The 72,089-nt window shown below is 45.5% G+C and overlaps 1 protein-coding gene across 1 annotated transcript; it reads left to right on the top strand.

Annotated features, from left to right (window-relative positions):
* The first annotated feature begins 13,464 nt into the window (after nt 1-13,464).
* On the top strand, nt 13,465-44,054 carry LOC144695634 (zinc-binding protein A33-like). Its single transcript, XM_078566545.1, has 6 exons — nt 13,465-13,902; nt 13,993-14,088; nt 14,182-14,415; nt 15,500-15,522; nt 19,379-19,497; nt 43,501-44,054. The coding sequence occupies exons 1-6, from the start codon at nt 13,495-13,497 to the stop codon at nt 44,052-44,054; spliced, it is 1,434 nt and encodes a 477-aa protein (XP_078422671.1). The 5' UTR covers nt 13,465-13,494.
* Nucleotides 44,055-72,089: the final 28,035 nt, after the last annotated feature.

Here is a 72,089-nt window from a genome sequence, read left to right as displayed (position 1 = left end):
TTGTCGGTCTCGGTCTTTAATTTACTCAACGTCGAGCACTCACTGCTCTGAGGTAGAGAATCTTGAAAAATTTGCAAGCCCCTTAGGTGGAGAAGTTCCCCCTCAGCTCGGCTCTAAATGGTCAAACCCCTTATTCTGCCAGCAGCATTTCTCACATGACAACAACGACAGTGCTTCAAAGGCGCATCGTTGGCTGTGAAGCACTTCGTCTTTCACCACAGCAGGACATCCCGCTGTGTATAAACACACTTTTGTTTTTGTGTGATTCTGTTTGTGGGTTTGTTTTGTTGTTGCTCGTGGCCAATGCTCATCCCATGCCTGTAGCCTGTACGTGAGGATATCACCCTTGCAGAGTTAATAGTTCTGATGCAACACTGCCTGTATATTGAGGGATCGAGGAAGTTAGTCCATGTGACCTTGCCAGCATTTTGATAGTTAAACTGGAAAAGAACCATCTGAGCTTATCAAGCCAGAATCAAGCTATAAAGAGTTCTGAAGTTTTGTATGCTCCGTAAAAATTTAATAGCCTGTTGATGGAACAGAAGTAAGCTTTGTGAAGTGGGTCATGCGTCGCTGCCTCAATTTTATTTTTGTGTTGTGTTTTTAGTTTTTCTTCCTCCTCAGTTTTTAACTCCATGACTTCTAATGCTCAGTATCTATACACATTTCTTTTGAAAAATCCAGGCTGGCTTTCTTTAATTACACCCCACAATTGTTTACTTGTTTTTAACTGTACCCAAGGTTATCCCTTCTAAAAGCTTTCCCAGCACCGAGGTGAATCTGTCTTACCTGTCTGTAGCTGCTGGATTTATTCTTAGGCTGTTTCTGAACAAGGATTAAATATTTACAATTCTCCAGTCCTCTGGCTCCTCTCCTGTACCTAAGGGGTTTGGAAGATTATGGCCAGTACCTCCTGCAGGGAAATTTAATAGAGAAGTTCAAAATCATGAAGGGTTTTGATCGAGTAAATAGGGAGAAACTGTTTCCAGTGGCAGAGGGTTCAGCAACCAAAGGATACAGATGTAAGGTATTGATTTAAAAATCCAGAGTGTGATGAATAAGGATTTTTCCACAACCAGTTATTATCTGGAATGCACTGCCTGCCAGTGTGGTGGAAACAAAATTCAAAACTAACTTTCAAAAAGGAATTGGCTGTGGGGAAAAGGCACTGGACTGGGACCAATTGAATAGTTGAACAGGGGGCTGATTGACCACATTCTGTGCATTGTAGTTTTATGATTTTGCATTCCTTTCTACCTGAAGCAGGCAGGCATTCCCACTGCCCATTTCGGTTCTCTACCTATGGTAGCGATGGCTGAAGTACCAGAGTAAACTTCAGGACCATTTGCAGGCAACTGTCACTCCATTTACTCCAGCCAGAAGCTCTTAAAATCATCCAGATTAATTTAGAATGGACGCTGTAAGGATCCAGACTCTGGAGCAATTTGTAAATAAAACAAACAACATGTTTAGTTTCTGCTTCTTAAATTTAATGATGAGCTGTGTCCTTTTTGAGAAAACTGCTTCTATTCCACTAGTTTTCAGGCTCTTTTGGTCGAAGAACCAATTTACAAATGTAATCATGGACCCCCAATGGCAATATTAATTCTATATAAAAAGGATAATATGAACAGATTACATGTACAGAGAGCTTTAATAATGTTTTTAATAAAATAGGTAACTACATACTCGTGATTTAAGGACAGGGACAGTGATGAGATAGAGCAGACAAACCAGAGAAATGATAACTGACTCCACTTTTTTTTTGCAAACTATACTTTATTCCTAAGATATCTAAAAGAACATTACAAAATATTTCAAAATGACCATTACAGAAATTGTAACGGTATTCAAATTATCATGTTGCACTCTGAGGTGCTTCAGGACAAGAGAAAGACCATGACAAACATTCCGGTTCAGCGACTGAACTACTTTTCACGCGGTTAACATTACCGGTTAATGGCATACATACCCGATCAGTTCACACATCACGTTCAATACAGACAGACAGTCAAATCAGTATTCACAGCAGTGTCACATCATTTACATGCTTAATCTCAAATCACGTTCCCATTTTAATGTAAAACAAGCCACAAACACACCTCCAATTTTATTACACTTGATAACAATTTTATTACCCACTTGAATATGACAGTCTGGGCAATATTTACAGACCTGTACAAACCCAGTCCAGTTTCTCAGTGTTATTTAATCATGCAAGAAAATTACGTTATTGAAACATGCTGAGAGCTTGAATTAAATCAAACTGACAATTTTATCACGATTACAAGAAACAAACCAACTAGAGATTAATATAAACAGAAAATGATGTAAATACTCGGCAGGCCAGGCAGCATGATAACGGCACTTGCTCACTGACTGAGCCCAAATTGAAGACAGCCGAAGGTCACAGCAGCAGCTGGTCCCCCACCTCCCCTCCCCTCCCACCGAAAGGAAATGTCAGACACACCGCTGAAAACCATGACATCCGAAATGTCCATCACCGTGAAGAAGGGAGAGAATTCGGGAGGTTTGGGGGTGGAAATCTTGACAGCTGCTCAAGCAGGAATAACACTAACTCCTGGGAATTTATACAAAGCGGGGATCTTGTTATTTCCCCCACTTCACTTCCTCTCCCTCTTATGCTTTTCTCTCTCTCTCTCCCTCTCCCACCCTGTGGAGAAATTATTTCCTGCACCCCCTGGAAAGACTCCCCGGACCCCAGTTTGAGAATCACTGAACTGATTCATCTCAAACACGCTGATGTCCCACCACCTTCCGCCTGTGGAGCAACATTACAGGCAGGAAGGTCACCGGGTTCCTGCAGTTCACAGCTCATTCTACCCAGTACGTTCCTCTCTACAATTGAGTTTCTATTTGTTTCTTCTCTCCCCCTCCTTCTTTCCCCCAGCCCTACAGAGGTCCTCGCTGATCTTTCAGTTCCCAGTTCCCATACAGGGTTTATACCCGGAATGTTAACCTGGCTTCTCTCTCCACCTGTGACTGAGACCGACACCCATCAGTTTACAGCTGGCAGGAGGAAGGGAGACGGTGTGAAATCATGGGATGGACCTGTCAGTGACTTTTAATCCTGCAGATTGTCAGCAGTGCGCAGTTTTTCCTGTCAATATTCAGTCCTGGATTGAAGAAGGGAAAGATTCTCTCAGTGAAAGTGTGGGTGAACGTGTGGAGATCGGTCATATTGTCCGCAGTGTAAAATGACCTGACAACCCTCACAGTCCAGGTAAACCCCGATCATCCAGGGATTTACACTCAGGGTGAGGTGGGTCAGTGAGATGGAGCTGATGACTAGCCAGCTCTGGGATCCAGCCACACAATCCAGTATCCGGACTCAGGGCTCAGGTCAATTCCCCCTTTCCTGTTGATAGACTCTCGGGCCACTCCCACATTCCACTGAATCTTGTTTCCCACCCTCACCTCCCAGTAATGCCTCCCTGATGTGAATCCCTCCAAGGACACAGGGACAGGAATGGAACCTCTTCAGGTTCTTGGGGAGCCGCCGTGGTTTGTCTCCGAGTCTCACAATGGTCCGGTCCTTAGACAGGATGAGGCAGCGATTTGCTGTGTTTGGATCCAGAGTCAGAGAGACTGGAGCTGGGGGAAAGTTTAAATCACAGAGTCAGTGATTTAGTTTCTTCCAGGGATCTGTTCACTTTCCTTTTACAATGCCACTCGGGCTGTGGTTGTATTTATGATACCAGATGTCACTTGAGCATCTACAGCCGGGTGTTCAGTGACATAAAAAAACCCCCCAAAACGTAAAAACTCCGGGTGGATTAGAGGGGAGTGAAGGGGCGATGAGAGGTCAGGAGAAAGTGCGAAAGGAGCAGGAGAGGCCGCCAGAGGAGCGGGAGAGTGAGGACAAAGAATAGTTTTTTCATTTATTCTTTTATGGGATATGGGTGCCTCTGGCAAGGCCAAAATTTGTTTTCATTCCTAATTGCCCTTGAGAATGTGGTGGTGAGCTGGCTTCTTGAACTGCTGCAGTCGAGCTGGTGCAGATACAGTCAGAGAGCTGTTAGGGAGGGAGTTCCAAGATTGTGACCCAGTGACATATAGTTCCAAGTCAGGATGATGGGGGGCTTCAAAGGGAAATTGCAGCTGGTGGTGTTCCGATGCATCTGCTATCCCCACCCTTCCACTGGCAGAGCTTGTGGGCTTGGAAGGTGTTGCTAAAGGAGCCATGATGAGTTGCTGCAGTTTATCTTGTATATGGTATTCACTGCTCCTGTGTGTCAGTAATGGAGGAATGAATGTTTTAGATGGTTAATGGTGTGAGGGTCGAGCAGGCTGCTTTGTCCTGTATGGTGTTGAGCTTTTTGATTGTTTTTCGAGCCACATTCATTGAGGCAAGTGGCGAGTATTCCATCATGCATTTTACTTTAGCCTTGCAGATTGGGGACAGACTTTGGGTGAAGAGTGGTGATGGTGGGGGGATGGGGGGCAGTCATTGCAGTGGGACAGAGTGTGGTGGAGGGGGCATTGAGTTAAGGGGAGAGTGCTGGGTAGGGAGAGTGTGAGGGGGAGAGGAGTGTTGGTGGGCGTGGGGAAGAGTGTGTAAGGAAAGGAGATTGTGCCGTGGGAAGAGAGACTCAATGGGTGACATGGGAGAACAAACGGGAGGGCAGAAGAAGAATGGTGGGAAGTGAAGAATGAGTTGGGGGGTGGGGGTGCGAAGTGTGAGGGGGAAGCATGCATAGAGAGGAAGAGGGTTGAGGAAGGAAGAGTGCATGAGGACAGAAGGTGTGTGGGGAGTGAAGGAGGATTTGCTCTTGGGAAATGCACAGAGGAGTGGGGGAGGTATGTACTGGGATGTGAACAAGGGAAAGAGGGAGTATGCAGGGGAGGCGGAGAATACATGGGTTTAGGAGGAATCTGCAGGGGGAAGGAGAATACATGAGCGGAGGGGGAGTGTAGGTGAGTGAACAAAAGGGAGGGAAGAATACACAGGGGTAGGAGGTATGAGCAGAGGAAGGAAAATACACATGGGGAGGGATCGGGAAAAGTGCATGGAGTAACAGGAAGGGAGAGTGGGGAGCTGTCACTTGACTAGTAACCTAGAGGCCCAGGGGTTCGAATAGGAATGGGGTTCGAACTCCACCCATGGCAGCTGGTGGTGTTAAATGCTGCGCTCAGTAATGGTGACCATGAAACTTTTATTGATTGTTGTCAAAACCCATCTGGTTCACTGACGTCCTTTAGGGCCGACCTTAGCTGATCTAGCCTACATGTGACTCCAGACCCACAGCAGTGTGGTTGATTCTTAAATGCCCTTTGAAGTGGCCGAGCAAGCCACTCAGTTATATCAAACAGCTGCAGAAAACCCAAAATGGAATAAAACTGACAGACCATAAGGCATTGATCTAGGCATCGGAAACAACAATGGCACACCCGGCTCTATCGACTCTGCAAAGCCTTCCTTACTTACATCTGGGGTCTTGTGACAAAACTGGGAGATCTGTTGCACAGACTAGTCGAGCAACAGCCTGACATGGTTATACTCACCGAATGAGAATTTGCAATGTCCGACACTACCTTTACCATCCCTGGGTGTGTCCTGTCCCATGGCAGTACAGACCCACCAGAGGTGGAGAACAACTGCTATACAGTCTGGAGAGAGTTGCCCTGGCAGCCCTCAGGGTTGACTCCAGTGCCTTGAAGTTTCATGGCATCAGGTCAAATATGGGCAAGGAAACCTCTTGTTGTTTCCTATCTTCTGTCCCCTCTTAGCTGATGAATCAGTGCTCCTCCATGTTGTCATCAGTTTGAAGAAGCACTAACGGTGACAAGCGCACAGAATGTATTCTGGATGGGGCACTTCATTATTCATCACCAAGAGTGACTTGGTAGCACCACTACTGACTGAGCTGGCTGAGACTAAAGAACATAGCTGTTAGACTGTCTGCAGTACGTGGTGATGGAATCAGCAAAAGGAGAACAACCTACTTAGTCTCGTTCTCACCAGTCCACCTGTCGCAGATGTATCTGTCCATGACAGTATTGGGAGGAGTCACCACTGTACAGTGCATGTGGAAACAAAGCACCATCTTCACATTGAGCAGGCCCTGCGTTGTGTAGTGTGGCACTCCATGCTAAGTGGCATTAATTCTGAATGGATCTATCAACTCAAAAAATAGGCATCTACGAGGCACTTTGGGCCATCAGCAGCAGAAGAATTGTATTCAACCACAACCTATATAACCTCATAGCCCAGCATATCCCCCATTCTACCACTACCATCAAGCCAGGGTTTCAACCCTGGTTCAATGAAGGATGACATGCCAGGAGCAGCATCAGGCATTCTGAAAAATGAGGTGTCAACCTGGTGAAGCTATAACAAAGGACTACTTACATGCCAAATAATGTATGCACCATGCTTAAGTGATCCCATAACCAATGAATCCAAGCCAAGTTTGCAGTCCTGCCATATCGAGCAATGTCGAGTGGTGACAATTAAGCAGCTAATTCGAAGAGAATACTCCACAAGTATCATCAATGATGGGGGAACTTAGTACATCATTGAAAAGACAATCAAAGGACTGAAACATTTACAACAATCTTCAGCCAAATGCTCTCAGTGGATGATCCACCTCGACCTCCTTCTGAGGACCCCAGCATCACAGATGCCAGTCTTCAGCCAAATCAATTCACTCCATATGATATCAAGAAATGGCTGAATGCAAAGACTATGGGCTCAGACACCATTCCAGCAATAGGACTGAAGGCTGGTCTTCCAGAACTAGATGCATCCCTAACCAAGCTATTCCACAAAAGCTACAACATTGACATCCACCTGGCAATGTGGAAAATTGCCCAGGTACATGCTATCCATGAGAAGCAGGAGAAATCCAACCTGGCCAATTACTGCCCCACCAGTCTACACTCGGTCATCAACAAAGTGATGGAAGGGGTTGTCAACAGTGCCATCAGGCGCCACTTACTCAATAACAGCCTACTCACTAATGCTCAGTTTGGGTTCTGCCCAGGCCACTCAGCTCCTGACCTCGTTACAGCCTTGGTCCAATCGTGGACAAAAGAATTGAACACAAGAGGTGAGGGGAGAGTGACTGCCCTTGACATCAAGACAGCATTTGACCAACTGTGGCATCAAGGAGCCCTAGCAAACCTGAAGTATGAGAATCTAGGGGAAAACTCTTCTCTGGTTGGAGACGTACCTTATACAAAGGAAGATGGTTGTAGTTGTTAGAGGTCAATTATCTCAGACTCGGAACCTAACTGCAGGAGTTCCTTAGGGCCGTGCCCTGGGCCCAATCATCTTCATCTGCTTCATCAATGACCTACCCTCCATCAGAAAGTCAGAAATGGGGAAGTTTGCTGATGGTTGCACAATGTTCAGCACCATTCGCAACTTTGATACTGAAGCAGTCTGTGTCCATATGCAGCATGATCTGGTCAATAATCAGGCTTGGGCTAAATGAGAAGTGAAATTCTTGCCACATAAGTGCCAGGCAATGACCATCCCCAACAAGAAAGAATCTAACCATCTTCCCCTTCACATTCAATGACATTATATCGTTGAACCCTCCACCATCACCATCCTGGGTGTTACCATTGACTAGAAATTGAACTGGACTGACCATATAAGTTCTGTGGCCACAAGAGGAGGTCAGAGGCTGGGAATTCTGCAGACAGCAACTCACCTCCTGACTCCCTGAAGCCTGCCCACCATCTACAAGGCACAAGTCAAGAGTGTGATGGAATACTCTAATTGCCTGGATGAGTGTATCTCCAACAACACTCAAGAAACTCGACGCCAGCCAGGACAAAGCAGCCAGCTACATTGGCATTCATCCATTGTCTTCAATATTCACTCCCTCAACCGCCGATGCACATTGGCAGCACTGTGTACCATCTACAAGATACGTTGCAGAACTCACTAAGACTCCTTCGATAGCCCCTTCCAAATCCATGACCACAAGCATCTAAAAGGACGAGGGCAGCAGATGCATGGACGTACCACCACCTGCAATTTCTCCTCCAAGTCACACACCGTCTTGACTTGGAACTATACTGATATTCCATCACTGTCACTTGGTCAAAATCCTGGAACCCCTCTAACAGCACCTTGGATGTTGCGACAACACATGGACTGCAGCAGTTCAAGAAAGCAGCTCACCACCACCTTCTCAAGGGAAATCTGGGATGGGCAAAAATTGCTAGATGAGTCAGTGACACCCATGTCAGATTAATGAATAAAAACAAACAATTCCCTGTTGGAGGCAGCTGCAGTTAGTGAATCACAGAATCTTTACAGTGCAGGAGGAGGCCATTCAGCCCATCAAGTCTTCCCTGGCTCTCTGAAAGAGCATTCCACCTGGTCTTACTTCCCTGGCTTAACCCCACAACCTTGCACATTGTGCTTTCAGATTGCAACCAATTCTCTTTTGAATACCTCGATCGAACCTGCCTTCACCACCCTCTCAGGAAGTTCATTCCAGACTGCATCCGCCTCTGGGTGAAAAAAATTTTGTTCACATCACTTTTACCAATTATTTTGAATCTGCGTCCTCTAGTTCTTGATGCTCGCCTGAGTGGGAACAGCTTCTCACTATTTACCCTGTCTATAACCCTCAGGATCTTGAATACCTCTATCAAGTCTCCTCTCAGCCTTCTTTTCTCCAAGGAGAAATGTCCCAACCTCTCCAATCTATTCTCATTGCTACAGTTCTTTATCCCTGGAATCATTTTTGTGAATCTCTTCTGTATTCTTTCCAATGCCTTTACATCGTTCCTCAAGTATGGCGCCCAGAATTGAACACAGTACTCCAGATGAGGTCTAACTAGTCTCTTATACCAGTTCAAGTTCAGCACCGCTTCCTTACTCTTGTCCTCAATGCCCCTGTTAATAAAGCCTAATATGCTATTTGCTTCATTAACCACTCTCACAAACTGCCCTGCCACCTTCAATGACTTATGTACATATACATCGAGGTCCCTCTGTTCCTGCACCTCCTTTAGAGTTTTCCCTTTATTTTATGCTGTCTCTCCATATTCTTTCTACCAAAATGAACCACCCCACATTTCTCTGTATTGACCTTCATCTGCCACTTGTCTGCCCAATTGAACAACATGCCTATGTCCTTTTGAAGTTCACGACTCTCCTCATCAAAGTTGACATTTCCAGTCTTCGTATCATCTGCAAATTTTGAAATCATGCCCTAAACACCACACTCTAGGTCATTAATGCAAATCAGGAAGAGCAAGGTCCCAACACTGATCTCTGGGGAACTCCACTACAAACCTTCCTCCAATCCAAAAAACAGCCATTTATCACTACTCTCTGTTTCCTGTCACTCGGCCAATTTCTTATCCAAATGCCTGCTTTCCCGTTTATTCCATGATCTAGATTTTGCTCACAAGTCTGTTGTGTGGCACTGCATCAACTGCCTTTTGAAAATTCACATCAACAGCATTGCTCTTATCAACCTTCTCTGTTACCTTCTCAAAAAACTCCAGCAAGTTAGTTAAACATGATTTTCCCTTAATGAATCCACGCTGGCATTCCTTAATTATCCTGCATTTCTCTAAGTGACTACAGATTTTGTCCCGAACTATAATTTCCAGAAGCTTCCCTACCACTGAAGTCAAACTGACTGGTCTGCATTCCTCCCTCAACCAGCACCATCAAAGAAGGATTAACTGGTCATTCATCTCATTTATTCTCGCCTAGGGCCGTACTATATATAAAATGGCTGCTGCAGTTTCCTACATAAAGGCGACCCCTGCACATGTGAGTGATTCAGTGCGGATGCAGGAAGTTTCTGGGATGGGTTGAGACTCTGTCTGAACGCAAATCTTTCACTGTTACAAAAACAGAAACAGAAATACCTGGAAAAACTCAGCAGGTCTGGCAGCATCGGCGGAGAAGAGCACAGTTGACGTTTCGAGTCCTCATGACCCTTCAACAAAACTAAGTAAAATTAGGAAAGGGGTGAAAGATAAGCTGGTTTAAGGGGGAAGGGGGGAGTTGTTGGGACAAGCAGCCAGTGATAGGTGGAGATAACCAAAAGCTGTCACAGACAAAAGAACAAAGAGGTGTTGAAGGTGGTGATATTATCTAAAGGAATGTGCTAATTAAGAGTATAAGACAGGACAGCTAAGTCAATTTGATAAGGTGGAATCGATTAGATCTGAGTAGCAGAATACATAATAATCATTGTATGATCCAGCACATAAGGAGCCCATTCGATCCGCCGTGCCTGTGAACCTTCAACACAGTCTGCACTTCTCGGGCCCTTTCTCTTTCCTGCAGCACCGAGATTCTGTCAGCAGGTGGCAACAGTGCACTTTGTAACAATGAATAACTTGCGTTCATACAGAGTCTCAACCCATCCCAGAAAATTAGTGCATCCACAGTGAATTACTCAGAAGCGCAACATCACCCGTCACAGTAAACTCCCACAAAACGCCCTCTGATAACGATACTAAATTATAATCTTCATTAATCCTGCAATTAAAAAAATCTGACACTATAAAGTCACAACAAGCATTTAGCTGGCCAGTTGCATATTACATATGGCAAATACTGTTACCACTGAGCACTGCTGCTGAAGGGGGGTGAATGTTCAAGATAGTGTATGGGCAGCCGATAAGGCGGGCTGCGTTGTTCTGGATGATGCCAAGTTTCGTAAGTGCTGTTGGAGCTGCACTTTACCAGACAAGTGGAGAGTATTCCTTCACACTCTTCACTAAAAGCTAGCATGTAGTTGCAGCAAGAAATTGGGAAGGTAAATGCATGTTGGCCTTCATCGCGAGGAACACAGGAGTAAGAATGTCTTGCTGCAGTCATATAGAGCATTGTGCACAGTTTTGGTCCTCTTATCTAAAGAGGGATATACTTGCTATAGAAGTAGTGCAGCGAGGGTTCGCTAGATTAATCCCTGGGATGGAGAGATTGTTTTTTGAGGAGAGATTGAGGAGACTGGGTCTGTATTCTCCAGAGTTTCAAAGAATGAGGCGTGACCTCATTGAAACTTACAAAATTCTTACACGGTGTGATAGGGTGGATGTAAATAAGGTGTTGCCCCCGACTGGTGAGTCTAGATCCAGGGGACATAATGTCAGGATAAGGGGTAGACCGTTTAAGGCTGAGGTGAGGAGGAATTTCTTCATTCAGAGGGTGGTGAGTCTTTGGAATACTCTACCCCAGAGGGCTGTGGAAGCTCAATCATTGGGCATGTTCAAGACAAAATCGACAGATTTATTGAGACCAATGATATCAAACAATATGGAGTTAGTGCGGGAAAGTTGCATTGAGATAGATGATCAGCCGTGATCTAATTGAATGGCGGAGCAGGCTCGAGGAGCCGAATGGCCTACTGCTGTTCCTGTGTTCTTAGGCTCATAAGCTGGTTCCAGAGCGGGTGTTAATGATTACTGCAGAATGTGAACGGCGGTTAGAATCTGAAGTTCCTGAATTCAATGCTGAGGCCGAAAGGCTGTAAAGGGCAGGATGGCAACATTCCAAATTCCTGTCCAGAACAACGAACACTACATTCCCAGTGCTGCGCGCAAGCGGCTGTTTGAAAGGCAGACGTGTAGATGTCATTTCAGAAACAAAGCCAACAGTTAACAGTGGAGTCAGTAAAAGAGGAGTAATAATTATATAAGAACACACTTTAGATGGAAAATACGAGGTTCATAGTCGATTTTACTGGGTTAAGTGTCCCTATGATGCTCTGTAGAGTCTAACAAGTTCCGTAGAGAGAGTTTAATGTCCAACATTTTATCCCGCAGAATGAATCCCATTGCGATATTCACCAGGAGAACCGACAAACCAGGAGTGCAGGAGATTGGAGTTGATCAGCACAAACCAGAGTCTTGATACCAAGACTGACTCCGATCCTGTTCAGTTCCTGAGTTCTCCAATCACTTGTTTCCCACCATTACTGTTTTTAAATCTCTCGTTCAACGTTCAATACTGTCAAGTATATGAAACATTTTGCACTAGAATCTCAGACAATATCTCTGCAATAAAACAAGACATTTATTTCCAATCGACATTGATCTGTCCACTTCCCTCCTGCCGCCTTAACTCTATATTTTTCTAACTTTACTGAAATGTCTGTTTATAATTCTGATATATCTCAAAACTTCATAGCCTGTGGTTTCCCTTGCTGCAGTAGCGTGAGTGTCGGGGGAAGCTCGTCAAGTTCAAACCCAATAGGATGCCGTTTGACCCCCTCCCATTTTCCATTGGCCTATCCCACATTCTGTGATGTCCTTCCTCTTTATCAGGGACTGGGAGGGCAGCACTGTCTGAGACATGAATGCACAGAGCTCAAAATCCCCGAGGCGGAGTTTGAATATCTCTGGAATTTTTTCTATTTCCGAATCGAAATCTTCTTTTCTCAAACATTTACAAAGAAACTCTAAATACTTTCTGTATAAAAACATCTTGAATTTCAAGCCCCCTTGTGATGCATTAATGCTCTCGACCTCAGCCATATCATGTGGCAGCGAGTTCCACATTGTGACCAATGGCCACATGGGGAAATTCTTCCTAATATTGTGGGAAATATGCCAGTCTAAAGTCTTCCTGCAGCAGTTGAGGTGTCCCTGGGAAGGATCCATGAAGCACAGGGGCCTGTACTACAGAGTGACCTGGGAGGAGACGCCCTCGCCAGTAAATCCACTGCTTCATGTCTCCACACTTCTTCTGCAAAGAAACATTCCAGAAACAGGTGGACAAATGTCTTGATTTTAGCGGCATCTGTCAGCTGTGGCTCATTGGTAGTGTTTTTACCCTTGATTCAGAAAGTGTTGGGATCGAGTCTCACCCCAGATACTTCGGCACGTAACCCAGACGTGTTCTCAAGTTGGCTGAAGCGTTTTCCAAAGTGACACCAGTGACTCCCCTTCTAAAGTACTTCCTCTGCCTTACAGCGCTTTGGGACGTCCAGCGGTTGCGAAAGGCGCTATTAAAATGCAAGATTTTCTTTTAGAAAATATTAAGGAACTTGACAGGTCGAACCCTCTGTACCTATCACTCGAAATGCTTTCTTGAGTTTATGGTACTTTTTGCATTAGTGTGAGCGGCTGCAATCAGGAAAACAATTTAAGGATCCGGTCTCACACCTTGTTTCACCAAAGTGTTTGTAATTGGCAGCGAGTTCAGACTGGAGAAAAGTGCAATGGAAACGTGATCCCGCCCCTCTCCGCCTCCTCCCCTCCTCCCTCTCTTCCTCTCCACTGTCAAAATTCCCTGGGGCCCAACCCGCCCCGACAGGGTTCAATTATTCCCCTCCGTGCTCTAAATCTGCTTTTCCCCCTTCAGACTGGGCGAGTTATTTTTTCCTGTCCTGTGTTAAAATCGCGAGGACATAGACCACGATGTAATAATAATTCCCTGAGGATTACAGTGAACTTTATAGGGAAATAGCTGAACTGAGGGTGTGCGGCCGTAACATCGAAACTGAAAGCGGTTTGAATCAGGAAGTGCTGAGTGTGAACATGGCTTCCAGAGAACAGGTCCAGAGTTTGACCGAGGAGACAATTTGTCCCATTTGTCTTGATTTCTTCACTGATCCCGTAATACTGGAGTGTGGACACAACTTCTGCCGCTCCTGTATCACCCAGTGTTGGGAAAAGGAGATAAACTCCTGCCCGGAATGTAGACAGGAGTTTCCGGAAAGAAACCTCAGGGTAAATCGGGCCTTGGCGAGTCTGGCTAGGACAACTCGAAAATTAAAGCTGGATCCGAAAGAGAAGGAAAGTAAACTTCACTGTGAGAAACATCAGGAAGAACTGAAGCTGTTTTGTGAAACTGACAAGAAATTGATCTGTTTGATTTGTCGAGATTCGCGGGAGCACATAGAGCACCGCTTCCTGCCGATCGATGAAGCTGTTGAAATCTACAAGGTAAAAGGGGAAATATTTGCTCAGCTGATAGTTTTATCACATTTTCATGGTCTAACACTTCCATTCTGTGATTTTCTCTCACAATCCCAGGCCCAGGTGAAATCTTCCTTAGATTCTCTCACACAGAAGAAATCGGCGGTTCGAGAAACGGAACAGAAACAGAAACGGAAGATTTCCGAAGTTAGGGTAAGGTCTCCCTGTGCTGATTTTCTGGGATCTCGGTTAGTTTTGTTCCCTTTATCGCGGGACATTAATTATGTTTCACATTCCATTTGTTAGGAACAGTCGAGCAGTCTGCAGACCCACATCACATCCGAGTTCACTAAAATGCACCAGATTCTCACTGAGAAAGAGCAGCGTTTACTCAGAGATCTCAGGGAAGAAGAGGAGAGGATTCTAGAAACAATGGAGAAAAACCTTCGAGAGATTCAGGAGAATTTAAATTCTATTGAGGAGAAGCGGTCAAAGTTGCAGAAACAGATGGATCAAAAAGACGAGCTGATATTTTTGAAGGTGAGGGGATATTTTACGGGTCAGTCAATGAGACTTCAGACAGTCACAAAATAACTGATAACCGTGAAATAACTTGAATTTTATGAAAATATAAAAGCTGATTTAAACAAATTTCTGTGAGTTTCGTGGCAGCTCTGCTGTGTCCCGGAAATAATCGGCGTCCGCATTGTCTGCAGATTCCCGGGAATACCTGTGACCTCCCGAGAGTGAGTTTTCCTGAACTTCTTCACACTTGCTTTGTGATTATTTCCGTGTTGCCAAATTTAATTTTCTCCTGAAACGCTCATTGTAATCCAGTTACAGTTCATGTTGTGAGTGGTGTGGGTGTGTCTGGTACGGTGTGTGAGAGTCACGGTGTCTGTGAGCGGGGCTGATGTTGAGTTCCAGTTTATTTTACCCTCCACAATCTTCCTTCCAAAATTCATCATTTTTCACTTCCGTGTTAAATCTCATCTGCTTTGAGTCTGCTCATTTCACCAGCCGCCCTGTTTATGTCCTCCTGAACTGTGTATAGTTCTGGTAACTTCATTACAGAAAGGATATAATTGCATTAGATAGGTTACGGAGGAAATTGACGAAGATGTTACCAGTACAAGAAAGTTGCAGCTATGAGGAAAGATTGGATAGACTGGGGCTGTTTTCCCTGGAACAGAGGAGGCTGAGGGGAGATTTGAGATATGGAGAATTGTGAGGGGCCTGATAGTGGGTGGGGAGGGGCCTATTTACTTACCAGAGAGATCAGTGACGAGGGGGCACAGGTTTAAAGTGTTGGATAGAACGATGAGAGGGGAGATGAGGAAAAATGTTTACACCCAGAGGGTTGTGGGATCTGGAACTCACTGCCTGAAAGGGTAGTAGAGGCAGAAACCCTCAACTCATTTAAAAGCTGGCTGGATATTGACATCAAGTGCCGTAACCTGCAGGGCTGTGGACCAAATGATGCAAAGTGCGATTAAGTCGGGTGGCTTGTTTTTCATCTGGCGCAGACACGATGGGCCAAGTGGCCTCTTTCTGTGCTGTAAATTTTCTACGATTCTCGGTTTGTTACTATGCTCCTTACTATTCATGATTTTTTTTCTTTCAGGGGCAAGCTTGTCAGAAGAGAAGGTAGGACATGCTCTCTACTGAAACTCTGCACAGTTTGGTAAAATAACTCAGAAAGGATTTGTTTCTTTCCTAGTTACCGTTGCAACATTAAAGGGTCGTTTATCAGGCAACAGTAACTCTGCTTAAGGTTTAAGTACTAGTATTTTATTGTGATGACAAGCTTTATGGCAGATATTAAATTAGATTCCATATAACTGGTCCACATTATTGTATTAAATTACAAGATGCCATGCAGTCCTGAAGTACTCACTTGCAGGCTGCATACTGCTGTTAGTGTGGCTGTGACCTTCCTACTGACCCTGAGAGAGCCACACTGTCCATGTTTCCATGGTGTCGACCATCCATGTCCATGCAAGGCTCCTGACCAAACCGAGACAGTCATATGTTAAAGTGGGAATGGGTTTTGTTTTTATTCCAGTATAGAATCTTGATCTGTTTCCTTAACACCGACAAGACAGACCCAGCAGAGGTGGCAGCACTGTGGTATAAAGCTTGGAGGCAGTTGCCCTGGGAGTTTTTAACATCGACTCAGTTTCATGGAATCAGGTCAAACGTGGGCAAGGAAACCTCCTGCTGATTACCACGTACCCACCTATCTGCCACCCCCCGCCCTCTCACCCACTCCTCAGCTGATGAATCAGCACTCCTCCATGTTGAACACCTCTTGGAGGAAGCACTAAGAGTGGCAAGAGTGCAAAATGTACACTGGATGGGTGTCTACAATGTCCCATCACCAAGAGTGGCTCGTTAATCGAACTCCCTCCCTAACAGCACTGTGGCTGTACCTACACCACATGGACTGCAGCAGTTCAAGAAGGCAGCTCACCACCAGCTTTTCAAGGGCAATTAGGGATGGGCAATAAATGCTGGCCTCGCCAACGATGGCCACATCTCATGAATGAATTCAAAAAAGAAGCACCACTACTGACTGGGCTGGCTATGTCCCAAAGGACATTGTTACTAGACTGGGCCTGTGGCAGGTGGTGAGGGAACGAACAAGAGGGAAAAGCATACTTGACCTCATCCTCACCAATCTGTCTGCCGCACATGCATCTTTCCATGACAGTATCAGTAGGAGTGACCACCGCACAGTCATTGTGGAGATGAACTCCTGCCTTCACATTGAGGATACCTCACTCAAGACTGCGTATCCATGAGGCGCTGTTGGCCATCAGCAACAGCAGAATTGTACTTAACCACACTCTGCAACCTCATGGCTTGACATATCTTGCACTCTACCATTACCACCAAGCCAGGGAATTAACCCTGGTTCAATAAAGAGTGCAGGAGGGCATGCCAGGAACAGCACCATGCATACCTAAAAAGGAGGTATCAACCTGGTGAAGCTACAACTCACATGTCAAGCAGCGTAAGCAGCATGTGATAGACAAAGCTAAGCGACCCAACAGCCAATGGATCAGATCTAAGCTCTGCAGTCCCGCCACATGCAGCCAGCGCTGCCTTGGACAATGAAACCACTAACTGGAGGAGGAAGGCTCACAAATGCTCCCACCATCAATAATGGAGGAGCACCGCACATCAGTGCAAAAGATTAAGGTGTTTGCAACAATCTTCAGACTGATGTGCCGAGTGGATGAGCCATCTTGGCCTTCTCCAGAAGTCCCCAACATCACGGATGACAATTTTCAGCCAATTTGATTCACTCCACGTGATATCAAGAAACGGCTGAAGACACTGCATATTGCAAAGGCTATGGGCCCTGACAATATTCCGGCAGTAGTATTGCAGACTTGTGCTCCAGAACTTGTCAGGCCCCTAGCCAAGCTCTTCCAGTACAGCTACAACACTGGCATCTACCCGGCAATGTGGAAAATTACCCAGGTATATCATGTGCACTAAAAGCAGGACAAAACTGACCCGGCCAATTACTGCCCAATCAGTCTACTCTCAAGGTGATGAAAGGGGTCTACAACAGTGCTATCAAGCTGCACTTTCTTAGCAATAACTTGCTCACTGAAGCGCAGTTTGGGTTCCGCCAGGGTTGTTCAGCTCCTGACCTCATTACAGTCTTTGTTCAATCATGGGCAAAACAGCTAAACTCCAGAGGTAAGGTGAGAGTGACTCCACATGAGATCAAGGCAGCATTTGACCGAGTGTGGCATCAAGGAATGCTAGCAAAACTGGAGTCAATGGTAACCAGAGAAAAACTCTCCACTGGTTGGAGTCCTAGCTAGCACAAAGGAAGATGGTTGTAGTTGTTGGAGGCCAATCATCTCAGTTCCTGGGCATCACTGCAGCAGTTCCTCAGGGTAGTGTCTTTTACCCAACCATCTTTAGCTGCTTCATCAATGACCTCCCTTCCATCGTAAGGTCAGAAGTGGGGATGTTCGCTGATGATTGCACAATGTTCAGCATCATTCACGACTCCTCAGATACTGAAGCAGTCTATGTCCAAATGCAGCAAGAACTGAACAACAACCAGGTTTGAGCTGACAAGTGGCTGGTAACATTTGCTCCACACAAGTGCCAGGCATTAGCCATCTCCAACATAAGAGAATCTAACCACCGCCCCTTGATATTTCATCGCTTGCCATTACCATCACTGAATCTCCCACTATCAACAACCTGAGGTTTACCATTGACCACAAACTGAACTGAACTAGCCATATAAATACTGTGGCTACAAGCACAGGTGAGAGGCTCGGAATCCTGCAATGAGTAACTCATCTTCTGACTCCAAAAGCCTGCCCATCACCTACAAGGGACATGTTAGGAGAGTGATGGAATACCTTCCACTTGCCTGGATGAGTGCGGCTCCAATAACATTCATAAAGTTTGACACCATCCAGGACAAAGCAGCTCACTTGTCTTGAGCCCCATCCACATCCATTAACTCTCTCCTCCACCAACGCAGAGTGGCAACAGTGTGTACCATCTACAAGATGCACTGCAGGACCTCACCAATCCTTAGGCAACAGCTTGCAAACTCACAACTGCTACTATCTAGAAGGACACTGACAGCAGATGCGTGGGAACACCACTAACTGGAAGTTCCCCTCCAAGCCACTCACTATCCTGACTTGTAACTGTCTCACCGTTCCTTCACCGTCGCTGGGTCAAAGTCCTGGAACTCCCTCCCTAATAGCGCTGTGGGTGTAAGTACACCACTTGGACTGCAAGGGTTGAAGAAGGCAGCTCACGACCACCTTCTGAAGGGACAATTAGGAGTGGGCAATAAATGCTGGCCTAGCCAGCGAAGCCCACAACCCGTGAGTGAATCCAAAAAAATCAACACAACAGCCCAAACTCGTTTTAAGATATAAAGCAATGTTGACACCGAACCACAAGGAGATATTAATACTGATGATGAGGTACATTTTAAAGCATCTTAAAGGAAGAAAGAGAGATAGAAAGGCAGAAAAGTTTAAGGAGGGAATTTCAGAGTTCAGGGCCTCGGCCGCTGAAGGTCCAGCTGTCAATGGTGGAGTGATTAAAATCAGGGATATTCAAGAGGCCAGAAGTAGAGGAGCGCAGGCATCTTGGAGAGTTGGATAGATGTTTTCAGCCTTTGTCTTTATTCTGCAAGCTTTGTTTGTAATACAGTAAGTGGACAGGCTAAATATTTATCTTCTCTTGTGATTTGTGATATCCAAGTAACAAATCTGTTATCAGGCTATGGGCCTTTTGCAGGGCATGAGTGTTTCCCGTCCTCTGTCCTTGCATTTCCAAGTTATCTTTTGCTCAGTTATAAAGGCAAAATTTCACTTTCAACCACATCTGTTCTTATACGAAAAATGTTGAAGGATATGAATGCTGGGGTAGCTTGATCATTTAAATCATGTCTAAAATATACAAATAGGGCAAATTTATAACATCAACTGTTTGATATTTACAGGAATAGTGATGACATTAACCAACTCTCAATAGCAGATGCCACTGCCCTGTCTACCAGAAAGTTCAAAGGCCCTTTGCAGTACACAGTGTGGAGAGAAATGATAAATTCTATCAACCCTGGTAAAACTCTTATATTAATTTTCCTAATTATAATTCCAGTTGTGAAGGGATTAAAGGGGCTCCAAAGTTCCAGATTAAATATTCACATTGCTGGCTTTTAATCCCTGGTGACTCTCCATTCTTACATTTTGCTTTCTCTGGGTTCCTCTGGGTAAGTGTCTGAAGTCATCAACACTGTGTGTCAAAGCAGTGAAGGGGTCTGTATAACCAGAGGAATGGAGCATGGATCTCAGGATGTGAATCCGAGTTTCCAGAGGGGACTGGGCTGTCAATTTTTGGAATTCTGTGAACATTTTTATCAATGTATTATCAGGAAGTTATGCAGACTCTGAAGAGAATGTGTGAAAAGACAGTGAATACGTTTGGTAATTAGACTCCTTAGTCACGAGAAGCTGAGTCTACACTGGAAACTGAAGGACGCCACGGGACCTCATCAAATTATTCAAGATTCAAGCAGTAGAGAGGTGATAAACATTCATGGTTTTCGCAGCCAGAGAGTCTGAACCAATGTCGGGATAACATCAAATTTAGAAAAGGTGGTGTGACACAGCGGCTTGGATTGAACGAGGTTAATTTTTTGAGTGACCCCATTGATCGAGCAGCTAGTGAACCAGTGAACTCACTGCTCAGTACACCAACTTGATGAGAGGCCCAATCCATTCTGTGGGTTGAGCTGCAGCACAATGTCACTGGCCAGTTGTCCATGGGTTTGTTGTGTGGAAAGGTGCTCGGTGGTCCTTATTGGGCGGTGGTGGGTGTTGGGCGGGGTTATGGGAGAAACAGGAAATCCAATGTTCCTAAGGTGAGGGGTTGTGGTTCATTATTGGATCATAAGAAATCGGAGCAGGAGGCCATTTGGCCCATCAAACCTGCTCCGGCATTCGATAATATCATGGTCATCTAACTGTGGCTTTAACTGTCCTTTTTGCCTGTTACCTATAGCCCTTAACTCCACTGTCAATCAAAAATCTGTCTAACTCAGCCTTGTCTCTATACAGCAGCCTGGCCCCGATTGCCCTCTGTCGAAGAGAATTGCAAAGGCTAACATCCCTCCCAGAGAAGAAATTCCTTCTCATCTCTGTCTTAAAATGGAGACAGACCCCTTGTTTATAAACTATGTCCCCTGGTTCTAGATTCCCCACAAGAGGAATCATCCCCCCAGTATCTACCCTGCCAAGTTCCCTCAGAATCACATATGTTTGAATAAAGTTACCTCTCATTTTTCTAAACTTCAAGAGTATAGGCCTAAACTGTTCAACCTTTCCTAATAAGACCCCTCCTTCATCCCACGGATCATCCTAGTGAACCTTCTCTGAACTGCTTCTGAGACACAAATATATCTCCCTTAATTAAGGAAACCAAAACTGTGAATTGAAAGTCTCCGTAGTCCCAGAGGACCCTAGGCTGCTCTCTCATTAGAGATAGATGACTGTTGTTAATTTAACCTGAAGGTCAGCACACCTCAGGGGTGGGGTGAGATTGAGAAGGTAGGGTCTTCATGGATGACCTCAGCCAGTATGGGAATTGTACTGTTGCATCATTCTGCATCACAAACCAGCCGTACAGCCAACCGAGCTAACCGACCCCCAAACTGTACTGTTACTCTTACCAATGCCCTGTACGGCTATATCAAGATTTCCCCACTATTACACTCCATCTCCCTTTCAATTAAGGCCAATATTCCATTTGCTTCCTAATTACTTGCTGTACCTGCATAGGGAGGTAGTCAGGAAAGTGGAGCACATGCCACAATCATATCAGCCATGATCTTATTGAATGGCAGAGCAGACTCGTGGGATCAAATGGCCTACTCCTGCTCCTAATACTGTTCTTGTGCTAACCTTTGTGATTAATATACAAGATCCGTCTGTACTCCAGCATTCTGCAACTTCTCTTCATTTAAGTAATATTCTACTTTTTAATTCTTACTGATAAAGTGAACAACCTCATATTTTCCCACATTATACTCCAGCTGCCAATTTTTCTCGCTTACTTAACCTATCCATATCCTTTTGCAGACACTTTGAATCCACCCTCACAACTTGCATTCCTACCTATTGTATCATCAGCAAATTTGGCTGCAACATAGTCAGTCTTTTTAATATGTCAGAGATCGTAAATAGTTGGGGCCCAAGCACTGATCCTAGTGGCACTCCACCAGTCAAAGTTTGCCAAACTGAAATGGACCCATTTATCCTGACTCTCTGTTTCCTGCTAGTTAGCCGATCCTCTCTCAATGTCATTATATCACCCCTGGCACCATGAGCTCTTCTGCAGTAAGCTTTTATGTGACACTTTATCGAATGCCTTTTGGGAAATAAAATACACTACACCAACTGGTTCCCCATTAACCATCCTGCTTGTTACATCATCAAAGAACTCTATTAAATTTGTCAAACATGATTTCCCTTTCACAAAACTATTTTGACTCTGCCTGATAATGTAATGATTTCTCACTGTCCTGCTACTACCTTTCAATCATGGTTTTTAGAATTTTTCAATGGCAGATATTAGACTAACTAGCCTATAATTCACTGATTTCTGTCTCCCTCCTTTCCTGAACAGTGGTGTTACATTCGTGGCTTTCCAGTCCATTGTGATCTTTCCAGAATACAGGGAATTTTGGAAGATTACAACCAATGCATCCACTATCTCTGCAGTCAGTGCCTTACAGACCCAACTATGCAAGTCATCAGATCCAAGTTTCTTGTCAGCCTCTAGTCCCACTAGTTTTCCTTTTACGTTTTATCTAGTGATCATGATTGCTTCAAAATCCTCTCTCCTTTTTGACCTTGTTTTTCTACTATTCTTGGGATGATTTTTGTGTATTCTACTATGAAGGATTCTTGTTCAAAGTCTCTGCCATTTCCTGGTTTCTCATTATTGATTCCCCAGTCTCACCCCCTAAGAGGCCCGCACTCACGATCACTGCTCTTCTTCTTTATGTATGTGTAGAGGCTTTTACTGTCTGTTTTTAGTTTTCTCTCATAGTCCAATTTTTCCCTCCTTTTTTTAATCATTGTTTGCAGGTTACTAAAATTTTTCCAAATTCTCTGGCCCACAACTAATCTTTGCAGCATTGTACACCTTTTATCTCAATTTGATGCCACCATTACCTTCCCAAGTCAGCCACAGATGGAGCACTTTGTTCGTTGAGCCTTTCTTTCTCAATGGCATGTGCATTTATTGAGAGTTATATTATCAATTTTAACTAATTCACTGTATAAAATTTATGTCTCCCCAGTGCTGGTTTAACTTAGAGAGAGAAAAAATACTCAACAATTACCTACCTGCACACCTAATTAGTACCTCTAGGATTGAGCCCTTGGGTCTTGCTGTCCCTGGTTCCCTTTCCTGCAGCATTCCTTTTTTGTAAAATGAGAAGAACAGCACCCCTTCCTCACTGCACCGAATTCTCTCGCTTACCTAATTTCTGATTTAAGCACTTGATCTCGCTGCACTCAGTCTCCAGCTGCACCTTTATGCAATCTACTGAATATACAGTGGGGAATGAAAGTCAAAGAAAAGCAAAGGTGAGCAATAGTGAGAACAATTATCTCATCTCCTTGACAGAGAACAATCATTATAAAGGAAAAAAAAGAAAGACCTTGCATTTAAATAGTGCCTTCATGCCCACAGCCCAAAGTGCCTCAGAACAAGTGAAGTACATTTGTGAAACAGTCACTGTTGTAGTGTAGGAAGTGAGGCAACTAATTTGTGAACAACCGGGTCTTAGAAACAACATCATGATAATGCTGAAATATTTGTTTTGATTTTGTTTATTTCAGGGTAAATATTGACAAATTGGGCAGGACACTGAGAGGCTGAACTCCTTGCATTATTTCTGGTGCAGCTATTTTATGATCATATTTCAGTTCATTCTACAGACTTTTCCACTGTATGGGGCTTGCACTGCTCATGCACCACTATCCAATGGAAGACCAAGAGTGCACTTAAGACCACTTGTACAGCAGAGCTCTCCAGTTTTCATATTCAGTATGACTTATTTTATATTTAGTGTGGCAATTCTGGATACCTACTTTGTAGATGCTACATAATTATCAGGCTGGCATTAGTGGGAACCAGATAGCAATACTGTGTATGATTTTGTTGAATAAGTGGGAAATACTGAAACATAAATCTCTCTTAGCTACTTTATGTCAAGAGTATTGCAAGTAAGTGATGCGCTTTTGACTGAGGGCGTCAGAAGCATCAAAAAGCGTTTAATAAGCAGCCGGAAAAAGTTCTAAACTGAAATTGGATAGAACAGCCTGGGCTTGGAAAGTGGAATTATGAAAGCTGAGGAGAGTGAGGTCTAATTTGGACATGGTTGACATTTTGGATTTCAATTTTTATTCTTTCTTGGGATGTGGGTGTCCTTGGTGAGGCCAGCATTTGTTTCCCATTCCCAGTTATTCTTGAAAAGTTGGTGGACTGCCTTCTTGAACCGATCCAGTCCATGTGATGCAGATACACCCAGAGTACTGTTAGGAAGGGAGGTACAGGATTTTGAGCCTGCGACATTGAGGGGTCAGTGATGTAGTCCCACGTCAGGATGGTGTGTGACTTGGAGGCGGTCGTGTTCCCCTGCCCCTCTAGGCCTTGTTCCTCCTTGAAGTAGAGGTCACTGGTTTGGAAAGGTGCTGTAAAAAGAGTCTTGGTGAGCAGCTGCAGTGTATATTGTAAATGGTACACACTGCTGCTGATGTGCGCTGGTGGTGGAGAGCATGAATGTTTAAAATGGTGGATCAGATGCTGATCAATTGGCTGATTTTCCCTCAAATACTGATGGGTTTCTTTAGTGTTATTGCAGCTACACTTATTGAGGCAAATGGACTTATTCCATTACACTGATGTCTTGCGCCTTTTAGATGACGGGCAGAATTTTGATGATTTGGAGATGAGTTACATGCTGCAAAATTCCTGGCTTCTGACTTGCCTTTATAACTATCGTATTTATATGGCTCACACAGTTCAGTTTCTGCTCCAGGCTCATCTGCAGGATGTTGATGTTGGGCAGAGAGTGCTGGAAATGCAGTTGAATGTCAAGGATGATGCTTAGTTTCTCCTTTGTTGGTGCTAATCATTACCTGGCGCTGAAGTTACTTACCACTCATCAGTTCAAGCTTGAATGTTGTCCAGGTCACACTGCAGGTGTCCACGGACTGTTTCAGTATCGGAAGAGTGGCAAATGGTACTGAACATTATGCAATCATCAGCGACCATCCCGACTTATGATGGAAGGCAGATCATTGAGAAAACGACTGAAGATTGGTGGGCCTAGGACACTATCCAGACGAACATCCTGTAATTATCACTAGGGCTGAGATGACTGATTTCCAACAACCACAAACATCTGCTTTTGTGCTGATATGAATTCCATAAATGAGATCCCCCGATTCTCAATGACACCTTACCCCGGCATTCAGCAGTTTTGTCCAGGATGGAATAAGTCTGTATGAGATCCAGAGCCAAGTGGCCCTGGCGGAATGCAAACAGAGAATTGATAACCATTTTATCCCTATGTAAGTGCCACTTGATGGCATTGTCGACAACACATTCCACCACTTGTCTGCTGGTTGAGAGTAGACTATTGGATCAGTGATTGTCCGCAGTGCATTTGTCCTGCTTTTCGTGGACAAGATATACTTGGGCAATTTCCCGCATTGTTGGGTAGATGCCTTTGTTGTAACTCTACTGCAACAGTTGGCTATGGGTGTCATTAATTTTGGAGTAAAAATCTCCAGTACGATAGCTGGGATGTTGTTAGTGTCCATTGCCTTTGCTGTATCCAGTGTGTTCATCCGTTACTTGTTATCATGTGGAGTCAGTTGAATCAGCTGAAGACTGGCACCTGTGACATTGGTAACATTGGAATGAGACCAAGGTGGATCATCCACTCTACATTTCAGGCTATAAAATTTTTGCAAATATTTCAGGCTTGTTTTTTGCACTGATGTGCGGGACTCACCCCTCACCATGTGCGGGAATGTTCATGGAGCTTCCTTTCTTCGAATTTAATTGTCCACCATCATTGATGACTGGATGTGGCAGGGCTGCAGTTATTTGAAGTAAAAATAGGAGAAGCTGGAAATGCTAGTCAGGCAGCATCTTTGTAAAGAGAATCCAAGTTAGCAGGTGGAATCTTACTCTCTGAGGTCTAGGTTTGGCTGTGGTTGCAGAATTGGAAATGGAGCCGGACGGCTGAACATGGGTGATCTTGCCCTTTTCAGCTCATTACTTCTTCATCGATGTGGAGCTTGGAAAATCTGGCGTTGAGAACAAGCAAGAAGTCGCTGTCTCCGTCATTACCTCATGGGTTCGAAGGCCCGGCCACCTTTGTTTAGAGGATACCTGGACAACAGGGTGTAGCTGTTTTCACATCTAATGTGGATGTTGGGCTGCGCCGAGACATAGTGGTAGGAAAAGAAAAAAATAAGAAGTATTGAAGGCACACAGGTGGAAGGGGAGAGCTTTATTGTATATAGTTTGGACACTTGTAAATATCTGTTCACTTTCACTGTTTGGAAGTCTCCTGGATTTCACCTCGCTGTCAGATGCTTCAGTTGTCACCAGCATTTAACACTCGGAATGAGGGCTCCTATCAGTGTCTGATCAGGAACTCTCATAGATTCAGTTCTCCCACATTATCAACATAGTGATTATTCAATAATCCCACATGAGCATGATTAAGCTCTGGCCATCAGTTGTGAGTGTGCTGCCTGGTCACTCCTCATGCAAGCCCATTACTTTCATCTCACCATGTTCTGACCTCTGAAATTGTGTTCATTCTAGGTCATTGTTTCTCCTGCTACTGTTGCTCTGATGTGAGATGTCACAAGTACGCACGGGGAGTTAAATCTGCTATGTGAGTGGCAAGGAACACAGTAGATGCGGTTTCAGGGCTAAGAGACTGAAGCTCTTCGCTGCCTTCTTAACAGTAGAAAACCAGACGCTGCACATTAGCCTCAACTGCAAGAGGGATTTGGGTGGAGGATTAAAGAGATGTTTGTGCATTTGTCTAAAATTTTTGTCAGACTGCACCTGGTGGTTTTTGTGGTGTGCTCATCTCCTCATCAAGGGCGGACCTCACAGTGAAGGCTTGCAACCATAGAACGATAGAAAAGTTATGGCGCAGAAAGAGAGCATTCAGCTCATTGTGTCTGCACCGGCCCAAAAAAAAAGAAAGTGGCTGCTCATTTTAATCTTATTTTCCTGCTCCTGATCTGTAGCTGTGCAGGCTACAACACTTCAGGTGTAGATCCAGGTACCTTTCAAATGAGTTGAGCGTTTCTGCCTAAATCACCAATTCAGGCCAAGACTTCCACATGCCAACCACCGTCTGGGTGAAAAAGATTTTCCTCATGTCCCCTCTAATCCTTCTACCAATCACCTTAAATCGATGCCCCCTGGTAATTGACCCTTCAGCTAGGGAAACAAGTCTTTCCTTTCTACCCTATCTAGGCCCCTCATAATTTTGTACACCTCAATTAAGTCACCTCTCAGCCTCATCTGTTCGAAAGGAAACAACCCCAGCCTTTCCAATCTTTCCTCATAGCTGCAAATTTCAAGCCCTGGCAGCATTCTTGTAAATCCTTCTCCGTACTCTCTCCAGAGCAATTATGTCATTCCTGTCATGTGGTGACTAGAACTGTACACAAAATTACAACTGTGGCCTAACCAGCATTTTCTACAGTTCCATCACAGCATCCCTGCCTTTGACTTCAATACCTCGCCCAATAAGGAAAGCATTCCATATGCTTTCTTGACCACCATATCCACCTGTCCTGCCACCACCCAGGATATGCGGACATGCAGGCCAAACTCTCTCACTTTCTCAACCCCTCTCAATATCCTTTCATTTATTAAGTATTCCCTTGCTTTGTTTTCCCTCCCCAAATGCATTACCTCACAATTTTCTGGATTGAATTCAGTTTGCCCACTTAACAAAACCATTGACATCATTCTGGAGACAACAGCTACCCTCTTCACTTTCAACTCACAACAAATTTTTGTGCCACCTGGAAATTTTCCAATCCTACCTCCCACATTTAATTCCAAATCATTAATATATGCAACAAACAGCAAGGGCTCCAACACTGAGCCCTGTCAAAGACCACTGAAAACCATTTTCCATTGGACCATTACCCATTGTTTCCTGTCACTGAGCCAATTTTGGATCCAACTCGCCACCTTCCCCCATATCCCATGGGATCTCACTTTTCTGACCAGCCTGCCATGTGGACCTTGTCAAATGCCTCACTAAAATCCATGTAGACAACATCCATTCCACTACCCTCATCAATTCTTCTTGTTGGTTCCTCAAAAAATTCGATTAAGTTAGTAAGACACGATATTCCCCTTAACAAAACCAAGCCGACTCTCCCTGATGAATCCATGCCTTTCTAAGTGACAATTTATCCTGTCTCTCAGAATTGATTCCAATAATTTGCCCACAACTGAAGTCAGACTGACCAGTCTATCATTTTATGGCTGATCCCTTCCAAGCCTTTTAAATAATGGTACAATGTTCACAGACATCCAATTCTCTGGTACCTCACCTGCATCTAGTGAGGATTGGAAAATGATTCTCAGGGTCCACATTATTTCCTCCCTGGTTTCCTTTAACAGCTTGGGATTCAATCCATCTGGTGTTGGTTATTTAGCCACCTTCAAGGATGTTAGTCCCTCTGTTACTTCCTCTCTCACTATGCTTATTGTATCTAATGTTTCACACTCCTCCTCTTGAACAAGAATGTCTGCACCATCCCTCTCTTTAGTGAAGAGCGAGACAAAGTATGCATTGAGAACCCTGCCCACATCCTCAGCATCAATGCAAAGGTTACCAAGTACATCTCTGATAGGTCCTAACTTTTCCTTAGTTATTCTCTTGCTCTTAATGTACTGGTAAAACTCTTCGGGTTTTCAGTGATTTTACCTGCCAATATTTTTTCAAATCCTCTCTTTGCTTTCCTAATTTACATTTTTACTTCACTCCTGCACTTTCTATATTCTTCTAGGCTTTCTACAGTATTAAACTTTTTCTGACTGTCACGAGCCTTCTTTTTTTGCTTTATCTTGGCATGTAGGCTTCTGGTTAACCAGGGGGCTCTAGATTTGGCAGTATCACCATTTCTCTTTGTGGGGACATGTCTACACTGTGCCCGTAGAACTTCGCTTTTGAATAACTCCCACTGATTTGACACCGTTTTCCCTTCTAATAGCTGCATCTAGTCGACTTTCATCAGTTCACCTCTCAGCGTTCTAAAAATTGTCTTCCCCCAATTTAGAACTTTTACTCCTGTCCTTCCTTTGTCCTTTTCCATAAAGGCGTTAAATCTAACTGTCTTATGGCCAGTATCTCCATAATGGTCACCCAGTGCTACTTCATCCACTTGCCCAGCTGCATTTCCTAAGACTAAATTTAGAACTGCGCTCCCTCTCGTTGGGCTTTTTGTGTGCTGGCTAAGAAAGCTCTCTTGAATGCAGTTCAAAAATGTTGTGCCCTCTGTGCCCTTCACACTGTTCACACCTCAGTTCATATTAGGGTAGTTGAAGTACCCAAATATTACTGCCCTATTGTTTTGCCCTCAGAAATTTGCTCAAATATTTGCTCCCTTCCACTATTTGTGGGCCGATAGTACACTCCCAATAGTGTGCCTGCCCCTTTTTTATTTATGAGCTCCACCCATATGGATTCATTTGATGCTCCATTTAGTATATCATTCCTCCTCTCATCTGTAATTGATTCTTCAACCAGTAATGCTACACCCCCACCCTTTTTATCCCCTATCTACCCTGCCTGAAAACTCTATATCCAGGGGATGCTGATCTGCAATTTTTGCCTCTGCTTCAGTCAAGTTTTCGTTATAGCTATGATATCATGCTGCCATGTTCTAACCAAAGTGCATTGGACATCATTGAAGGACCATTGCTTGTTTAGAGCATGAGGAAAGAGAGAGTAGAATGGGCCTGTGTGCTGGACCGTGCCAAGGACTGTGAGGCGATTCACGTGAAGCATCAGCAGTTTTAACTGTCCTGTGCAGGGTCCATGCAGGAAAGAAGTTTACCTTGACTTGGGAGCCACAATGACAGATCACGGTGGTGCATTCAAGCTAAGGCTACCTAGGACTGAGACTCAGGGGTCTCTGTGACTGGAGGGTCGGGGGGCTTGCACCGCTACAATGCATGGTACAGGTGAGGCACTCAGTGAGTGGACTACAAAGTAACCTCTAAACTTATTGGCGTGATAAAGATGTCAAGAGATATGGGATTATGATGTGTGAGTGGCGACTGGAGAGCAGAAACATGATCATCCCTCCTCAATATGCATTGAGCAGCAATTTCAAGGGGCAAAATAGTATTCTCATGCTGTTTTTCCCTGTCTGGTTCTCCCAGAGAAAGCTCTCTGGCAGGCCAGCACCCCTTTGAGAGCAGGAGTCAGGGTTAGCAAGAGGCAGTCGGCCTCAAGAAAGCCAAGATGCTGGTGAACAGGGTCCACTGGAATGGCGACCATTGGCCCACCACGGGTGTATTGCAGGCGGTGCTCTTAACTACAAATGAGGAAAAGGCAATGCCAGAGGCGCCTTGTGGTTGCCCTTATCTGCCAGCTTCTGCACGATTAGTTGCGGCACAAGGACGTGGAAGAAATCTAATGCTGGTGGCGTTGAAGGTCACTGCTTCCTTGAACTTACTTAATAGTGGATCATTCTAGGGCGACACTTGGGACCAATGCGTCAGCTCCCAGTCAGTGACACACAAGTGTATTTAGAAGGTCACAGATGCCCAATCAGGATAGTCCACCAATCTAGACAGTTCCACCTGGATCCTGAAAGCCAGGATGAAAAGGCATTGAGAATTGTCGCAATCTCATGTCTCCTGCTAGTGCAGAACACAATTCACTGCACACATGTGACCTTGAGAGTTCCCTGGCAACAGCCTGTGACATACATCATTTGAATGAGTAGGCGATATGTGATCACAGAAGGCAAATCCTGCATGGCAATGCTCGATTCCCAGAAAGATATCATGCCCATACATTCTGGGCCACTCTCAGCTGCCAGCAGTTTGCGAAGAACCGTGTCAGGATGACATGAGCGCAGGCCTGGCGAGTTTAGATTTGAAATTCCTTCCAAGCTGTTGTGACAGGACTTTGTCAGTGCATGGGTAAAATCACAATTCTACTTAGAGGTGCCTGAGGTTGCAGGAGAACGGGGCGCTGTGCTGATCCTAATGCACGCATATGGCACCAGGGCTCTGCATTTTAGCATAGTTGAGGGCATGCAAGGCTCAAACCAACAGCAGGGAAGATGTATCTTGTGCAATTTAATTCTGCTCTCATAAATAAAGATACATTTGAGAAATCTAAGATCAGCAAACAAGAAGGTGCTGGGGCCTTCCAGCCAGCAAACGATAGAAAACCAAAAAGTTCAACAAATGTCTTGGCAGCTTACTCTGCTATCAGATTGGCATGGGCCTGTCTGCCACATCAGATTCCTGCTATAGCCTCTGCATGTAGTTCGGCCACATACTGGCCCTCCCATCGCCTTCGTTGTCCTTCTCATCGGAGTAGACACCTCAGTCCCTCCTGTCTCCCTCAGGCAATGCATCCCACGTTTGTAACACGAGGCTGTGCAGGATGCAGCATACAGCGATGGTCCAAGGCATTCCCTGTGGATAGTATTGGAGAGCCCTGCCTGGGCTGTCTAAACTTCTGAACCTAATTTTTAGGAGCCCAATCACCTGTTCAGTCAGGGACCTGGTGGAGATATAGGCATTCTTGTATCTCCTCAGCAGTACTCTGCAGATGCTGAACTGGCATCATCAGCCATGTTTTCTGGGAGTATCCCTTGTCCGTGAGGAGCCAACCTAGCAATCGCCGAAATAATTCCTCTAATATCCTCCATCGCCCTCGAGACTCTACAGCGAGACCATTGCCTTGGTAACATAGAAAGACTAAACACATGAGCCCTTGTCCAGCATGACCATTCAGCTCGGGGGATGGAGTTGACTACAGTCCACCACACATGCCCCTTGGAGGCATCCACCTCTCTCCCTCCATTCATCCCTGCCTCTGACTGCAGTTGATGGCAAATGGCACAAAATGAATGGAAGCTCCATACATTGCTGGGATCTCGAAGTGATGTGTTAGACATAAACCTGCTGCTGTGTAGGCTTCACCATAGAGAGGAGAACAAGACTGAGCATGGATGATATCCAGTTACCTCATAATTATTAGGGTGTCCTTTTAGTCAGCCATTTGTGCTGACCTTGTGCTCCAACCGTCTGAAAAGACCTTCCTCTCACTTCGAGGCATCTCACTTATTGACGAACTGCATGGTCAACGTCAGATTTGAAAAATGGTGTGCGTTGCCTTCCAAACGTGACCCACAAACCTCTACCCTTCGCCCTGCCACCCACCAGCTCCAGCCCACCACCCCCCCCCACCCCATCACCGTGACCTACCCAATATCAACTTTCCTCTCGCCTCTGTCACCCTTGAACCTTTCGTCATTACCATAAACCCTATTCTGATCCACCTCCACATGCCTTTCCCATCCTCAGATCTGTTGAGTACAGTCTAAACTACTCAACCTCTCAAAACCTTTATTAATGCACTGAGCAATAATATATACTTACAACACCAGATCAGTAGGATCCGCTTTTCAGAGCCCGTCCCCATGAGGTCAGTCCGCTGAATGAATTCTTCTGCACGACTTCCTGTGACTGACCACGTCACGCTTTCCTGGCTGCACCAACACTGTCCTTGTGACTGTGGATTTATATCCCTTTCTGACCCTGACCTCTTGACATATAAGTTAATACCTCGAATCGGGTCATCCAATTGGGTTTCATGCCTCATCAATCCCTCTGTGGCTGTGCTAGACCACCTGCATGTGGCCATTTCCTGCTCTCACCAGGGGATATCTCCAGGTGCATGCCAGCTCTGGATGTAATATCTGTATCTTGATAAGGCAGGCAGGAAGCTATTCACACATATCCAGAGAGGCCATTGTCTATGAAAGTTGTTGTAGACAGAATGTCTGTTGGTGATCCATCACCTCAATGACATGTTCTGATATGTCCGTGCGTGTGTCCCTGTTTAGCTAAAACTGTCTTTATTTTTAAACAGTTCAATAAGAGCTTCAGAAAGAGTAATTTTTTTTTGGATGGCAACGCAATATGAGAAAACCAGACAGCAAATCAGTAACCCAGTTTACATCGTGCTCAATGTCAATCTCCATTGTAGTTAATGGAAACAGATAATGAGTGGAGTGGGTTCCAAGCTGTTACTTCAGTGTTGCCCGTGTCGCACAACAACCTAGGACAAATTCCAACCCCTCCCACTGTGTCTCCATATCACCTTGGAGCCTCGTTCCATGATCCTTGATCACCTTCTGGATTAGGAAATCAGATAAGAGAACTTGTTCCTTGTGTGCAATTGCACAGGTATAGAAAGGAGCAGTTTCAGGTGCAGCGTTTGCACCAACGGGCACTTCAAATAGGCCTCAGGAGGGGTATTTTGTGCAATTCTGGACACCACACTTTAGGCAGGATGTCAAGTCATTGGAGAAGGTACAAGGGAGATTCACCAGTACAACAACACTGATGAGGGACTTCAGTTTTCTGGATGGATTTGGATAAGCAGGTAATTCTCTCTCTAGAACAGAGAAGTTTAAAGGGAGATTTAGTGCAGGAATTTAAATTATGGGGTTTTTCTGGAGCAGATCAGAAGAATATGTTTACTCTGGTGAGTGTGCCTGTTACTAAAGGCCAGAGATTTAAAATAATTATCAAAATAATGAGAGGGGAAATGAGTAAATATTAAATCTCACAGACTATTGTCGTTATCTGGAATTCACTGTCTGAAAATATGGTGGAAGCAAATTCTATGGGAACTTTCAAAACACATGCCGAACTGGGAAATGAGGGACGCTGGTGACCACGTGTGCGGAAGGTGTGTCCAAATGCAGCTTCTAGCAAACTGGATTTCAGAGCTGGAGCTGCAGGTGGACTCATTTTGGAGCATCCGCGATGCTGAGCAAGTCATGGATAGCACGTTTAGCGAGGTGCTCACACCGCAGGTGAAGATAACACTGGCAGAAAGGGAATGGGTGACCATCAGGAACAATAAAAGGCTCAGGAAGGTAGTGCAGGAGCCCCCGGGGTCATCCCCCTTCCAACAGATATACCGCTTTGGATACTGTTGGGGAGGAAGGCCTCTCAGGGGAAAGCAGCAACAGCCAATTTCACGGCACCATGGATGGATCTGCTCCTCAGAGGGGCGGGAGGAATAAAAGCGCAGGGCTATGGCGATAGGGGATTCAATAGTTAGGGGCACAGACAGACGCTTCTGTAGCCGCAAACGTGAATCAAGGGTGGTATGCTGCCTCCCTGGTGCCAGGGTCCAGGATGTCACAGAGCGGCTGCAGGACATTCTGGGGAGGGAAGGTAAACAGCCAGTGGTCTTGGTACACATCGGTACCAACGACATAGGAGAACTAAGGGATGAGGACCTGAAAGCTCAGTACAGGAAGTTAGGAGATAAATTAAAATGCAAGACCTCAAATGTAGTAAGCTCAGGATTACTCCCAGTTGCACGTGCAAGCGAGAGCAGGAATAAGAGGATAAACCAAATGAACACGTGTCTGGAGAGATGGTGTATCTGGGAGGGATTCAGATTCTTGAGGCACTGGGACCGGTTCTGGGGAAGGTGGGACCTGTATAAACCGGAAGGGCTGCACCCAGGCAAAGGTGGGACCAGTGTCCTTGCGGAGGCTTTTGCTAGTTCTGTTGGAGAGTATTTAAACGAGTCTGGCAGGGGGACGGGATCCCAGGAGTAGGGTCAGATAGGTCAGATTCAGATCAGAAAAACGGAGGTAGAACATTAGCGAGGGACATTGTGATAGACATGGAGCTACAGGAGAAGCAAAGTTTACAATGTGTCCAGCAAGGGAAATTGATGGGGTTAAACTGTTTATACTTCAGTGCAAGGACTATTACAAACAAGGTAGATGAGTTAAGGGCACAGGTAGACACATGGCAGCAGGATGTCATTGATATAACGGAGACCTGGCTAAAGGAGCGACAAAACTGGCAGCTTAATATCCCTGGTTATAAAGTCTTCAGACACGATAGAGTAGAAGATAAAAAAGGAGGGGTGTGGGGTAGCACTAATGGTTAAAGAATCAATTCCAGTTGTGAGAAGGGCTGATGCACTAAATGGGTCAACAAACGAGGCTTTATGGATTGAGCTTAGAAATAAAGAAGGGGCAGTCGCACAACTGGGATTATACTACAGATCCCCAAATGGTGAAAGGGAGATAGCAGAAGAAATATGTAGGCAAATTTCTGCTTGTAAGAACAAGAGGGAAATAATAGTAGGAGACTTCAACTATCCTAATATCAATGGGGATTCAAACAACATAAGGGGAACTGAGGGAGAAAAATTCATGCAGTGTGTCCAGGAAAATTTTTTCAACCAATTAGTGACAAACCCAACGAGAGGAGATGCAATTCTAAACCTAGTCTTGGGAAACGAAGAAGGGCAAGTGGGTGAAGTGACAGTTGGCGACCATATCGGGGACAGTGATCCCAATTCAGTTAGATTTCGCATTACCATGGAAAAGGACAGAGATAAGGCAGGAGTAAGAGTCTTGAACTGGGGGAAGGCAAATTTTGCAGAAATGAGAAGGGACTTGGCTGAGGTGGACTGCACAGCACTGCTGGAGGATAAAACAGTAGAAAACCAGTGGGAAGCACTAAAAAGCGAGACCCTAATTGTACAAAGTAGACATGCCCCCTACCAAAATAAGAGTGGTACTGCCAAATCTAGACCCCCACCCCCCGGTAGTCGAGAAGAATACAGGGGAAGTTCAAACAGAAAAAGAAATTGTACGATAGGCACAAAGAACTAAGCACTGCAGATAGCCTACACTAATATAGGAAGTGCAGGGATGAAGTAAAACAGGAAATAAGGAAATCAAAAAGAGGGCTTGAAAAAAGGTTAGCAAGTAAAGTTAAAGATAACCCAATACATTAATGCTAAAAGGTGAGTTAAGGAAAAAGTGGGACCTATCGGAGATGGAGATGGAAACTTGAGTGTAGAAGCAGAGGCTGTGGGAAGAGTTTTAAATGAATATTTTGTCTCCATGTTTACAAAGAAAAGGGAGGATGCAGATATATCAGTCCAGGAGGAACACTGCGAGATATTGGACGGTATAATCATAAAGAGAGAGGAAGTACTTGAAGGGTTGAAATCCTTGAAAGCTGATAAGTCACCTGGGCCAGATGGATTGTTTCCGAGGCTGCTGAAGGAAGTCAGGGAGGAGATAGCAGATGCTCTGAGGATGATTTTCCAACCTTCACTAGATACAGGGGGGGTACCGGAGGACTGGAGAAATGCAAACGTAGTTGCATTGTTTAAAAAGGATCAAAGGAAATGCCAAACAATTATAGGCCAATCAGTCTTACATCGGCGGTGAGCAAATTAGTAGAATCAATCCTGAGAGATAGGATTAACTGTCATGTGGAAAGGCATGGACTAGTCAGGGATGGTCAGCATGGATTTGTTAACGGAATGTCTTGCCTCACAAATTTGACTGAATTCGTTGAGGAAGTGACAAGAAGGGTTGATGGAGGTAGTGCAGTGGATGTTGTGTACATGGATTTTAGCAAGGCATTTGACAACGAAACAAAGGATAATGGTCGTTGGATGGCCTTGCAAAAGGAAAGTTGTCTCAAGTGGTGTTCCACAGGGCTTGGTGTTGGGACCCTTGCTGTTTGTGTTATATATTAGCGATTTGGATGTGAACTTGGGGGGCACAATTGGGAAATTTGCAGATGACATAAAGATTGGCTGAGTCGTGAATAGTTAGAGGATAGCCATAATCTCCAAAACGATATAGATGGGTTGGTGGAGTGGGTGGTGAAGTGGCAGATGGATGTTAACATGTAGAAGTGTGAATTCATACATTTAGTGTGGTCAAACAGTTACAGAGATTACAGAATAAATGGGAATATAAAAGGGATAGATGAAGTGAGATATCTTGGTGTACAAATACACAGGTCCTGGAAGGCAGCAGTTCAAGTCGACAAGGTTGTAAAGAATGCATATGGAATGCTCTCCTTCATTGGCAGAGGTATAGAATATAAAAGTAAGGATATAATGTTGGAATTGTATAAAACACTAGTGAGGCCACAACTGGAGTATTGTGTGCACTTCTGGTCACCACATTACAGGAAGGACGTAATATCTCTGGAGAGAGTGCAGAGGAGGTTTACAAGAATGTTGCCAGGGTTAAAAAAGTGTAGCTATGAGGAGAGATTGGATAGGTTGGGGTTATTTTCCTTAGAACAAAGAAGGCTGAGAGGTGAATTGATTGAGGTGTATAAAATTATGAGGGGAATAGATCGAGTTGACAATATAAAATTGTTTCCCTTGGTGGAGAATTCTAGAACCAGGGGACATAGATTCAAGATAAGTGGCAGAAGGTGTAGGGGGGGCATGAAGAAGAACTTTTTTACGCAGACGGTAGTTGGTGTCTGGAATTCGCTGCCCAAGTTGGTGGTAGAGGCAGAAACTCTAAACTCTTTTGAAAAGTACCTGGATCTGCACCTCAAGTGCTTTAAGCTGCAGGGTTATGGGCCGGGTGCAGGAAGGTGGGATTAGAAAGTGTACCTGGGTGTCCTCGGGCTGGCAAGATGGGCCGAATGGCCTCCTTCTGTGCTGTAACTTTTCTGTTGTTCTATGGTTCTAACTGAATATTTTCACAAAAATACTAATATGCAGGGTTCTGGGCAAAAAGCTGGGCTATGAGATTAAATTGGACAGCTCTTTCACAAAGTCCGCACAAGTACAATGGACTGACTGGCCTCCTTCTGCGCTGTAAGTTTCCATTATCTAGCCTGACTTATAGTTGGCCGGGATGTTTTTCAGTGACTAGGGCGGTCCCAAAACAGGCGTTAGACCCCCTCCATCTGCTAATGTTGGTGCTATTTTTGTCCTCTGTCCAGATATTGGGATGTCCTGAGACTCGAGCCCTGAGCCTTGGTTTTCTGGACATGGATGTGGGCGGCAGTGAAGGACAAATGAGCACATTTATTTTCCTGTTTTCAGTGTGGAGGTAGGAGGGGCAGCAGTGTCTCTATCAGCTCCTCATTACTCCTGTCCACTGCACGATGACATGATGGTCCCCCTCCCAGTGCAGCCAGGCCCCTTCACACTCTCCCTTCCCCGACCCACTGTCTCCCCAACCTCCCTACCAGATCTGCTCTTTCTCTTCCAATGTCTCTGCTCTTTCCTCTCCTCCAACCTCTATACTTGCCTCCCACTCCCTCCCCCCTCCCCTGTCCTTTCTCTTTCTTTCTCGCTTGCACTCTCTGCCTCCCCCTCCCGCAGATGTTCCTCACAACCCTACTTCCCCACCTGCTTTCTCTCTCAACTCACTTTCCTGTCCCCTTCTCTCCCCCACCTACCACTTCCCTTCCTTCCCCCTCTGTTTTCTATCTCCAGCCACTCCCACACATACTCCACTCCCCGTCCATCCTCTCTTTCACTTTGCTCCACTCTGTCTCCCGTCCCCATTCCGCTCTTCCTCCCCCCTCTCGATCCCATACTCTCTCTGTCCTCCCCTCCTGCACGCTGTGCCTCGCAACCCCCCTCCTTTCCCTCCAGCTTTCTTTCTCTCCTCCCTTTCCCATGCTCTCTCTGCTCCACCTCCCAGCCTCTCTCCCTTCCCCCTTCCATCACCTCAGCCCTCCCCATCCCTCCAAATCTCTCACTCCTCCAGCACCTTTTCTCCCTCCCCTCCCTCTCACCTCTCTGTACTCACACATTGTCTCTCTGTCTCTCTCTCTCTCTCCCATGCTGCTGCTTTTGGGTTGCTAAGTTGTAACTAGTGGAGTGCTACAGGGGTCAGTGCTGGGGCCTCAGCTACTTACAATCTATATCAATGACTTGGACGAAGGGCTTGAATGTATGATATTTAAATTTGGTGATGACACAAAGCTAATTAGGAATTTAACTTGTCAAGGGGACACGAAGAGCCTACAAAAGGATTTAGATAGGTTAAGAGACAGTTAAGTTAGCAGATGGAGTGCAATGTGAGAAAACGTGAACTTGTCCACTGGGCAGGAAGAATATCAAGACAATTATTTTAATAGTGAGAATGAGTAAATCGATATTGTTGGAGTTGTGACTGTATTTTCGGTGTGGAGCGATTGTAAGTTCACATCTGTGGGAGTGACCTTTGTGTTGACTGGAGATTGTAACATTTAAGGTTCAGAATGTCCCAACAGTTGATACATTCAGATCCTGTCTCAGGGCAGGGGGCTGAACAGTTCGTGTTCAGTTGTTTTTAGTTGGGAGCAGTAGTTGGTGCAGCAGCTCAGCTGGGGAGCTGGGACCCTGCCTGTGTTTAGATGCTGGAGTGGAACTGCTGTCAGCAGGTCAGCAGGTTTGCGTTACAAACCACCAGGAGACTCAGGTACAGGCCACGATCGTTTATTAATGATTCAAGCGGACATAGGGAGAGACAGCCTTGGGCAATCCTAGGCCGAGCTGTACAGATTTCAACAAAATCACCTTTTTATACACAACTAGTCACAGACTCATAATCTAATCTTGTCAATTCACAATCACATGCTTAAAGAGGCCTTCGGCTTTTGTCACTTATTTCCCGTGTGTACAGACACTAGACATTGTTCTCATCCTCGCAAGACCACCATATCTTCCTGATTGTGCAGGAGTCTGTGCCTCCTGACTTCAACAGCCACTCACTCCCTGATCTTGTTCTTTGTTCCCCTGCCTTGCCCTGTCTCATTTCTTATCCTGTCTAAAACACGCCTGCTATTCTCCCGCTCTGCTTTCCTGCTTACATTTTATTTTTACTAAAAGACAATTCTAACTAAAATTGTTTAACCCTTTCAAGATGCGGGAGTAGAACTACTGTTGGCAGGTGTAGACCATCCAGCCCTTCGAGCCCACTCCATCATTCGATGAGATCATGGCTGATCTTCTATTTTAACACCATTTTCGCTATCCTCGTGTCCATTAATGTTTTTAATATGTGGAAAAGTACCCATCTCAGACTTGCACATACTCAATGACTGAGCCTCCACAGCCACCTGGGACAGGGACTTCCGAAGATTCACCACCCTCCTGAGTGAAGAAGTTCCTCTTCATCTCAGTCCTAAATGACCTGCCCCTTGTTCTGAAACTGTGTCCCCTGGTCCTAGACCCCCCGGCGCCGCAACCAGGGTAACATCCTTCCTGCATTTACCCTGTCAAGCCCTGTAAGAATTTTGTACATTTGAATGAGATCACTTCTCCTTCTTCTAAACTCCAGAGAGTAAATGCCCTGTTTATTTTATTTTTCTGCATAGGGCAATCCCTCCAGCCCAGGAATTATTTTGTGAACCTTAATTATACTCAGTCCACGGCAAGTATATCTTTCCTTAGGTAAGGAGACCAAAATTGCACATAATAGTCCAGGTGCAGTCTCACCAAGGCTCTATATAATTGCAGTAACTCATCTTTACCCCTGGACAAACCTCCTGTTGTAATATGGCCACACTGCATTTGCCTTCTAAATTCCTTGCCGTACCTGCATGCTAAATTTCAATGCCTCATGAACAAAGACACCCAAGTCCCATTGACGTTCAACATTTCTCAGCCTTTCACCAATTAAGAAGTACTCTACATTTCTGTTTTTCCCACCAAAGTGGATATCCTCACATTTCTCCACATTGAATTTCATCTACCACATTTTTACCCACTCACTGAGCGCACCAAATCCCCTTGAATCATCTCTGCATCCTGCTCACAACTGACACTTTCATCTAGTTTTGTGTCATCTGCAAACTTGGAAATGTTACATTTAAGCCCAACATCCAAATCATTGATAAGGACTGTTAGTATCTGGGGCCCAAGCACCGATCCTTGCGGTACCCCACTAGTCACAGGCTGCCCACCTAAAAATGACCCATTTATTCCTACTCATTGTTTTCTGTCCGTTAATCAGTTCTCAATCCATGCCAGTACATTCCACCAAATTGCATTTAGGCTAATTTTGTTTGCCAAACTCTTGTGTGGGAACTTATCAAAAGCTTTCTGAAGATCTAAATGTACCACATTCACCAATTACCCCTTACCTATTCTGCTAGTTACATCCTCCAAGAACTCCAACAGATTTGTTAAACATGATTTCACTTTCATTAAACCCATGTTGATTCTGCCCAAACTTACCATTATTTTCTAAGTGTCCTGTTATCATATCCTTTGGTACAGATTTTAGCATCGATGTTAGGCTGACAGGTCTGTAGTTCCTCGTTTTCTCTCTCCCTCCTTTCTTAAGTAGTGGGGTTACATTTGCCACCCTCAATCTGCAGGAAGAATTCCAGAGTCAATAGGATTTTGAAAGATGAGCACCAATGCACCTACTTTCTCTACAGCCACCTCATTCAACATTCTGGGATGAAGATCATCAGGTCCAGGGGATTTCGGTAGTTTAAGTCCCATTAATTTCTCTTGTGCTTTTTTAAACTAATAATAGTGTTCCAGTTCCTTGTTGATATTTATCCCTTGATCCTCCATTATTTCTGGGAGGTTTTTAATGCTGATCATTGACATTTGGGCAGATTGTGAGAAAGTTCATGTGATTTGCCTTGGTCATGTCTGTCATAAAACACGCGGTTTGTTGTGTGTTTGACCACAGGTTTCCTGTTAATTCATGTCTACCCCATGTTAATTTTTTTATGTTAGGACATAAGGTAGATAGTATTATCTGTTTGCTTTGTTGACTTTTGGATAGTAATATTCTTCTGTTTGTTTCAAACCATGCAATCTTATGGCTTTATTCTCTTCGTAAGTAAATGGGATTTCAAATTTTATCCACTAACAAGAAAAGTTAATGGTCGCTAACCAGATCGTAACCAAATTTGTGGGTCTTGCCCGGGACTGTAACAAATTTGGGGGTCTGGTCTAGCAATGTACCACGAGAGACAGCAGAACTCTACAGCAGAGAGGCATCTGGGCATTCTGATGCATGAATCACAAAAAGTTAATATGCAGGTACAGCAAGTGATTAGGAAGGTAAATAGAATGTAGATGTCTATTGCAAGGGGGATCAAGTATAAGACTATGCAATTGTTGCCACACCTGTACAGGGTCTCAGTGAGACTGCGTCAGGAGTGTGTGTACCATTTTTATCTCCTTACTTAAGAAATGAGATAATTACATGAGATAAAAACAAAAAACTGCGGATGCTGGAAATCCAAAACAAAATGACATAATGACATAATTACATGAGAAGCAGTTTAGAGAAAGTTCGCTTGACTGATTCCTGCGATGAAAGAGTTATCTTATGTTAAAAGGTTGAGCAGGTTGTGCCTATATCCATTTTAGTTTAGAAGAATGAGAGGTGATCTGATTGAAACATGTAAGACGTTGAGGGGATTTGACAGGGTGGATGCTGAGTGGATCTTTCCCTTTGGGAGGAGTCTGCAACGAGGGGACAGAGTAAATATTAGGGGCTCACATTTGAGACAGAGGTGAGGAGAATTTGTTTTCTGTCAGAGTGTCGTTACTGTTTGGAATTCTGTACCCCAGCGAGTAGTGAAGGCTATGTCATTTAATACACTCAATCAGATCAGTCATTATCTTGTCGATTGTGGAGCAGGCTTGAGGGGCCAAATGGCCTACTCTTGCTCCTAATTCTAGTGTCCTTGTAATTTAATTTTGTTTAGTATCTTACAGGATCAGATTGTGTACAGCCTGTGCAGTGACATTTTCACACTGCTTCGCGAAAGCATCACTCTCCACCCACTCTCTCTCCAGCTCTTTTTATCTCCTGCCCCTCTGTTTCCTCCCCCCTCTCTCCCCAACATTATTTTTTGCCCATCCGCTCTCCTTGTCACAAACTCTCTTCCCTCCCTCATATTCTCCCTCTCCACCCCCCCCCCCACTATCTCTTTCCACTCCCTGTCACTCATGCTGTACCCTACTCACGCTCCCCCTCTTCTCCCCCATCCTTCTCTCCACCCACACTTTCTCAGTCCCTTTGCCCCATACTCTCTCGCTCGCTTCCTACGCTTTCTTCCTCTCTCGCTCTTTAACTTATGCTCCCTTTCTTATCTCTCCCCTTCCCACAATCTTTCTCTCTCACCTTCCAAACTCCCTCTCCCTCTTCCTGCCATGTACTCACCCTCCCCCCTGCCTCATCTAGCATCAGTCCTTCCTGGTCTCTATCTCCTTTCCCCACCCAGTGGCCGTGTCAGGGCCTTTCACTCTTTCTTCCGCCTACCCAGACACTCTATCTCCTTCCTCTCCTTCCCTCATCATTCTGCTGTACATCTCCCACGCTCTCCCCTCCTCGTACACTCTCGCTTCCCTCTTCCACACTTTCTCCCCTCCCCTTCTGCTTTCCTGTCTTGCACATTATCTCCCCTATCTCAGAACTTCAAATTCTCACTCCCTCCCTCAAGAAACCCTCCCACTTTTGCATTCACCCTCCAGCTCTCTCTCTCTCAAACAATGACACTCTCCCTGACACCCTGCACTCTCTACCCCAACATCTTGTTCTCTCAGATCTCCCCACACTTCCTGCCGACCCCCTGTTCTCTCTACTCCACCTTCACTTTCCCACCCACTCTCCCAATCTCTCTGTAATCCTGCTGTCTCTCTCCTGTCTCCATGTTCTGAAACCTTCCTGCTCACACTCTCCCCGACCTCTTCCTTTCCCTCACTCTGCTCCCACTCTCCCTCTCCACACTCCTGCTCTCCCCCCTCCTCCACTCCCTCCTCTGCTGCCATTTTCTCTCCTCAACTTCACCTCCCACATCCATCTCTTTCCAGCTCCCTCTTTCTCTCTGTCTCCCCCTATCCTTCTGCTCTCTCTCCACATCTGCTCCCCTCTCTCCCTCCGGGCTCCTTCCTCACACTCTCTCCCCCTCCCCAGCCCCTCTCTCTAAATCACTGACTGTGTTATTTTAACTTTCCCCCAGCTCCAGCCTCTCTGACTCTGGATCCGGACACAGCGAATCCCCAGCTCATCCTGTCTGAGGACCGGACCAGTGTGAGACACGGAGACAAACGGCAGCCGCTCCCTGACACCCCGGAGAGGTTTGATTCCTGGGTCTGTGTCCTGGGATCAGAGGGATTCACATCAGGGAGACATTACTGGGAGGTGGGGGTGGGGGAGGAGACTGGGTGGGGGCTCGGAGTGGCCCGAGAGTCTGTGAACAGGAAAGAGTTTATCTCCCTGATCCCCGAGTCCGGATTCTGGGCTGTGGAGCGGGATCCCGTAAGAGGTTATTTTGCCGCCACCTCCCCCTCATGGACCCCCCTCAGCCCGAGTGGGAATCCCCGGAAGATCGGGGTTTTCCTGGACTATGAGGGTGGACAGGTGTCATTTTACAATGCGGACAACATGTCCCATCTCCACACTTTCACCCACACTTTCACTGAGAGAATCTTTCCCGTCTTCTACCCGGGATGGAATATTGACGGCCGGAAAAACTCGGCCCCGCTGACAATCTGCGGGGTTAAAGGTCACTAACGGATCCATCCCATAATTTCACACCGGCTCCCTGCCTCCTGCCAGCTGTAAACTGATGGGTGTCGGTCTCAGTCACAGGTGGCGGGAGAAGCCAGGTTAACATTCCGGATATAAACCCTGTCTGGGAACTGGGGGTGGTCACTGTGAGTGTGTGTGTGTGTGTGTGTGTGTGGGGGGGGGGTGGGGGGGGTCGCTGTGTGTGTGTGGGGGGGAATGTCTCTGTGTGTGTGTGGGGCATGGGGTTCCTTTGTGTGTGTGTGTGTGTGGGGGCGTCGAGGCCGCTGTCTGTCTGCGTGGCGAGGCAGTGAGCAAGTGCCGTTATCATGCTGCCTGGCCTGCTGAGTATTTCCATCATTTTCTGTTTATATTAATCTCTAGTTGGTTTGTTTCTTATAATCGTGATAAAACTGTCAGTTTGACTTACTTCAAACTCTCACCATGTTTCAATAACCGAACTTGAGTGATTATATAACACTGAGAAACTGGACTGGGTTTGTACAGGTCTGTAAAAGAAGTTGCCTTGAGACTGTTTAAACATGTAAATGATGTGAGATTGCTGTGAGAAGTGTTTTGACAGTCTGTATTGAAGATGATGTGAACTGATCGGCTTTCTCTGCCATTAACAGATAATGTTTAACCGCATGAAAATCAGTTCATTTGCTGCACTAGAATGTTAGTGGTTGTAAAGTTGGGTCTGCCCAAAACTTGTTGGTCTTCCAGCGCAAATAGTTCTCCCTGACCGAGTGTTGCAGACTGGCACATTCCAATGTCCAGGACTATGTGCTGAGGGACGCACTAAAACTTGGGGCAGCCGCCACAAAGGCGCAATGGGAAGGGTCGCTGTGTAAGACCTTTCTGCCACAGCGCACCGAGGGGCTGGGAACTGTTGAGAGCCCCTCGGGCTGTACAGCTCAAAATGAATGTCTGCATTGAATGCTAATTGTATTATAAATGTATTGAAGCACCTCAGAGTGCAACATGATGTATGTTGACAACTCCAATACCATTGTCTGATTAAAAGAGTTGACGTTTCGAGTCCTCATGACCCTTCAACAGACCCTTCTCTGTTGAAGGGTCATGAGGACTCGAAACATCAACTCTTTTCTTCTCCGCCGATGCTGCCATACCTGCTGAGTTTTTCCAGGTAATTCTGTTTTTGTTTTGGATTTCCAGCATCTGCAGTTTTTTGTTTTTACCATTGTCTGATTGTCTGCTTTGACCTTATTGAAATGATTGAAATATTCATTGATTGTATTGATGCACCTTGTGATACATGTTGTAAAAGTTGAACCTGATTGTACTTTTGTGATGGTGATTTTGAAATGGTTTGGAACGTTCTTCCAGATATTTTATGAATTAAGTATATTTTTCAAAAAAAAAGTTAGTGGAGGTAAAGTTGGAGCAGATTTCATGCATCCGCAGTGTTTTGCTTTTATCTTAAAGTTATCATTTATCTCTGGTTTGTCTGTTTACCTGTTTTATTAAAAACATTATTAAAGCTCTCTGTGCATGTAACCTGTTCATATTATGGCTATTTTATAGAATTATAATTTACACTGGGTGTCCACGATTACATTTGTAAATTGTTTCTTCAAACAAAAATACCTGAGAACCACTGGAATGGCAGCAGGTTTCTTTTGTCAAAAAGGACACAGTCTATCATTAAATCCAAGAAGCAGAAACTAAACATGTTGTTTGTTTTATTTACAAATTGCTCCAGAGTCTGGATCCTTCCAGCGCCCATTCCAGATTCATCAGTGTGATTTTTAGAGCCTCCGGCTGGAGTAAATGGAGAGATAGTTCTCTAGAAATGGGACTGAAGTTTACTCTGGGACTTCATGATTCAATCATGACTGATCTGCACCTCAACTCCATTTACTCACCTTAGCTCCAATTCACTGCATCCACATCAATCCCAACTGGAATCCATACGAAATACCAGCAGCTTCTCCTGTTCCTGTCAGGAAAAACCGGACCTGGAATTCTGTCCATTATCACTATGATTTTTAAACAACATCACCTGTCACTCAGAGGCTGGGAGGTAGGTTTCCAGCGACTGGAGAAGGAGATTGGCTGAAGAGACCATCACTCAGCTTAGGGAGGCGGGTTCTGCGGATGGAGAAACCGATTGGCTGGAGAAACTGTCACTTAGATTGAATCGCGAAGCGTAATGCTCGAAGGCAGTGTCACTCTGAGTGAGAGAGGCGGGTTTCTGGAATTTAAAAGCGGACAGACTGGACCGGCAGTTACTCAGCGCGAGGGAGGCGGGTTTCTGCGGCATTGTAAAAGGCGTTTGGGTTGAGCTCCTGTCAGTCAGAGTGATTCAAGCGGTTTCCGACCAATACAGAAGGGGCTACTGTCATTCAAAGAGGGAGGCAGGTTTCCGGGGAATGAGGAAGCCGAATCGCCGGGGCAACTGTCACTCAGTGAGCGAGGCGGGCTTTCGCGGAATGGGGATTGGTTGGTGTGCCTGTTACTAAAACTGACAGCAACGGGCTTCCGTGGAATTAGGAAGCAGTTTGGTGGCTCCGCTTGTCACTCAGACTGAGGGAGGCAGGTCGTCAGGCGGTCGGGAAGCTGCTTGGTCCATGAGCATGTGACTCAGAGCGAGAGATGGGGGGGTGGGTTTCGTTAAATGGGGAAGCGGATTGGCCGAATTGCCTCTCACTCAGGGTGATGGAGGCGGGTCTTCGGTGTCTTTGGAAGCGGATTGGCCTCAACGCCTGTCACTCAGATTTATTAAGCCGTTTTTCCTGGATACTAGAAGGGAATTGGTCGCAGTTTGGTGTTTTTCCGGGTAATGGTGTAGTTGATAGGTGATGATGCCTGTCACGCAAAGTAAAGGAGGCTGTTTCCAAGGAATTTGGAAGCGGATTGGTGGAGCGCCTGTCAGTCTAAATGAAGGAGGCGGGTTCCGAGGAATGGAGAAGACGATTGGCGAAATGAGTGTCACTCATAGGGAAGGAGGCGGGTTTCCGAGGGGTGTGGTAGCCGATTGGTGCAGCGCCTGACACTCAGTTTGAGGGAGGCGGTTTTTCCGGATTGGGGCCTGGGTCGTACTCGTACTTCAGTCCGTCCGGGAATGAAACACCGCTGGGCTCTTGTGTCGGGACTTATTGCCTTTGGAAGCTATTGACGCCTGGTTTTATCGTCGGGAGTTTTTAAGGTTGAAAGTTTTAACTCGTGTTGTTATTATTCACAACAAAAACAGAATTACCTGGAAAAACTCAGCAGGTCTGGCAGCATCGGTGGAGAAGAAAAGAGTCGACGTTTCGAGTCCTCACGACTCTTCAACAGAACTGAGTATAGTTAGGAGAGGGGTGAAATATAAGCTGGTTTAAGGTGGGCGGGGGGAGAGAGAAGTTGAGGGGGTGGGGGGTGGTTGGGACAAGCAAACAGTGATAGGAGCAGATAATCAAAAGATGTCACAGACAAAAGGATCAAAGAGTTGTTGAAGGTGGTGATATTATCTAAGAAAATGTGCTAAATAAGAATGGATGGCAGGACACTCAAGGAACAGCTCTAGTGGGTGTGGGGTGGAAAGACTGACAAGGTATTAGTTGTAGATTTAAAAATAATGGAAATAGGTGGGAAAAGAAAAATCTATATATATTATTGAAAAAAAAGGGGAGGGGGAAGAAACGGGGTGGGGATGGGGGGAGGGGGAGTTTAAGATCTAAAGTTGTTGAATTCAATATTCAGCCCGGAAGGCTGTAAAGTGCCTAGTCGGAAGATGAGGTGCTGTTCCTCCAGTTTGTGTTGGGCTTCACTGGAACAATGCAGCAAGCCAAGGACAGACATGTGGGCAAGAGAGCAGGGTGGAGTGTTAAAATGGCAAGCGACAGGGAGGTTTGGGTCTTTCTTGCGGACAGACCGCAGGTGTTCTGCAGTGCGGTCGCGCAAGTTGCTTTTGGTCTCTCCAATGTAGAGGAGACCGCATTGGGAGCAACGAATGCAGTAGACTAAGTTAGGGGAAATGCAAGTGAAATGCTGCTTCACTTGAAAGGAGTGTTTGGGCCCTTGGACGGTGAGGAGAGAGGAAGTGAAGGGGCAGGTGTTGCATCTTCTGCGTGGACATGGGGAGGTGCCATTGGTGGGAGTTGAGGAGTAGGGGGTGATGGAGGAGTGGACCAGGGTGTCCCGGAGGCAACGATCCCGACGGAATGCCGCCAGGAGGGGTGAAGGGAAGATGTGTTTGGTGATGGCATCATGCTGGAGTTGGCAGAAATGGCGGAGGATGATCCTTTGAATGCGGAGGCTGGTGAGGTGATAAGTGAGGACAAGGGGGACCCTATCATGTTTCTGGGAGGGAGGAGATGGCGTGAGAGCGGATGCGCGGGAGATGGGCCGGACACGGTTGAGGGCCCTGTCAATGACCGTGGTTGGAAAACCTCGTTTAAGGAAGAAGGAGGACATGTCAGAGGAACTGTATTTGAAGGTAGCGTCATCAGAACAAATGCGACGGAGGCGAAGGAACTGAGAGAATGGGATGGAGTCCTTACAGGAAGCGGGGTGTGAGGAGCTGTAGTCGAGGTAGCTGTCGGAGTCGGTAGGCTTGTAATGGATATTGGTGGACAGTCTATCATCAGAAATTGAGACAGAGAGGTCAAGGAAGGGAAGAGAAGTGTCAGAGATGGACCATGTGAAAATGATGGAGGGGTGGAGATTGGAAGCAAAATTAATAAATTTTTCCAGGTCCCGACGAGAGCATGAAGCATCACCGAAGTAATCATCGATGTACCGGAGAAAGAGTTGTGGGAGGGGGCCGGAGTAGGACTGGAACAAGGAATGTTCCACATACCCCAGAAAGAGACAGGCATAGCTGGGGCCCATGCGGGTACCCATAGCCACACTTTTTATTTGGAGGAAGTGAGAGGAGTTAAAGGAGAAATTGTTCAGTGGAGAACAAGTTCACCCAGACGGAGGAGAGTAGTGGTGGATGGGGATTGTTCGGGCCTCTGTTCAAGGAAGAAGCTAAGGGCCCTCAGACCATCCTGGTGGGGGATGGAGGTGTAGAGGGATTGGACGTCCATGGTGAAGAGGAAGCGGTTGGGGCCAGGGAACTGGAAATTGTTGAAATGACGTAAGGTGTCAAAGGAATCACGGATGTAGGTCGGAAGGGACTGGACAAGGGGAGAGAGAAGGGAGTCAAGATATCGAGAAATGAGTTCCGTGGGGCAGGAACAGGCTGACACGATCGGTCTGCCAGGACAGTTCTGTTTGTGGATTTTGGGTAGGAGGTAGAAGCGGGCCGTCCGAGGTTGGGCGACTATCAAGTTGGAAGCTGTGGGAGGAAGATCTCCAGAGGAGATGAGGTCAGTGACAGTCCTGGAAACAATGGCTTGATGTTCAGTGGTGGGGTCATGGTCCAGGGAGGGGTAGGAGGAAACGTCTGCGAGTTGACGCTCAGCCTCCGCGAGGTAGATGTCAATGCGCCAGACAACAACAGTACCACCCTTGTCAGCGGGTTTGATGACAATGTTGGGGTTGGACCTGAGAGAACGGAGTGCAGTGAGTTCAGAGAGAGACAGATTAGAATGGGTGAGAGGAGCAGAGAAATTGAGACGGCTAATGTCACGCCGACAGTTCTCAATGAAAAGATCAAGAGAAGGTAAGAATCCAGAGGGAGGGGTCCAGGTGGAGGGAGAATATTGGAGGTGGGTAAAAGGATCCGTTGAACAGGGAGAGGACTCCTGCCCAAAGAAGTGAGCACGGAGACGAAGACGGCGGATGAAGAGTTCAGCATCATGCCGAGCCCGAAATTCATTGAGGTGAGGACGTAAGGGTATGAAACTAAGTCCTTCGCTGAGCACTGAATGTTCGGCATCGGAGAGTGGAAGGTCAGGGGGCATAGTGAATATGCAGCTGTGGCTGGGATTGGACGATGGGGTGGGGACGGAGGGACAAGCAGAGGTGGAGGGTCCCAGATGGGTGTTGGTGTCGATGAGTTGTTGGAGCTTGCGTTCCTTAGCACTTGAGAGAAAGAGAAAAAGTTTCCTGTTGAGGCGTTGGATGAGGCGAAGAATATAATGAAACTGGGGGCACGCGCAGCTTTGAAAAAGGGTGCGGCGGTGCTGCTGGAGGGAGAGGTCGAGTGTGTTCATATGGCGGCTCATGGCACTGAGTGTGGATCTCAGAATGCGACAGGAATAGCAGTCCGAGAAACGTTCTATGTCCCGGAGATACCTGTAATCCTGGGTGGGTTCAAAACAAGAGGGATGGAATTTCAGTTGAAATCCACGTGGGGTGAGTTGGAGATGGAGACAGTCACTGAGAAAGGAAATATGGCTGTTAAAGCGGGTTTTAGTAAACACCTTGTCAAACACCAGGAGAGAAATGGAAAGCAATGAAGGTGAACAAGGCAGAAGAGACAGGCGGAAATCCTGTCGGAGAACAGAGCAATACTTCTTCAAGGAAGGCATTTCTTGAAGAGCAGTGGCAGTCAATTAAACACAGAGATAAAAACAAAAACCTTGTTATTATTCACCCCGTGGAAGCGCGGACGCCATGGAAACAGATTTGGTAAGCGAGCTGGAGAGTCGCTTCTTTCCCGAGAACCTGCTGAGCAGCGAAGACTGGGGTAAGGAGGAAGCGGGGTCGGGGAAATGGAGAGGATGGGGGGGAGGGGGGAGCAGTGGGTGGGGAGGAGGGCGGGTTTAGGGGGTTTGGAGGGGGAGGGGGAAGACGGGCGAGGTGGAGGGGGGACGGCGGAGGGATGGGGGTCTGAGGGGGAGTAAGGAGTTTGTGATAGTCTATTACAACACCTTGAGCTTTGTAATGGATTTTTACAACGGGGAAAGCTCCTTCTATATTGTATTTGCAATCACATGTTCTACTGACCCAGCGAGTGAGGCCTATAGTCCGAGCTTGTGGGTACATCATGTCTGCCAGCCAGATGGTACAGTTTTAATGTGTAATCCATCGAAAGGTAATATACAGAAGTACATTCCTGCCAAGTGTCAGTTTTTTGTAATGGGTGCAATAAATAGCACCAATTTTTAAATTAACAAACCAAAGCCAAGTCTTCAACTAACTCGGCCCTATGGTCTGGAATGTTCTAACTACACCTCAGTTGATGCTGGTGTTTATGTTCCACTTGCATCTCCTCCCATCTTTTCTGATCTGAATCTCTCATTGGAAACATCTATTCCCTTCTCCCTCATCTTCTTGTCTAGCTTCCCTTTAAATACTGTTCACTCCCTGTGGTAGCGAGTTCCATATTCTCACCACTCTCTTGGTAAAGAAGATCCTTCTGAATTCCCTATTAGATTTCTTGGTGACTATCTTATATTGATGGCCGCTCGTTATTCTCTTCCCTACAAGAGTCGGAGGGAGTGGTGGTGGGTGCTAAAAGCTTGCATCATTTTCAAGATCTCTATTAGGTCCCACCTTGGCCTCCTTTTCCCAAGAGAAAAGAGACCCAGCCTATCAGCCCTTTCCTGATGTGTATGTCCAGGTGTTTCTGCTTATCATCCTTGTAAATCTGCTCTGCACCCTCTCCAGTGCCTCTATATTCTTCCTATAATCTGATTTATAATATACACTGTATGCGCTACTCAGTGTGGTCTAACCAAGGTTTGATACAGCTTTAGTGTAACTTCACAATTCTATTCCTCTAGAAATAAAACCTAGTGCTTGGTTTGCTTTTTAACAATCTTGCTGACCTGTGGTGCAGCTTTTGGTGATTATTGTTGTACTCCAGGATCCTTTTGTTTCTCTACTCCACCGATACTTGCACCTTCCAAGGTGCCCTATTCTTCCTGCACAATGTACTGCCTCACATTTTCCTGTGTTCAACTTTATTTTCTGATTATTTACCCATGCAGCACGTTTATTAATGTTCTCTTATAATTTGGTGCAGCTCTCCTCAGTATTGACTATTCCCCATTTCCGCTAATTTGGTGTCATCTGCAGATTTAGAAATTGTGGATCTTTGATTCCAAATCGTTAATGTAAATTGTGAATTGTGTTGATCCTTGTGGAACACCACTTCTTACCTTTTGCCACACCTGAATAATTCCCCTTTACTCTCACTGTCTGCTTTCATTCTTGAAGCCAGCTGGTGATTCATTCTGCAACTTATCCCTTGACTCCCCATTCTCTGTTATTAGCCAATTTGTGGCATCTTATCGAAGGTTTTCTTAAAATCCAGGTAAATTGCATCTGTACATTCCCATTGTCCCTGTTGCCCACTCAAAAAAATCAAGAAGGTTGGTCGAGCAAGATTTTCCTGTTTGAAATCCATTTCTAGGTTTTCTTCTATCCTCTTCTTTATTAAAGTCTCCATTATTTTTCCTACCACTGATGTTAAGCTGACTGGTTTATAATACCCTGGACAAGTTCTGTCCCCTTTCGGAAATATAGGGATTACATTAATTATCCATTTTCTGGTGCTATATCTTTTTGAAATGAGTTATTAAATGTGAGTAGTAATGCCTCAGCTATTGCTCCCCAAGCCTTTTGAAACATATGAATGCAACCCATCTGTATCAGGGATTTTATCCTGAGTTTGTTTACTTTACTCCACCATCCCCAATTTTTATTTTAAATGCACTTACCTCACTACTCATTTCCATTCAATGTCCTGTCTACCTGTTCTATCTCCCTCCTAGATACCAGACCCAAATAATTATTTTATAATTCTGCCATCTCTCTCTGCAGTGCCGCTGAATCTTGGCCTCGATTATGACTCTTGAGTCTCTGGTGTGGGCCTTGAACCCACAAACCATAAGATATGGGAGCAGAAATTAGGCCATTTGGCCCATCGTGTCTACTCCGCCATTCAGTCATGGCTGATAAGTTTCTCAACCCCATTCTCCCGCCTTCTCCCTGTAACCTTTGATCCCCTTACCAATCAAGAACCTATCGATCTCGGTCTTAAATACATGCAATGACCTGGCCTTCAAAGCCTTCTGTGGCAACGAATTCCATAGATTCACCACTCTCTGGCTAAAGAAGTTTCTCCTCATCTCTGTTCTTAGGCCTTCCCTTTACTCTGAGGCTGTGCCCTCGGGCCCTAGTCTCTCCTACGAATGAAAACATCTTCCCCACATCCACTCTATCCAGGCCTTTCAGTATTCTGTAAATTTCAATCAGATCCCCCCTCATCCTTCTAAACTCCATCGAGTATAGACCCAGAGTACTCAAACGTTCCTCATACGTTAAGTCTTTCATTCCTGGGATCATTCTCGTGAACCTCCTCTGGATCCTCTCCAGGGCCAGTACATCCTTCCTGAGCTACGGGGCCCAAAATTGCTCTCAATATTCTAAATATGGTCTGACCAGACCCTTCTAAAGCCTCAGCAGCACATCCCTGCTTTTATATTCTAGTCCTCTCGAAATAAATGCCAACATTGCATTTGCCTTCCTCAGTACTGACTCAACCTGCAAGTTCACCTTAAGAGAATCCTAGACTAGGACTCCCAAGTCCCTTTGCACTCCAGATTTCTGAATTCTCTCCCCATTTAGAAAATGGCCTATGCCTCTATTCTTCCTACCAAAGTGCATGACCTCACACTTTACCACGTTGTATTCCATCTGCCACTTCTTTACCCATTCTCCTAACCTGTCTGAATCCTTCTGCAGCCTCCCTGACTCCTCAAAACCACCTGTCCCTCCACCTATCTTTGTATCATCTGCAAACTTAGCTAGAATGCCCACAGTTCCTTCATCTTGATCATTAATGTATAAAGTGAAAAGTTGTGGTCCCAACACTGACCCTTGTGAAACTCCACTAGTCACCGGCTGCCATCCTGAGAAGGACCCCCTTATCCCCACTCTCTGCCTCCTGCCAGACAGTCAATCTTCTATCCATGCGAGTACCTTGCCTCTAACACCATGAGCTCTTATCTTACTGAGCAGCCTCCTGTGCGGCACCTTGTCAAAGGCCTTCTGGAAGTCCAAGTAGATAACATCCATTGGCTCTCCTTTGTCTAACCTGCTCGTTAGCTCAAAGAATTCTAACAGATTTGTCAGGCATGACCTCCCCTTGATGAAACCATGCTGACTTTGCCCTATTTTACCATGCACTTCCAATTATTCTGAAATCTCATCCTTAATAATGGACGCTAAAATCTTACCAATGACCGAGGTCAGGCTAATTGGCCTGTAATTTCCCATCTTTTGCCTCATTCCCTTCTTAAACAGAGGGGGTTACATTAGCGATTTTCCAGTCCTCTGGTACCCTCCCTGACTCCAGTGATTCCTGAAAGATCACCACTAACGCCTCCACTATCTCTTCAGCTATCTCCTTCAGAACTTAGGTTTAGGTGATTTATCCACCTTCAGATTTTCAGTTTTCCTAGCATCTTCTCCTTGGTAATGGCCACCATACTCACCTCTGCCCCCCCCCCGACTCTCTTGAATTTTGGGGATGTTACTCGTGTCTTCCTCTGTGAAGACTGACGCAAAGTACCTATTCAGTTCCTCCGCCATTTCTTTGTTCCCTATTATAACTTCTCCAGCGTCATTTTCCAGTGGCCCAATGTTCACTTTTGCCTCTCTCTTACCCTTTACATATCTAAAAAAACTCTTGCAATCTTCTTTTATATTACTGGCTAGTTTACCCTCATATTTAATCTTTTCCCTCCTTATTTCTTTTTTAGTTGTCCTCTGTTGGTCTTTGTAGGCTTCCCACTGCTCTTCACCGCATTGTATGCTTTCTCTTTAGCTTTTATGCTGTCCCTGACTTCCATTGTCAGCCATGGTTGCCTCGTCCTCCCTTTAGTATGCTTCCTCTTCCTAGGGATGAATTTTTGCTGTGTCTCCCAAATTACTCCCAGAAACTCCTGCCATTGCTGTTCCACTGTCTTTTCTGCTAGGCTCATCTCCCAGTCAATTTTGGTTAGCTCCTCCCTCATGCCAGTTATTCAACTGTAATACCGTTGCATCTGATTCCAGCTTTTTCCTCTCAAATTGCAAGGTAAATTCTATCATATTATGGTCATTTCCTCCTAAGGGTTCCTTCACCTTAAGCTCCCTTATCAAATCTGCCTCATTACACATCACTAAATCTAGAATTGCCTCTTCCCTAGTGGGCTCCACCACAAGCTGCTCCAAGAAGCCATCTCGTAGACATTCCACAATTTCCTTGTCTTGGGATCCACTACCAACCTGATTTTCCCAGTCTACCTGCATTTTGAAATCCCCCCATAATCACTGTAACCTTGCCTTTCTTACACGCCTTTTCTATCTCCTGGTGTGTCTTGTGCCCCACATCCTGACTACTGTTCGGAGTCCTGTACATAACTCCCATTATGGTTTTTTAACGTTTGCGGTTCCTCAACTCTACCCACACAGATTCTACATCATCTGACTCTACGTCGTTTCTTGCTGTCGATTTAATTTCATTTCTTACTAACAAAGCAACCCCACCCCCTCTGCCAACTTGCCTATCTTTTCGATAGGAAGTAAACCCTTGGATATTTAGCTCCCTGTCCTGATCCCCCTGCAGCCACATCTCCGCGATGCCCACCACATCATACCTGCCAATTTCAATCTGCGCCAAAAGCTCATTTACCTTATTTTGTATACTGTGTGCATTCAGATACAACACCTTCAGTCCTGTATTTCCCGTTCCCCTTCTCATTGTCGTCCTTTATCTGATGTGCTTGAAGTTAGATTCATAGCCCTTTCCAAACACTCTGTCCTATTTTGTGTTCTGGAGACTTTAATAGCCTCTCCTGGGCTCTCCTTCCTTTTCAGTTTTTTCATAATTTTCCATGAAGTTGAATCCACCCCCCCACATGCTAACCTGCTGCTTTTTTTCCCATTAGTCATACTTCTTGGAGTTTTACCCTTCCCTCCACCCCCCCCACTTTCTAGTTTAAAGTCCTGTTGACCACCCTATTTACCCTTTTCGCTGGAACATTTGTCCCAGATCGGTTTAGGTGGAGACCGTCCCAACGGTACAGATCCCTCCTGTTCCCATACTGATGCCAGTGCCCCATGCAATGGAACCCCTCTTTCCCGCACCACTCCTTTAGCCGCATGCTTACTTCCCTTATTCTCGCGTCCCTATGCCAATTTGCAGATGGCTCGGGTAGTAATCCGGAAGTTATAACCCATGAGGACCTGTTCTTTAATTTAGTTCCTAGTTCCTGATAATCCCCAAACAGGTCCTCTTTCCTAGTCCTACCTATGTTATTTGTCCTGACGTGGACCACAACAACTGGATCCTCTCCCTCCCTCTCCAATATCCTATCAAGCCGGTCAGAGATGTCCCTCACCCTGGCACCGGGCGGTCAACATACCATGCGGTACTCTCAACCCTGCTTACAAAGGATGCTATCAATTGCCCTACAACTACCACTTGTCTTTTTGCTCCCCCCTCTTGAATGGCCTCCTGTGCCACGGTGCAGTGGTCAGCTGGCTCATCCTCCCGACAGCCCTGTTCCTCATCCACACAGGGAGCAAGTACCTTTCTTTTGAAAAATATACTTTATTCATAAAATATCTGGAAAAACATTCCAAAACATTTCAAAATCACCATCACAAAAGTACAATCAGATTCAACTTTTACACATGAATCACAGGTGCATCAATACAATCAATGAATATTACAATCCTTTCAATATGGTCAATGCAGACAATGGTATTGGAGTTTTCAATATACATCATGTTGCACTCTGAAGTGCTTCAATACAATTAGTATTCAATGCATGCATTCATTTTGAGCTGTCTAGCCCGAGGGGTTTCGGGCAGACCAAAGAGCGTCTTTCACTGAGTTGATGATCCTCCAGCTGCAGCTGATGTTTGTCTCGGTGTGGGTCCCTGGGAACAGCCCGTAGAGCACTGCTTGGGATGAACATCGTCAGAAACCACTGCATCTCTCTCCAGACCTTTGCAAAGGCACAATCCACAAGGAGGTGAACAACGGCCTCATCGCCACCACAGCCACCTCGAGGGCAACGTGCGGAGGGGGTGAGACTCCTGTCATGTTGGAAGGATCTTTCAGCTTCAATAGGCCCCGTCTTCTCCAGAACTAGCCCTAGTGTCCAAAGAATCTAAAACCCTCCTTCCTGAACCATCTCTCTAGCCGTGCATTGATCTAACCTATCTTCCTATTTTTCATACTGACTAGCACGTGACACTGGGACTAATGTGGAGATTATAACGTTTGAGGTCCTGTTTGCTAATTTACTTTCTAGCCCCCTAAAGTCTATTTGGAGGACCTACCTCATATGTATTTTCAGTTTTTATTATGCAGGAGAAAAATATCTGCCAGTGTTTTGGGACCAGGTTGGAGATACAAGCACAAAGGTGTCAGGAATTGAAGTATTAAAGTGGAACCAATGCAAAACACTGAAAGTTGGAAATACTCATTAGTTCAGGTAGATGTCCTTTCACCAGGACTTAATGTGGGCACTGTTAATGTTCACGTGAAAGGGCTTAGGAACGTTTTTACGACGGTTGAGGTGTTATGTAAATACGGGTTGTTGTTGGTGTTGGGATTTAGTTGTTCATCTGAACTTAAAAAACCAAACAGTCATGCTGGGGAGAGGATGTTCATCAGCTGCACGAGGAAGGGAATGCACACAGTAATCTCACTTATTTATACACCAGTACAGTCACAATGCAGAGAGACTGTTCAGGTACTTCACATGTGCGGTCGGATTCATTCAGTTTTCCCAGCTGTTAACGTCCGAGTTAAGTTCAAATGATTTCGTGCACGTTCAGTGCATTCTTACTGAAGAGGGACTATTTAAATGTCTGCCCTGGGAAGAAATTCACTCCTTCTCCCCACCTACTGACATACTCGTGAGTTTAATTGTGACTGCAGGGATTGGATTTTACTCTTATTGCCCCTGCGTTGGGGACTTTTAATTCTTCATAAATTCCCACTCCCCTTCTTTCCCCGGGGTAATGGAGGGTCCATGCACATGGATTGCTGTATAATTTGTTTCTTAATTTAATCCGGTTCCAACCTCTACATCATCACAGCAACTTAGCGAGATAACCGCTTGTCTGTCTCAACAGCATCCGGTGAGCAGCGGAGATCAGGAGCGATGGAACCGTCGGATGGATGGGGAGGGTCCGCAACAATTTCGGTGGCCGTAAACCCAGCCTAACGACCTGCAGTCCCAGCATTTGCAACTGCGGCTCTTCCAGAAAGAGGCGCGTGTTAACTGTCGCCATCCTGGTAAAGGAGGAGAAGTGTTCAGTCCGCCCCCATCTCGGTGCAGGAACACTGAATGGGCTTCAGGTCCCAGTTCCCAACTGCTCTAGGAGCCAGGGAGAGAAGCTGATTGGCCCATTCAGATCACGTTTGAATGGCGTAGCATGATAGAGGGGCCGAGTGGCCTACTTCTGCTCCGGATTCACATGTTGGTCCACTGAGGCGGGTCTACGAGTTTGACCTTCAGGACGCAGCAGGCGCATGCGCAACTATCCTGGGCCAAGAGGAACGGATGTTGTGAATTTCTACCCTGGACTGACAGTGATGGATTTTGGAAGCTGATTTTACAGAGGGTTAGAAGGGGAGGGATTTACACACAGCAGAAAGTGATGAATTCATTGATTTCATTCTCACTCTGCACACAGGGCCTGGAGAACTGAACCCAGCCAGAGTAGAGGGGTGAAGACAACTGCGACTGGTGGGAAGAAATGGTGCGATGGGTTTGGATTCAGCACCGGGCGGAGGGATAATGTGTGGGACGGGGATTTACAGCTTTAGGTGAACAAGAGAGCAAAATATGTTCCATAGGAACTAGAATTATCTTCTGAATTTCCACCCTGTACTGAGAGCTTTTGTAAACTCCTTTTACAGGGTATTCGAAGGGGCTGGGAAAAGCAGATAGAAAGCTCAAATCAAATGTCGTACCAAGATCTGACAAGTCGGTCGATTCAGCAAGGCCTAAATATTATTGATCTTTGAATGTTGAAGGAAAAGTGTTTGTTGTTTGTGAGGGAAAAGATTTCAAACTTTAGTCTGACTGACACACATGCACACAGGAATGAACATGTTCCACTGCATTGACTGTGGAAAGCGCTTTCACTAGTTATCTACCTTGAAAGAACCAGCACACCTTTCACAGTGGGGAGATACCATACGCGTCTTCTGAGTGGCCGAGGCTTTAACAGATCATCCAACCTGGAGAGACACAAGGACACCCACACCATGGAGAAACTGTGGAAATGTGGGGACTGTGGGAAGGTATTCAATTACCCATGTCAGCTGAAAACTCAACAACGCATTCACACTGAGGAGAGGCCTTATCACTCTGTTCCAATTGTGGGAAGGGTTTTTTAAAAAAGGCATGATGTGATGAGGCACCAACGCACTCGTGCTGGGGAGAGGCCATTCATCTGCTGTGCGTGTGGGAAGGGATTCATGACTTCATCCACCCTCATTGACGACCAACCTGTTTACCCTGATAAGAAACCTTTTAAATGTTCTGACTGTGAAAAGAACTTTAAATGCAAAAGGGAACTGCTGACAACCTACACACTCACACTAGAGAGAGGCCATTCATCTGCTGTCTGTGTAGGATGAGATTCACTTTTTCATCTAACCTGAAAAGGCACCGTTGAGTTCACAAGTGCAGCAAGTTTCGGATTTGGCCGTTATTACTGCTGTTACTTACATCCAGGACTGGACCATGTCCATTCTGGTGAATGGGATTTGTCTTGGCTGATGTTATTAACCATTATAAATTGGGCAATGATTTGAAATTCTGTAGAAATGCAAACAAAAACAAAACAAAACAGCTTTCCTTCAAGCACAGTATCTAGTCCTTGATATCTCAGTGATAGGACAAGGTGATTGAGAACTTATGGAGTATGTGGAATCCATCTTCAAATTCAGTTCCTGTATCAGAAACTGTATTAAAACAGGAACTGGAAGTAACATGTCGCCGGGAATGAGATAGATTAGGAATGAGAGTCATGGCTACAAAAAAAATCAGGACTGGGGATTAAAAACTGCAGGGTATAGTATATTTAGAAAAGATAGCTAATGGAAAAGAGGATGTGAAGTGGTTGTACTTACTCAATATAACAACATTATATTGTTATATCATCCAGCAGTAAGATAGAAATAGAACAATGTGGATAAGGATAAAAGGTGATAAAGGATCAATCAAACTCATAGGTGTAGCCTACAGGCGAACTAATATGGAAGGGAGCTGGAGGAAGAACCATGCAGCCAAATTGGAGAATTCAGTAAAAAAAAAAGAAAAATAACCATGGGGGCTTTCAACTACCCTGATATTAATTGGACAGAAGAGACAAGTAAAGGCCATAATGGTGTGGAGTTCCCACAATGTGCACAGGAGTCCTTTCTAATCCAATATGTAAAATTCCGAACAAAGGACCATTGGATCAAGGAATGGGGAATGAAACAGTAGGGAAGAGAAGTAAAATTCAGGAAACATCAAAGGAATAGTGACCATAACATAATGTACTTTAAGTTAATAATGGAGAGGGACAAAGCAGAAGAAAGATTCGGGTAAAAAATTGAAGTAAGGCCAATTTGAGGGGAACAGAAAATAAGTTTGGAAAAATAAAATGGACGCCGACATTGGCTAAGAATGGTGTAGAACAACATTGGGAATCTGAAACTGGACGGACCACCCGACATCAACCTAGTCACCGGAAACGACAACAGCAAGCGCAGCCCTGTTTACCCTGCGAAGTCTCCCTAACTAACATCTGGGGGGTAGTGCCAAAATTGGGAGAAGTGTCTCACAGGCTAGTCAAGCAACAGACTGACATAGTCTTCCTCACGGAATTATAACTTACAGATAAAGTGCCAGACTCCACCAGCATCAGCCCTGGGTATGACCTGTCCCACTGGCAGGAGGGAGCCAGCAGAGGTGGTGGCACAGTGGCATAGAATCGGGAGGGTGTTGCCCTGGGAGTTCTCAACATTGACTCCGGACCCCATAAAGTTTCATGCAATCAGGTCAAACATGGACAAGAATACCTCCTGCTGATTACCATGTACCACCTTCCCATAGTTGATGAATCAGTGCTCCTCCATGTTGAACATCACTTGGAGGAAGCACTGAGGGTGGCAAGGCGGCAGAATGTACTCTGGGTGGGGGACTTTAATGTCCATCACCAAGAAAGACTTAGTAGCACAACTACTGGCCGAGCTGGCTGAGTCCTAAATGACATAGCTTCTAGACTGGGTCTGCGCCAGGTGGTAAGGGAACCAACAAGAGGAAAAAACATACTTCACCTCATCCTCACCAACTTGCCTGCCGTGGGTGCATCTAACCATGACAGTGTCGGTAGGAGTGATCTCCGCACAGTCATTGTGGAGGCGAAGTCTTGCCTTCACATTGAGGATACCCTCCGTTGTGTTGTGTGGCACTACCACCGTGCTAAATGGGATAGATTAGGCTGTAACTAGCAACTCCACACTGGGCATCCATGAAGAGCTGTGGGCCATCAGCAGCAGCAGAATTGGAAAACACAATCTGAAACCTCATAGCCCGGCATACCCCCCATTCTACCATTACCATCAAGCCAGGGGATCCACCCTGCTTCAATGAAGGGTGTAAAAGGGCATGCTGGGAGCAGCACCATACACACCTAAAAAAAAAGGTGTCAACCTGGTGAAACTTTAACACAGGACTACTTGCATGTCAAACAGCATAAGCAGCAAGTGATAGACAGCTAAGCGACCCCACAACCAATGGATCAGGTCTAAGCTCTGCAGTCCCGCCATATCCAGTCATGAATGGTGGTGGACAATTAAACAACATACCGGAGGAGGAGGCTCCACAAAAATCCCCATCCTCAATGATGGAGGATTCAGCACTTCAGTGCAAACGATAAGTTTGAAGCATTTGCTCCAATCTTCAAGAAATTCCGAGTGGATGATCCATCTCGGCGTCCTCTGGAGATCCCCAGCATCACAGATGTCAGTCTTGAGCCAATTCAATTCCCTCCACGTGATATCAAGAAACGGCTGAAGGCACTGGATACTACAAAAACTGTGGGCCCTGACAATATTCCAGCAATAGTACTGAAGACTTGTGATCCAGAACTTGCCACGCTCCTAGCCACGCTGTTCGATGCCAAGTACAACACTGGCATTTATCCGGCTATGTGGAAAATTGCCCAGGTATGTTCTGTACACAGAAAGCAGGCAAATTCAATCCGGCCAATTACCAGCCCGTCTGTCTACTATTGATCATTAGTAAAATAATGGAGGGGGCCATCAACAGTGCTATCAAGCGGCAATTGCTCGGCAATAACCTGCTCACTGATGCTCAGTCTGGGTTCTGCCAGGGCCACTCAGCTCCTGCCCTCATTACAGCCTTGGTTCAAAGATGGAAAAAAGAGCTGAAATCCCGAGGTGAGTTCAAGAGTGACTGCCCTTGATGTCAAGGCCGCATTTGACCGAGTGTGGCATCAAGGAGCCCGAGCAAAACTGGAGTCAATGCGCATCAGGGGATAAAGTGCCCGCTGGTGGCAGACATACCTAGCACAAAGGAAGATGGTTGTTTTTTTCATCCATTCGTGGGATGGGGGCGTCGCTGGCTAGGCCAGTATTTATTACCCATCCCTAATTGCCCTTATTCAGAGGGCATTTAAGAGCCAACCACACTGCTGTGGGTCTGGAGTCACATGTTGGCCAGAGCAGGCAAGGACAGCAGATTTCCTCCCCTTAAGGACATTAGTTTGGTTGCTTTCCGCCAGTCATTTCATCCCTAGGACATCAGTGCAGGCGTTCCTCAGGGTAGTCTCCTAGGGTCAAGCGTCTTAAGGATGTGATTGCAGTGGAGGGGGTGAAGAGGGGATTCACCAGGATGTTGCCTAGGATGAAACATTTAAGTTATGAAGAGGGGTTGGATAGACTTGGGCAGTTTTCGTTGAAGCAGAGAAGACTGAAGGGTGACCTGATCGAGGTGTACAAGATTATGAGGGGCATGGACAGGGTGGATAGGGAGCAGCTGTTCCCCTTAGTTGAAGGATCAGTCACGAGAGGCCACAAGTTCAAGGTGAGGGGCAGGGAGTTTAGGGGGGATGTGAGGAAAAACTTTTTTACCCAGAGGGTGGTGACGGTCTCGAATGCGTTGCATTGGAGGCGGGTTGCCTCACATCCTTTAAAAAACACCTGGATGAGCACTTGGCACGTCATAACATTGAAAGCTATGGGCCAAGTGCTGGTAAATGGGATGAGGTAGGTAGGTCAGGTGTTTCCCACATGTTGGTGCAGACTAGATGGACCGAAGGGCCTCTTCTGCACTGTGTGATTCTGTGATTCTATGATTCTGTGATCTTCAGCTGCTTCATCAATGACCTTCCTTCCATCATAAGGTCAGAAGTGGGAATGTTCCCTGATCATTGCACAATATTCAGCACAATTAGCCACTCCTCAGATACTGAAGCAGTCCATGTCCAAATGCAGCAAGACCTGGACAACATCTAGGCTTGGGCTGACAAGTGGCAAGTAACACTCGCACCACACAAGTGAGATGCAATGACCATCTCCAACACGAGAGAATCCAACCTTCAAGAGAATCGTCCCTTTAAGTTGAATGACATTACCATCACTGAATTCCCCACTATCAACATCCTGGGAGTTACCATTGACCAGAAACTGAACTGGTCTAGCCATATAAACACGCTGGCTACAAAAGCAGGTCAGGGTCTAGGAATCCTGTGAAGATTAACTCACTTCCTGACCACCCAAAGCCTGTCCACCATCTACAATGCTCAAATCAGGAGTGTGATGGAACATTCCCCACTTGCCTGGATGAGTTCAGCTCCCACAACACTGAAGAAGCTGGACACCATCCAGGACAAAGCAGGGCGCTTGATTGGCATCACATCCACAAACATTCACTCCACCACCTACGCACAGTGACAACAGCGTGTCCCATCTACGAGATGCACTGCCAGAATTCACCAAGTCTCCTTCGACAGTACCTTCCAAACCCACGACTGCTACGATCTAGAAGGACGAGGGCAGCATATAGATGGGAAAACCACCACCTGGAAGTTCCCCTCCAAGTCATGCAACACCTAGACTAGAAAATGCATCGCCGTGCCGCTCCTTCATTGTCACTGGATCAAAATTCTGGAACTCCCTTCCTAACAGCACTGTGGGTGCATCTTTTTTTATTCATTCGTTCACGGGATGTGGGCTTCGCTGGCTCGGCCAGCATTTATTGCCCATCCCTAATTGCCCTTGAGAAGATGGTGGTGAGCTATTTCTTGATCCGCTGCAGTCCATGCAGTGTAGGTACACCCACAGTGCTTTTAGGGAGGGAGTTCCAGGATTTTGACCCAGAGACAGTGAAGGAAGAGCAACGTATTTCCAAGTCAGAATGGCGAGCAACTTGGAGGAGAATCTCCAGGTAATGGTGTTCCGATCTATTGGCTGCCCATCTCCTTCTAGATGGTAATGGTCTAAGTTGCTGTCTCAGGGTCTCTGGTGAATTCCTGCAGTGCATCTTGTAGATGGTACACACTGCTGCGGTTGTGCGTCTGTGATGGAGAGAGTTAATGTTTGCGGATGTGGTGCCAACCAAGTGGGCTGCTTTGTCCTGGAGCGTGTCAGGCTTCTTGAGTGTTGTGGGAGCTGCACTCATCCAGGCAAGTTGGGATTGTTCCATTACACTCATGACATGAGCCTTGAGGATGGAGCACAAGCTTTGGTGAGTCAGGGGGTGAGTTACTTGTCGCAGGATTCCAAGCCTCTAATCTGCTCTTGTCGCCACAGGATTTATATGGCTAGTCCAGTTCAGTTTCTGGTCAATGGTAACACCCAGGATGTTAATAGTGGGGATTCAGTGATGGTAATCCCGTTGAACATCAGGGGGTGTTAGCTTGATTCTCTCTTGTTGGAAATGATCTTTGCCTGGCACTTTTATGCATAAATGTTACTTGTTATTCGTCAGCCCAAGTCTGGATATTGTCCAGGTCTTGCTGCATTTGGGCATGGACTGATTAAATATTTGAGGAGTCACGAATGGTGCTGAACATTGTGCAATCAACAGCGAACATCCCCACTTCTGACCTTATGATGGAAGGAAGGTCATTGATGAAGCAGCTGAAGATGGTTGGGCCGAGGACACTACCCTGAGGAACTCCTGCAGGGATGTCCTGGAGCTGAGATGACTGACTTCCATCAGCCACAACTATCTTCCTTTGTGCTAGGTATGACTCCAACCAGCGGAAAGCTTTCCCCGTGAATCCCATTGACTTCGGTTTTAGAGAGGGCCTCTTGATGCCGCACTCGGTCAAATGCTGCCTTGATGTCAAAGGCATTCACTCTCACCTCACCTACACCACATGGACTGCAGCAGTTCAAGAAGGCAGCTCACCACCACCCTCTCAAGATCATCTAGGGTGGGCATTAAATGCTGGCCCATTCAGCGAAGCCCACATCCCGTGAATGATTTTTTAAAAACTTCCCACATGCCCCTTTGTCATTTTTAATGACGGGCCATGTTAAGGGACTATCCCTGGTGTCTTAGGATCGATTAATAATTGAGTTACAAAGCAAACATATTCCTATCCTGCAGGCCTCTCAACCACTATTTGGCTGGCATTTTGCAGTATGAAGGAGTCGCACATACCTGTAAGGTGGAAGAGGCCATGTCTCGCTGCCCTATTAAAGCTGCACCACTGTTAGACTCCACTGGCGTTTATGTGGATGGCTCCCGGTTTTATGAACAAGGACAGTATCAGATTGAACCTGCATCATGGATTCCACAGGATGGCTGGAATACCTTTATTATATTCCCAGCACAACATGAAGCCCAGAGAAATGACCTTATTGCTGTGATCACAGCCCTTCAAACTATTATTAACATGATCACCATCTATTCCGACAGTTTCTTTGGAGGGGCGAGGGGGGAGGGTGGGGGTGAGAGGGGAGGAGGGCAGGGGAGGCTGGTGGGGAAGGGCGGGGGGCGGGCTGATGGGGGAGGGTGGGGGGTCTGGTGGGGGAGGGCGTGGGTGGCTTAGATGAGGAGGGCGGGGCGGGGGGCGGCTGGTGGAGGAGGGGGCACTCGTAAAATCAGCTTAAGTCGGCAAGGACTTGACAAGCAGCTAGTGGCTCAAGCAACGTTTGAAATAACAAAAAAGTATCAAGTTTAGCCTATGATTCTGAGTTTTAATTTAAACCCCCTATTTTTTAAGTGTTGCTTCCATTGTCTTGTTCAATAACAGGGCTTGGCTGCAGAGGTGCTGATTCATCTCAAACACGGTAATCTACCGCCACCTTCCGCCTGTGGAACAGCATTACAGGCAAAAAGGTCACCGAGTCTCTGAAGTTCACAGCTCTTTCCAACCAATAAGTTTCTCTCCATAATTGAGTTTCCATTTGTTTCTTCTGCCCTCCCACTTTATTCCCCCAGCCCCAATCTTGCTGATATTTCAGTCCCAGTTCCCATGCAGGGTTCATACCTTGAATGTTAACCTGGATTCTCTCCCCAACCTGGATTCTCTCCCCACAAAGGATCACCTTGGTCACTTTCAATTCTAAAGATCACATCCGATGGAATGTTCTGTTCATTACCATCCCCTCGGCTTTGCTATCTTTCTTATTTGCCCTTTTGAACTCGTTTCTATCTGGTTCTCTATTTAATTTCTTATTTCTCTCTGGTATTATTTCATTTGCCCGGCCTCGTTGTCTCTCTCTGTTACATCCCTCTGTTTTATGTGTTGTATCCTGCAGTATCTTCCACTCCCCTCTCCTTAAAGCCCACGCCTGGAGCTTATTTTAGCAATTGCCTTTTTAAGGACCCATTGAATTACAAATGTCCTTTTTGAATTCTCTTGAGGTAAGCACAGCTTAGTCCACTTCTAGGTCGCACTGGTTGAATACAGAAGAAAAGTCTAGGAAAGAGATACTGCACAGGGAATTTGAGGAGCTATGCACCTAATGAAAAACAGCACCTCAAAGATAATAATTTCTGAATTATTACCTGAGCCACATGAAAATTAACATAGGGTAAATCAGATTAGATAGATGAAAGCGTGGCTCAAAGACTTGTGTGGGGGAAGTGGGTTCTGGTTCGTGGGACACTGGCACCTATACTGAGTAATAGTGGGGTCTGTAGCACAGGGACGGACTTCACCTGTATTGTGCTGGGGCCAGTGTTCTAGCGAGTCACATAACTGGGGAAGTAGAAAGGGCTTTAACCTAAATCGTGGGGGAAGACACCATGTAGGGAAGATTGAGTAAATGACACCGCAATAGAGCAAGGTAGCAATAAAGGCAATCATAATCAGAGCATGGCAGGAACAGACAGTGATTGCAAACCTAAGAGTGCACCAGAAAATCGGGCCAGAGTATACAAAAACAATAAATTAAAAAATAAGGGCTCTGTATCTGAATGCCTGTAGCATTCACAAGAAAACAGACGAATTGTCAGCTGACATAGAAATTCATTTGTTTGACCTGATAACCATTACAGAGACGTGGCTGCACGGAAACCAAAGTTGGGACCTGAATATCCAAGGGTACGTGACATTCAGGAAGGACATAAAGCTGAGAAAAGGTGTTGGGATCACTCTGTTAATTAAATAGGACATTAGTACTGTAGTGAGAGAAGATCTTATTTTTGAAGATCAAGATGTAGAATCAGTTTGGGTGGAACTAAGCGACAGCAAAGGGCAGAAAACATTGTGGGAGCTGTTTATAGGCCATAAAATAGCAGTGGTAATTTAAATCACAGTATAAATCAGGAAATTAGAGGTGCATGCAACAAGGGTAATACATTAATAATGGGGGATTTCAATCTACATATAGACTGGGAAAACCTAATTAGTACTAATGTTGAGGAGGATGAATTCTTGGAATGTATGCGAGATAGTTTTCTGGAGCAGTATGTTGAGGAAAGAACTGGAGAACGGGTTATTTCAGATCAAATATTGTGCAATGAAAAATGGCTAATTAATAATTTTGTTGTAAAGGACGCTTTAGGAAAGAGTGACCATAACATGATAGTAATGTAGTTCAATCAGACTCTAGGGCCTTAAATCTAAGCAAAGAAATCTATGAAGGTATGAGGGGCAAATTATTTATGTTGGATTGGGAAACTACATTAAAAGGCATGATGTTGATAGGCAATGACTAACGTTCGAAGAGCTATTACATAGTTTACAACAAAAACACATTCCTTGAGTGCACAAAACCCAGCAAGGAAATTGTTCCTACCGTGGCTAATGAAAAAAATCAGGGATTGAATTAGATCAAAAGTTATAAAGTGGCCAAAAATGAGGATTGGGAGCATTTTAGAATTCTGCGAAGGAGGATTAAGAAACAGATTAAGAAGGGGAAATTAGAATGAGAATAGACTAGCGCAAAACGTAAAAATGGACCGTAAAAGCTTTAATAGGTATGTAAAAAGGAAAAGATTAGCAAAAGCAAATGTTGGCCCATTACAAGCCGAGTCATGAGAATTTATAGTGGCAAATAAGGAAATGGAAGAAAAGCTAAATACTTCATGTTTGTCTTTGTGGAGGAAAATACTAGACACCTGCCAGAAATAAGGAGACTCAAGGGACTCGTGTAAAGGATGAACTGAAAGATATTAAGACATTAACAATAGTGAATAAATAGCATGAGAGAAATTCATTGGATGTAAAGTACATAAATCCCCTGGACCTGGCGATCCACATCCTGAAGTGTTGAAACAGGTGGCTGTAGAGATAATAGATGCATTCCAAATTCTATTGGCTCTGGGATGGTTCCTGCAGATTGGACGGTGGCAAATGTAACCCCCATATTTAAGAAAGGAGGGATAAAGAAAACCGGGAACTACAGGCCTGTTAGCCTAACATCAGTTGTAAGCAAAATGCTACAATTTATAACAAAGGATGTGACAACGGAAGACTTAGGAAATAATGGTAGGATTGGGCAGAATCAAGATGGATTTACGAAAGAGACAACATGTTTAAGAAACCTGTTAGGTTTTTTTGCAGATGTAACTTGCAGAATAGATAAGGGGGCGCCGGTGGGTTTGACACATTTGAATTTTCAGAAAGCTTTTAATATGGTCCTGCATCAGGGGTTAGTAAACAAAATTAGAGCATATGGGATTGGGACAGGGGTTCACGGGGTGGGGGAGGAGAGGAGGTGCTGGAGTGTGTTGGATGGGATATGGTAATATGCTGGGATGGTTTGAAAATTCTACTGGACAGGAATCAGAGAGTAGGAATTAATGGGTCATTTTCAGGTTGACAGGCTGTGACTAGTGAGGTGTCGCAAGAATCAGCGCTTGGGCCCCAGCTATTCACAATCCGTAGCAATAATTTGGATGTGGGGATTAAATGTGATGTTCCCAAGTTTAGAGATGGCACACAACTAGGCAGAAGTGTGATTTGTGAGGAGGATGCAAAAATGCTTCAAGGGGATTTGGAAAGATCAAGTGACTGGGCAAAAATTTTGAAAATGGAATACAATATGGAGGAACGTGAGGTCATTTATTTTGGTAGGGAAATAAAAATAAGAGTACTTCTTAAATGGTAAGAGACTGGGAAGTGTTGTAGTTCAAAGCGGGCTTTGGTGTCCTTGTTCATGATTCACTGAAAGCTGACATGCAGGCAGAGCAAGGAAGGCAAATGGTATGTTGGCCTTTATTACAATAACATTTAAGTACAGGAGTAAATATGTCTTACTACAATTATATAGAGCCTTGGTGAGACAGCACCTGGAGTATTGTATGCAGTTTTAGTCTCCTTACCTAAGAAAGGATATGCTTGCCAGAGAGGGAGTGCAGCGTAGGTTCACCAGGCTGATTCCTGGGATGGCAGGATTGTCGTATGAAGAGAGATTGGATCGACTAGGTCTGTATTCACTGGAGTTTAGAAGAATGAGAGGAGATCTCATTAATACATAAAGAATCCTGACAGGGATGGACAGACTGGATGCAGGGATGATGTTTCATCTGGCTGTGGGGTCTAGAATAAGGGGTCACAATCTCAGGATACAGGGCAGGTCATTTAGAACTGAGAGAAGGAGAAACTTCTTCAATCTGAGGGTGGTGAACCTCTGACAACCCCTGAAATTCTCTACCACAGAAGCTGTGGAGACCAAGTCACTGAATACATTTAAGAAGGAAAGAGATTTCTGGACTCCAAAGGCATCAAGGAGTATGGAGAGAGCCCGAGAGTGTGGTGTTGAGGTACAGGATCAGAGGTGATCATATTGAATGGTGGAGCAGACTCGAAGGGCTGAATGGCCTACTCCTGCTCCTATCATCTATGTTTCTATGTTTACTCCAGCTTCTGTTTCTTATGATCTAAGGTTATATGACCTATCCAGAGGCCATAGACTTACAATCCATTTTTATTCAATTAAACTTTAAAACAGTTTTCTAAAAACCGACAATATCTTAACTACACACAAACACACTTGTGTCTGATCCCCAATAATTGTCGATTTTCTTTGGAGTTTATTTCATTTTACAGGAGTTCCTGCAGCAGTTGCCTCAACTTTGTACCACTCATCTCAGCTTGTTGAAACACATTCAAAGATTTGCATAATTAGTAGACGATTTATGAACGATTTTTCCTACCTTTCTTGCTTCTGACCTCTGAGCTGGATTTAATGCTCCCACGCCAACAAATTTGAGACAGGGATCATGTTAAATCCAGCGGGCGGTTTGCCCGCCGCCCAGCTGCCTGCTCCTTCTCCACCGCGTTGAACTCGCCGTTGCCCACCGGTTGGCCAACCGAGGCCATGAGTTGGGCAATTAATTAGCTACCTGGGTCAATCGGAAGCCGACCCACCCCAAGTTGTCCTCTCCCCCCAAACCAAATAGCTTTTCAAACCCGCGCCTTCTCCGCCCCATGTTGCCGACTCCCAAGCACTTCCGATGGATCCATCGAAACTCGGCTGCTCATTACCTGAGTGCAATATGGCAGAAACCAGTCACCCGCTGCGGCTGCCGGTACATCGACAACTGCAGCCTAATAATTGTCGGCAACCCTCTGGTCGTCAAGTGATCGCCGGGCCGCGGTTCTTGGCCTGGGCGGGCTTCTCCACCGCGAGTTTTTCGCGGGTGGGGGGTGGGGGCGGGTGGGGTTGGAGAAAGCACGCCCAGTGTAATTCAGCCTGGAATAGTGACAGACTTCAAGAATACATAGACAGACTGGTGGAATGGACGGGCAAAATGCAGATGAAATTTAAAGCTGTGGAATATAAAGTGATGCATTTTTAAGGAGGCAGTTCGATGAAAGGCAATACAAAATAAAGGATATCATTTTAATGCCGGCGCAGGAGCAGAGGGGCCTGGGGCAGATGTGCACCAAGCACCTATAGTGGCAGGGTAGGTAGAGAAAGCCGTTAATAACACGTGGGACCCTGGGCTTTATAACTAGGGGAATAGAGCACAAAAGCAAGAAAGTTATAGCAAACTTTTACAAAATGCTGTTTGGTCTCATATCTCTGTTCATAAAGTCAAGATTAAGATGTACATTTTAGCACACATCTCAACTGCCCTGTCATCTTAAATGATTTGTTTGTGTAAACACCAAGATCTCGCTGTCACTGTAGCCTTTTAAATTGAAGCTAAGTTAGTTTATTGCCTCTCCTAATTTTGCAGACCAGAATACATCACTTCACACTTCTCTGCGTGAACTTGAACTTGGCGTGTGTCTGTTCATTTCAGCAGCTTGTAATGACACTGTGAAGCCACTTGCTACTCTCCACAATGTTCAGAGTTTTGTCATCTGCAAACTTTGAAACATTCCCAAGTCAACGAGTTAAAAGATAGATCATGCAAAATCTAATTGAGCTTGAGAAGGAATTTCAGTGTTTGAAAGTTCCTGTAGCAACCTAGGAAGTGGCTGCCTCAGGCCCTTAGCACTGTAAAACAAACGTTGTCAACAAAGATTCACCTAATGTTTAGTCATCAAATAGCAGAAGCATAGTCCTCTCACCCGCATCCCAAAAGCACTTCGTTTGCTAATTCTAGCTGATCCATAACCTGGAATATTAAGACCCATCTCTGCACCTCCACTGTCACTCTCTTCAAGTAGTATGTGTCGGCAGCAATCCAGCCTGGAACCTCCCTGGACTGTGTTTTCATTAAAATCGCTAGGCAGTCATCCGTAATTCTA

The sequence above is a fragment of the Cetorhinus maximus genome, chromosome 21 (genome assembly GCF_964194155.1).
Source record: "Cetorhinus maximus chromosome 21, sCetMax3.hap1.1, whole genome shotgun sequence".
In the NCBI taxonomy this organism is placed as follows: Eukaryota; Metazoa; Chordata; class Chondrichthyes; order Lamniformes; family Cetorhinidae; genus Cetorhinus; species Cetorhinus maximus.
Note: the sequence above shows the minus strand (reverse complement) of the source record. Positions and strands in the feature narration are given on the sequence as shown.

What these genes read in the sequence shown, in the direction of transcription:
- LOC144695634 (XM_078566545.1), top strand. Translation starts at nt 13,495, where the DNA reads ATGGCTTCCAGAGAACAGGTCCAGAGTTTGACCGAGGAGACAATTTGT. An exon ending in GGAAGATTTCCGAAGTTAGG is followed by an intron (nt 14,089 to 14,181) that starts GTAAGGTCTCCC and finishes TCCATTTGTTAG; the next exon opens with GAACAGTCGAGCAGTCTGCA. An exon ending in GATAAATTCTATCAACCCTG is followed by an intron (nt 19,498 to 43,500) that starts GTAAAACTCTTA and finishes ACTTTCCCCCAG; the next exon opens with CTCCAGCCTCTCTGACTCTG.